Here is a 70,102-nt window from a genome sequence, read left to right as displayed (position 1 = left end):
CCACGGGCGGCTGGTTTTCTTTCCTCGAAAGCTTGCAGACGGAGGTCGCATTTCCTGTTGTCTGGTTTTGTCAGGTGACTGGCCTCGGCCATACCTTGTGGTTTCATGAGACTGGTTGCCCTCTGTCCAGGATGCGATGCCGATCGGTAACATCGCTGGTTCGACCCGGGGAAGCAGTCACCAGTATCCAGTTTCCTCACAGGTCATTTCACAAATTTCAGCCAATTGATTTGCCGACAAAGTGAAAGTGTTCCAGGGGAAGCCGAGGAGAGTGAGTAAAGAACTCATGGCAGTAGTGGCAGTCCTTGATTTGGAGAATGCCACCACCCATCAACATGAAGAGAGGAGAGTCCTTTGAACGTACTGGGAACCCAAAGGATTCGATATGTCTCAGCGAGGTCGCCCACCATCCAAGTGATCTTTGGAAAAGAATTGCGTGTGACGCAGAAGTATTTGGAGGCCTCTGAACCTCTCCTTAAAGTGACCCTCGGCTCGCTTCCGGTGAGCACGTCGGGGTTATGAATATTGAATGAGGGGCGGAGCTCTGAAAGTAGGTGTGGACTGGGCGGGCCCCCCGCTGGGCCCTGACCGGCCAGTCCCGCCGCCCTTCCGGGAGCTGCTCAGTTGGCCGGCTGACTCCGTGGAACCCAGGCGACTCTTCTCGCTATGGAGGGGACGAGCAGCCCGAGAGACTCTCTGCCAAGAGAAGCCCGACGCAGGAGGGTTGTTCTGAGCTCGAGTCAAAAGGGTGCTCTGCAAGCATCGTTTGAGCAGAACCCCTACCCTGGTATAGCGGCCAGAGAAGAACTGGCTGAAGCAATTGGCATTCCAGAATGTAGAATTCAGATTTGGTTTCAAAACCAGAGAACACGACAGCTGAGGCCGAGTCGACTCAAGTCCCGAGGCTCCTCAGCTGAACAGCAAGTGCAGACTGAGGAAGGGCCTCGTCCTCACGCTCAGGAACGCGTCCCCAAGGAAGGCCGACGAAAGCGCACGGCCATCACCGGCGCCCAAGCCAGGATCCTCATTGAAGCTTTTGAGAAGAATCGGTTTCCTGGAATTGCCACCAGGGAAGAGCTGGCTACACAAACAGGCCTCCCGGAGGCCAGAATTCAAATCTGGTTTCAGAACCGAAGATCTCGGCACCCAGGCCAGAAGAGCCCAGGCGGAGCCGTGAATTTCCTGGCAGAAGGCTCAAGTGGGACACCTGACGTGAGTGTTCAGCTGCAGCCGAGCCACCTGTGCACCGCGCCCAGCGTGTCTGCTCACGCTCCTCCCTGCCCTCGTTTCGGCGGCAACCCGCTGCCATCGGGAGAAGCGTTGGCCCCACTGCACCCGGCCTTTGGTCCTTGGGAAGCGCCCTCTGGGGGCCGCGTGAGCCGGGCGGCGGGGCTCACGATGGTCCAGCCCAGCCAGCCTGTGCCTGCTGGAGAGATGTCTCACGGTCCGGTCACTCTCGTGAGCCACGCGTCAACAGCACCCATACTAGGAGTGGGGCTCTCGCACACTCAGACCCCTGTGTGGCCCCAATACCACAGCGGACGCCAGGATGACCAAGGCACCGGAGACCCTGGCCTGGCCGTATTGCCCTTGAAGGCCTCTTGTCAGCCACAAGCTGGTCGCCCTCAGCAACTGTGGCAGGCCCTGGCTCAGCAAGACACCTCCCACCAGAGGCAATGCTCGAGGGCAGGGCACCAGGGTGTGATGCTCCAATGGACCGCCGGAGAAGCACCCCCTCAGCAGCCTGTACACGCCGAGGTGGCCGTGTGGCAGCAGCAGGCACTGCCGAAGCAGGAGCCAACTCAGCCGCCCCAGCAAGCTGACCAGCACTCCGCAGGAAGCCCCAGCCTCCTCGATCAGCTCCTCTGGAGCCCAGAGTTTCAGGAAAGTGCCGAAGCCTTTCTGAATCTGGAGACAGAGGGGAACGACCCTCCGTCATCACCTGAACCGCCCCTCAGCGAAGGAGAATTTCAGGCTCTGCTAGACGTGCTGCAAAGCTCACTGGAAAGTCCACTGTAGGGGCAACAAGGCTTTCTTCCCAACACCCCCACGCAGACCTCTTTGGTTTGGCTTGCCTTGGCTTGGCTTTTTCATGCAGAATCGGTTCGGTGCGAGGAAGGATGAACCAGGAGCACATCGTGTTTGGGAGCAGGACGGAGGCAGGAACCAGCAGCAAGCACTCGGCAGGCCCGAGAGAGTCTCTGTAGTCATTGCTGTGGGCAGGGCTCAACTCGTGTTCTCACTTCCTGGCCTCAACGATTGTTTCGGGGCACCGGAGCGGCGCCGGGGACACCGTGGGCAAAGGGCCACGGGCGCTTTCACTGAATTCTGAGGAGAACAAGCACTTGCATGGCAAACGGAACCTCCTCTGTGGAGTGCTTCCCTTCCTGGCTACTTGGGCCAGGTCCAAACAGGAAGCAATCCAAGTGGGGAAGAATAGGTCTCAAGGACAAACACTCACATTGTTTTTGTCGTTCTGGCCGCTTTGCAGGTTGTAGTGGGTGGAGTGGTGTCCCCCCAGAACTCATTGGAGCTTGAAAAGTTTTCCCCAAATGTTATGTATCAGAAAGAGCCTCCACTGTGAGCGTTAAGAGGGTGGGCTATCCCATTATGGTAGTTGGGAGGTGGGGCCGTGAAGAGGTGATCGGATTGTAGGACCAGGCAGTAGTGAGTGGATTCAAAACGGTGGTCAGGGGCGAGCTTCTGAGGGCTTTCCAAGAGGAGAGTCTGTCTTTCTCTCTCTCTGCCCTCTGCTCTGCTCTTCTCTCTCCGCTTCCACCGTCGTGCAGTGGGAGAGCCCTGGGTCACTGTCCACACCAGCAGAGGGGACTTTGGGCGTCCCAGCCTCCGCAAGAGGAAGCAGTCAATTTCTTCTTCTTTAAAACACACCGAGTTCAGCGGACTTGGTTTTAAGCACGAAAAACGCACTAATAGAGAATTCGAGCCTGAAAGCAGGGGGTGGGGGGTGGGGAGGCAACGGAGAAGACGGGGCGCGGATGGGGTCGGATGGACATGCCGTAGGTCCTTTCTGGTCTGTGCACGACCTGAAGGCGTCTTGTTGGTAGCTCCGAGAGTTGGAAACGAAACGTGGGAGTGTACTTGTAGAGCCATCTCGTAAGAATTGACTCCCCAGGCTAGGATCCGAAGAAAAGACTTGTCTCCCCGAGAGTGTGAGTGGGCATCTTCCGGGGTGTGTGTGCCTGGGGCGGAGCGGGCACGTAGGGTTAAAAGTTGAATCTGAACACGATAACGGAGAGAAAATGCCAGGGCAGTTCCATTAGCAGTCCTCGCAATCCTTGACGAGAGCATGCGAAAGGCAGTCTTCCCAAACCGGAGGCATTTTTCACGTATTGACGTGCCCGTTAACTCCCAGAGCTTTCCGTTCTCCTGCTGAATCAAGTATCGCTCTCCTCGAAACTTCCTGGATGTCCTGCTTTATCTGAGTCTTTCCCTTTCATTTCAAGTGGTACGTTCCAAAACGACATCACGGACCCTCCACCGTTAGGGGAGTTTGCACTTTTCCATTAAAAGTAGGCTTCAAAGCTCAATGTGACTTCGTTGGTTCACTTTACTGAGACCTCTCTCGACTTCCGTCCTTCCTACTGTCTTTATCCACCTGCATCGTCTTCTGTTCTCATGAACGAGCGAAAACCCCGTCAAAGTCCCAGCTCTAGTCCATGCCGTCTGAGGACTGACGTGCCATTTGGGGATTTCTAGCTACACACCGTCTTGCGGCCAAGATCGGCACAGGTGACTTCGGGTGCTTTAACGGAGGGATTTTCGCGTTCGTCAGTATACATCGCAAGTGCCGGGAAGACCCGTACTCACTCTTCACTGCTCCGTTTCTCTCACTCTTCAAAGATCCTTTTCTTCAGAATGGTGACTCGAGGAAGGAGCCAGTGAGAGTCTCTCTCTTCCTCTGTCTGTCGGCAGGTCTGTGTCACGCGTCGGGACACACACGTGCACACACACACGCACACCCTCTGAAGGTAGCGTCCCAGATCCTCCTTGAAGAAACGGGAAACGGTATTGCAGAGTCCTGGGAGCGTTCCGTTCGTTGTCTCGCCTTTCCTTCTTTCCTTCCCTCCTCCTTTCTTTCTTCTGTCTTCTTTCCTTCTGCCTTGTGTTTGCTTCTTCGATGTTGAGGCAAGAAACTTTGTTCATCAAGGGAAGGGACTTTGGATTTTACCTCCCTTGTTCCATCTCACTTGATCCCCACACCGCCGTGACCCCAAGCCCTCCGTGTCAAGAGGCCCAACTTGTCCGTGGGCGCACGCATCCATCACGCATGTCCTCACGTAGCAAGCAAAAGCAGGAGAGGATGCCCACGGGCGGCTGGTTTTCTTTCCTCGAAAGCTTGCAGACGGAGGTCGCATTTCCTGTTGTCTGGTTTTGTCAGGTGACTGGCCTCGGCCATACCTTGTGGTTTCATGAGACTGGTTGCCCTCTGTCCAGGATGCGATGCCGATCGGTAACATCGCTGGTTCGACCCGGGGAAGCAGTCACCAGTATCCAGTTTCCTCACAGGTCATTTCACAAATTTCAGCCAATTGATTTGCCGACAAAGTGAAAGTGTTCCAGGGGAAGCCGAGGAGAGTGAGTAAAGAACTCATGGCAGTAGTGGCAGTCCTTGATTTGGAGAATGCCACCACCCATCAACATGAAGAGAGGAGAGTCCTTTGAACGTACTGGGAACCCAAAGGATTCGATATGTCTCAGCGAGGTCGCCCACCATCCAAGTGATCTTTGGAAAAGAATTGCGTGTGACGCAGAAGTATTTGGAGGCCTCTGAACCTCTCCTTAAAGTGACCCTCGGCTTGCTTCCGGTGAGCACGTCGGGGTTATGAATATTGAATGAGGGGCGGAGCTCTGAAAGTAGGTGTGGACTGGGCGGGCCCCCCGCTGGGCCCTGACCGGCCAGTCCCGCCGCCCTTCCGGGAGCTGCTCAGTTGGCCGGCTGACTCCGTGGAACCCAGGCGACTCTTCTCGCTATGGAGGGGACGAGCAGCCCGAGAGACTCTCTGCCAAGAGAAGCCCGACGCAGGAGGGTTGTTCTGAGCTCGAGTCAAAAGGGTGCTCTGCAAGCATCGTTTGAGCAGAACCCCTACCCTGGTATAGCGGCCAGAGAAGAACTGGCTGAAGCAATTGGCATTCCAGAATGTAGAATTCAGATTTGGTTTCAAAACCAGAGAACACGACAGCTGAGGCCGAGTCGACTCAAGTCCCGAGGCTCCTCAGCTGAACAGCAAGTGCAGACTGAGGAAGGGCCTCGTCCTCACGCTCAGGAACGCGTCCCCAAGGAAGGCCGACGAAAGCGCACGGCCATCACCGGCGCCCAAGCCAGGATCCTCATTGAAGCTTTTGAGAAGAATCGGTTTCCTGGAATTGCCACCAGGGAAGAGCTGGCTACACAAACAGGCCTCCCGGAGGCCAGAATTCAAATCTGGTTTCAGAACCGAAGATCTCGGCACCCAGGCCAGAAGAGCCCAGGCGGAGCCGTGAATTTCCTGGCAGAAGGCTCAAGTGGGACACCTGACGTGAGTGTTCAGCTGCAGCCGAGCCACCTGTGCACCGCGCCCAGCGTGTCTGCTCACGCTCCTCCCTGCCCTCGTTTCGGCGGCAACCCGCTGCCATCGGGAGAAGCGTTGGCCCCACTGCACCCGGCCTTTGGTCCTTGGGAAGCGCCCTCTGGGGGCCGCGTGAGCCGGGCGGCGGGGCTCACGATGGTCCAGCCCAGCCAGCCTGTGCCTGCTGGAGAGATGTCTCACGGTCCGGTCACTCTCGTGAGCCACGCGTCAACAGCACCCATACTAGGAGTGGGGCTCTCGCACACTCAGACCCCTGTGTGGCCCCAATACCACAGCGGACGCCAGGATGACCAAGGCACCGGAGACCCTGGCCTGGCCGTATTGCCCTTGAAGGCCTCTTGTCAGCCACAAGCTGGTCGCCCTCAGCAACTGTGGCAGGCCCTGGCTCAGCAAGACACCTCCCACCAGAGGCAATGCTCGAGGGCAGGGCACCAGGGTGTGATGCTCCAATGGACCGCCAGAGAAGCACCCCCTCAGCAGCCTGTACACGCCGAGGTGGCCGTGTGGCAGCAGCAGGCACTGCCGAAGCAGGAGCCAACTCAGCCGCCCCAGCAAGCTGACCAGCACTCCGCAGGAAGCCCCAGCCTCCTCGATCAGCTCCTCTGGAGCCCAGAGTTTCAGGAAAGTGCCGAAGCCTTTCTGAATCTGGAGACAGAGGGGAACGACCCTCCGTCATCACCTGAACCGCCCCTCAGCGAAGGAGAATTTCAGGCTCTGCTAGACGTGCTGCAAAGCTCACTGGAAAGTCCACTGTAGGGGCAACAAGGCTTTCTTCCCAACACCCCCACGCAGACCTCTTTGGTTTGGCTTGCCTTGGCTTGGCTTTTTCATGCAGAATCGGTTCGGTGCGAGGAAGGATGAACCAGGAGCACATCGTGTTTGGGAGCAGGACGGAGGCAGGAACCAGCAGCAAGCACTCGGCAGGCCCGAGAGAGTCTCTGTAGTCATTGCTGTGGGCAGGGCTCAACTCGTGTTCTCACTTCCTGGCCTCAACGATTGTTTCGGGGCACCGGAGCGGCGCCGGGGACACCGTGGGCAAAGGGCCACGGGCGCTTTCACTGAATTCTGAGGAGAACAAGCACTTGCATGGCAAACGGAACCTCCTCTGTGGAGTGCTTCCCTTCCTGGCTACTTGGGCCAGGTCCAAACAGGAAGCAATCCAAGTGGGGAAGAATAGGTCTCAAGGACAAACACTCACATTGTTTTTGTCGTTCTGGCCGCTTTGCAGGTTGTAGTGGGTGGAGTGGTGTCCCCCCAGAACTCATTGGAGCTTGAAAAGTTTTCCCCAAATGTTATGTATCAGAAAGAGCCTCCACTGTGAGCGTTAAGAGGGTGGGCTATCCCATTATGGTAGTTGGGAGGTGGGGCCGTGAAGAGGTGATCGGATTGTAGGACCAGGCAGTAGTGAGTGGATTCAAAACGGTGGTCAGGGGCGAGCTTCTGAGGGCTTTCCAAGAGGAGAGTCTGTCTTTCTCTCTCTCTGCCCTCTGCTCTGCTCTTCTCTCTCCGCTTCCACCGTCGTGCAGTGGGAGAGCCCTGGGTCACTGTCCACACCAGCAGAGGGGACTTTGGGCGTCCCAGCCTCCGCAAGAGGAAGCAGTCAATTTCTTCTTCTTTAAAACACACCGAGTTCAGCGGACTTGGTTTTAAGCACGAAAAACGCACTAATAGAGAATTCGAGCCTGAAAGCAGGGGGTGGGGGGTGGGGAGGCAACGGAGAAGACGGGGCGCGGATGGGGTCGGATGGACATGCCGTAGGTCCTTTCTGGTCTGTGCACGACCTGAAGGCGTCTTGTTGGTAGCTCCGAGAGTTGGAAACGAAACGTGGGAGTGTACTTGTAGAGCCATCTCGTAAGAATTGACTCCCCAGGCTAGGATCCGAAGAAAAGACTTGTCTCCCCGAGAGTGTGAGTGGGCATCTTCCGGGGTGTGTGTGCCTGGGGCGGAGCGGGCACGTAGGGTTAAAAGTTGAATCTGAACACGATAACGGAGAGAAAATGCCAGGGCAGTTCCATTAGCAGTCCTCGCAATCCTTGACGAGAGCATGCGAAAGGCAGTCTTCCCAAACCGGAGGCATTTTTCACGTATTGACGTGCCCGTTAACTCCCAGAGCTTTCCGTTCTCCTGCTGAATCAAGTATCGCTCTCCTCGAAACTTCCTGGATGTCCTGCTTTATCTGAGTCTTTCCCTTTCATTTCAAGTGGTACGTTCCAAAACGACATCACGGACCCTCCACCGTTAGGGGAGTTTGCACTTTTCCATTAAAAGTAGGCTTCAAAGCTCAATGTGACTTCGTTGGTTCACTTTACTGAGACCTCTCTCGACTTCCGTCCTTCCTACTGTCTTTATCCACCTGCATCGTCTTCTGTTCTCATGAACGAGCGAAAACCCCGTCAAAGTCCCAGCTCTAGTCCATGCCGTCTGAGGACTGACGTGCCATTTGGGGATTTCTAGCTACACACCGTCTTGCGGCCAAGATCGGCACAGGTGACTTCGGGTGCTTTAGCGGAGGGATTTTCGCGTTCGTCAGTATACATCGCAAGTGCCGGGAAGACCCGTACTCACTCTTCACTGCTCCGTTTCTCTCACTCTTCAAAGATCCTTTTCTTCAGAATGGTGACTCGAGGAAGGAGCCAGTGAGAGTCTCTCTCTTCCTCTGTCTGTCGGCAGGTCTGTGTCACGCGTCGGGACACACACGTGCACACACACACGCACACCCTCTGAAGGTAGCGTCCCAGATCCTCCTTGAAGAAACGGGAAACGGTATTGCAGAGTCCTGGGAGCGTTCCGTTCGTTGTCTCGCCTTTCCTTCTTTCCTTCCCTCCTCCTTTCTTTCTTCTGTCTTCTTTCCTTCTGCCTTGTGTTTGCTTCTTCGATGTTGAGGCAAGAAACTTTGTTCATCAAGGGAAGGGACTTTGGATTTTACCTCCCTTGTTCCATCTCACTTGATCCCCACACCGCCGTGACCCCAAGCCCTCCGTGTCAAGAGGCCCAACTTGTCCGTGGGCGCACGCATCCATCACGCATGTCCTCACGTAGCAAGCAAAAGCAGGAGAGGATGCCCACGGGCGGCTGGTTTTCTTTCCTCGAAAGCTTGCAGACGGAGGTCGCATTTCCTGTTGTCTGGTTTTGTCAGGTGACTGGCCTCGGCCATACCTTGTGGTTTCATGAGACTGGTTGCCCTCTGTCCAGGATGCGATGCCGATCGGTAACATCGCTGGTTCGACCCGGGGAAGCAGTCACCAGTATCCAGTTTCCTCACAGGTCATTTCACAAATTTCAGCCAATTGATTTGCCGACAAAGTGAAAGTGTTCCAGGGGAAGCCGAGGAGAGTGAGTAAAGAACTCATGGCAGTAGTGGCAGTCCTTGATTTGGAGAATGCCACCACCCATCAACATGAAGAGAGGAGAGTCCTTTGAACGTACTGGGAACCCAAAGGATTCGATATGTCTCAGCGAGGTCGCCCACCATCCAAGTGATCTTTGGAAAAGAATTGCGTGTGACGCAGAAGTATTTGGAGGCCTCTGAACCTCTCCTTAAAGTGACCCTCGGCTCGCTTCCGGTGAGCACGTCGGGGTTATGAATATTGAATGAGGGGCGGAGCTCTGAAAGTAGGTGTGGACTGGGCGGGCCCCCCGCTGGGCCCTGACCGGCCAGTCCCGCCGCCCTTCCGGGAGCTGCTCAGTTGGCCGGCTGACTCCGTGGAACCCAGGCGACTCTTCTCGCTATGGAGGGGACGAGCAGCCCGAGAGACTCTCTGCCAAGAGAAGCCCGACGCAGGAGGGTTGTTCTGAGCTCGAGTCAAAAGGGTGCTCTGCAAGCATCGTTTGAGCAGAACCCCTACCCTGGTATAGCGGCCAGAGAAGAACTGGCTGAAGCAATTGGCATTCCAGAATGTAGAATTCAGATTTGGTTTCAAAACCAGAGAACACGACAGCTGAGGCCGAGTCGACTCAAGTCCCGAGGCTCCTCAGCTGAACAGCAAGTGCAGACTGAGGAAGGGCCTCGTCCTCACGCTCAGGAACGCGTCCCCAAGGAAGGCCGACGAAAGCGCACGGCCATCACCGGCGCCCAAGCCAGGATCCTCATTGAAGCTTTTGAGAAGAATCGGTTTCCTGGAATTGCCACCAGGGAAGAGCTGGCTACACAAACAGGCCTCCCGGAGGCCAGAATTCAAATCTGGTTTCAGAACCGAAGATCTCGGCACCCAGGCCAGAAGAGCCCAGGCGGAGCCGTGAATTTCCTGGCAGAAGGCTCAAGTGGGACACCTGACGTGAGTGTTCAGCTGCAGCCGAGCCACCTGTGCACCGCGCCCAGCGTGTCTGCTCACGCTCCTCCCTGCCCTCGTTTCGGCGGCAACCCGCTGCCATCGGGAGAAGCGTTGGCCCCACTGCACCCGGCCTTTGGTCCTTGGGAAGCGCCCTCTGGGGGCCGCGTGAGCCGGGCGGCGGGGCTCACGATGGTCCAGCCCAGCCAGCCTGTGCCTGCTGGAGAGATGTCTCACGGTCCGGTCACTCTCGTGAGCCACGCGTCAACAGCACCCATACTAGGAGTGGGGCTCTCGCACACTCAGACCCCTGTGTGGCCCCAATACCACAGCGGACGCCAGGATGACCAAGGCACCGGAGACCCTGGCCTGGCCGTATTGCCCTTGAAGGCCTCTTGTCAGCCACAAGCTGGTCGCCCTCAGCAACTGTGGCAGGCCCTGGCTCAGCAAGACACCTCCCACCAGAGGCAATGCTCGAGGGCAGGGCACCAGGGTGTGATGCTCCAATGGACCGCCGGAGAAGCACCCCCTCAGCAGCCTGTACACGCCGAGGTGGCCGTGTGGCAGCAGCAGGCACTGCCGAAGCAGGAGCCAACTCAGCCGCCCCAGCAAGCTGACCAGCACTCCGCAGGAAGCCCCAGCCTCCTCGATCAGCTCCTCTGGAGCCCAGAGTTTCAGGAAAGTGCCGAAGCCTTTCTGAATCTGGAGACAGAGGGGAACGACCCTCCGTCATCACCTGAACCGCCCCTCAGCGAAGGAGAATTTCAGGCTCTGCTAGACGTGCTGCAAAGCTCACTGGAAAGTCCACTGTAGGGGCAACAAGGCTTTCTTCCCAACACCCCCACGCAGACCTCTTTGGTTTGGCTTGCCTTGGCTTGGCTTTTTCATGCAGAATCGGTTCGGTGCGAGGAAGGATGAACCAGGAGCACATCGTGTTTGGGAGCAGGACGGAGGCAGGAACCAGCAGCAAGCACTCGGCAGGCCCGAGAGAGTCTCTGTAGTCATTGCTGTGGGCAGGGCTCAACTCGTGTTCTCACTTCCTGGCCTCAACGATTGTTTCGGGGCACCGGAGCGGCGCCGGGGACACCGTGGGCAAAGGGCCACGGGCGCTTTCACTGAATTCTGAGGAGAACAAGCACTTGCATGGCAAACGGAACCTCCTCTGTGGAGTGCTTCCCTTCCTGGCTACTTGGGCCAGGTCCAAACAGGAAGCAATCCAAGTGGGGAAGAATAGGCCTCAAGGACAAACACTCACATTGTTTTTGTCGTTCTGGCCGCTTTGCAGGTTGTAGTGGGTGGAGTGGTGTCCCCCCAGAACTCATTGGAGCTTGAAAAGTTTTCCCCAAATGTTATGTATCAGAAAGAGCCTCCACTGTGAGCGTTAAGAGGGTGGGCTATCCCATTATGGTAGTTGGGAGGTGGGGCCGTGAAGAGGTGATCGGATTGTAGGACCAGGCAGTAGTGAGTGGATTCAAAACGGTGGTCAGGGGCGAGCTTCTGAGGGCTTTCCAAGAGGAGAGTCTGTCTTTCTCTCTCTCTGCCCTCTGCTCTGCTCTTCTCTCTCCGCTTCCACCGTCGTGCAGTGGGAGAGCCCTGGGTCACTGTCCACACCAGCAGAGGGGACTTTGGGCGTCCCAGCCTCCGCAAGAGGAAGCAGTCAATTTCTTCTTCTTTAAAACACACCGAGTTCAGCGGACTTGGTTTTAAGCACGAAAAACGCACTAATAGAGAATTCGAGCCTGAAAGCAGGGGGTGGGGGGTGGGGAGGCAACGGAGAAGACGGGGCGCGGATGGGGTCGGATGGACATGCCGTAGGTCCTTTCTGGTCTGTGCACGACCTGAAGGCGTCTTGTTGGTAGCTCCGAGAGTTGGAAACGAAACGTGGGAGTGTACTTGTAGAGCCATCTCGTAAGAATTGACTCCCCAGGCTAGGATCCGAAGAAAAGACTTGTCTCCCCGAGAGTGTGAGTGGGCATCTTCCGGGGTGTGTGTGCCTGGGGCGGAGCGGGCACGTAGGGTTAAAAGTTGAATCTGAACACGATAACGGAGAGAAAATGCCAGGGCAGTTCCATTAGCAGTCCTCGCAATCCTTGACGAGAACATGCGAAAGGCAGTCTTCCCAAACCGGAGGCATTTTTCACGTATTGACGTGCCCGTTAACTCCCAGAGCTTTCCGTTCTCCTGCTGAATCAAGTATCGCTCTCCTCGAAACTTCCTGGATGTCCTGCTTTATCTGAGTCTTTCCCTTTCATTTCAAGTGGTACGTTCCAAAACGACATCACGGACCCTCCACCGTTAGGGGAGTTTGCACTTTTCCATTAAAAGTAGGCTTCAAAGCTCAATGTGACTTCGTTGGTTCACTTTACTGAGACCTCTCTCGACTTCCGTCCTTCCTACTGTCTTTATCCACCTGCATCGTCTTCTGTTCTCATGAACGAGCGAAAACCCCGTCAAAGTCCCAGCTCTAGTCCATGCCGTCTGAGGACTGACGTGCCATTTGGGGATTTCTAGCTACACACCGTCTTGCGGCCAAGATCGGCACAGGTGACTTCGGGTGCTTTAGCGGAGGGATTTTCGCGTTCGTCAGTATACATCGCAAGTGCCGGGAAGACCCGTACTCACTCTTCACTGCTCCGTTTCTCTCACTCTTCAAAGATCCTTTTCTTCAGAATGGTGACTCGAGGAAGGAGCCAGTGAGAGTCTCTCTCTTCCTCTGTCTGTCGGCAGGTCTGTGTCACGCGTCGGGACACACACGTGCACACACACACGCACACCCTCTGAAGGTAGCGTCCCAGATCCTCCTTGAAGAAACGGGAAACGGTATTGCAGAGTCCTGGGAGCGTTCCGTTCGTTGTCTCGCCTTTCCTTCTTTCCTTCCCTCCTCCTTTCTTTCTTCTGTCTTCTTTCCTTCTGCCTTGTGTTTGCTTCTTCGATGTTGAGGCAAGAAACTTTGTTCATCAAGGGAAGGGACTTTGGATTTTACCTCCCTTGTTCCATCTCACTTGATCCCCACACCGCCGTGACCCCAAGCCCTCCGTGTCAAGAGGCCCAACTTGTCCGTGGGCGCACGCATCCATCACGCATGTCCTCACGTAGCAAGCAAAAGCAGGAGAGGATGCCCACGGGCGGCTGGTTTTCTTTCCTCGAAAGCTTGCAGACGGAGGTCGCATTTCCTGTTGTCTGGTTTTGTCAGGTGACTGGCCTCGGCCATACCTTGTGGTTTCATGAGACTGGTTGCCCTCTGTCCAGGATGCGATGCCGATCGGTAACATCGCTGGTTCGACCCGGGGAAGCAGTCACCAGTATCCAGTTTCCTCACAGGTCATTTCACAAATTTCAGCCAATTGATTTGCCGACAAAGTGAAAGTGTTCCAGGGGAAGCCGAGGAGAGTGAGTAAAGAACTCATGGCAGTAGTGGCAGTCCTTGATTTGGAGAATGCCACCACCCATCAACATGAAGAGAGGAGAGTCCTTTGAACGTACTGGGAACCCAAAGGATTCGATATGTCTCAGCGAGGTCGCCCACCATCCAAGTGATCTTTGGAAAAGAATTGCGTGTGACGCAGAAGTATTTGGAGGCCTCTGAACCTCTCCTTAAAGTGACCCTCGGCTCGCTTCCGGTGAGCACGTCGGGGTTATGAATATTGAATGAGGGGCGGAGCTCTGAAAGTAGGTGTGGACTGGGCGGGCCCCCCGCTGGGCCCTGACCGGCCAGTCCCGCCGCCCTTCCGGGAGCTGCTCAGTTGGCCGGCTGACTCCGTGGAACCCAGGCGACTCTTCTCGCTATGGAGGGGACGAGCAGCCCGAGAGACTCTCTGCCAAGAGAAGCCCGACGCAGGAGGGTTGTTCTGAGCTCGAGTCAAAAGGGTGCTCTGCAAGCATCGTTTGAGCAGAACCCCTACCCTGGTATAGCGGCCAGAGAAGAACTGGCTGAAGCAATTGGCATTCCAGAATGTAGAATTCAGATTTGGTTTCAAAACCAGAGAACACGACAGCTGAGGCCGAGTCGACTCAAGTCCCGAGGCTCCTCAGCTGAACAGCAAGTGCAGACTGAGGAAGGGCCTCGTCCTCACGCTCAGGAACGCGTCCCCAAGGAAGGCCGACGAAAGCGCACGGCCATCACCGGCGCCCAAGCCAGGATCCTCATTGAAGCTTTTGAGAAGAATCGGTTTCCTGGAATTGCCACCAGGGAAGAGCTGGCTACACAAACAGGCCTCCCGGAGGCCAGAATTCAAATCTGGTTTCAGAACCGAAGATCTCGGCACCCAGGCCAGAAGAGCCCAGGCGGAGCCGTGAATTTCCTGGCAGAAGGCTCAAGTGGGACACCTGACGTGAGTGTTCAGCTGCAGCCGAGCCACCTGTGCACCGCGCCCAGCGTGTCTGCTCACGCTCCTCCCTGCCCTCGTTTCGGCGGCAACCCGCTGCCATCGGGAGAAGCGTTGGCCCCACTGCACCCGGCCTTTGGTCCTTGGGAAGCGCCCTCTGGGGGCCGCGTGAGCCGGGCGGCGGGGCTCACGATGGTCCAGCCCAGCCAGCCTGTGCCTGCTGGAGAGATGTCTCACGGTCCGGTCACTCTCGTGAGCCACGCGTCAACAGCACCCATACTAGGAGTGGGGCTCTCGCACACTCAGACCCCTGTGTGGCCCCAATACCACAGCGGACGCCAGGATGACCAAGGCACCGGAGACCCTGGCCTGGCCGTATTGCCCTTGAAGGCCTCTTGTCAGCCACAAGCTGGTCGCCCTCAGCAACTGTGGCAGGCCCTGGCTCAGCAAGACACCTCCCACCAGAGGCAATGCTCGAGGGCAGGGCACCAGGGTGTGATGCTCCAATGGACCGCCGGAGAAGCACCCCCTCAGCAGCCTGTACACGCCGAGGTGGCCGTGTGGCAGCAGCAGGCACTGCCGAAGCAGGAGCCAACTCAGCCGCCCCAGCAAGCTGACCAGCACTCCGCAGGAAGCCCCAGCCTCCTCGATCAGCTCCTCTGGAGCCCAGAGTTTCAGGAAAGTGCCGAAGCCTTTCTGAATCTGGAGACAGAGGGGAACGACCCTCCGTCATCACCTGAACCGCCCCTCAGCGAAGGAGAATTTCAGGCTCTGCTAGACGTGCTGCAAAGCTCACTGGAAAGTCCACTGTAGGGGCAACAAGGCTTTCTTCCCAACACCCCCACGCAGACCTCTTTGGTTTGGCTTGCCTTGGCTTGGCTTTTTCATGCAGAATCGGTTCGGTGCGAGGAAGGATGAACCAGGAGCACATCGTGTTTGGGAGCAGGACGGAGGCAGGAACCAGCAGCAAGCACTCGGCAGGCCCGAGAGAGTCTCTGTAGTCATTGCTGTGGGCAGGGCTCAACTCGTGTTCTCACTTCCTGGCCTCAACGATTGTTTCGGGGCACCGGAGCGGCGCCGGGGACACCGTGGGCAAAGGGCCACGGGCGCTTTCACTGAATTCTGAGGAGAACAAGCACTTGCATGGCAAACGGAACCTCCTCTGTGGAGTGCTTCCCTTCCTGGCTACTTGGGCCAGGTCCAAACAGGAAGCAATCCAAGTGGGGAAGAATAGGCCTCAAGGACAAACACTCACATTGTTTTTGTCGTTCTGGCCGCTTTGCAGGTTGTAGTGGGTGGAGTGGTGTCCCCCCAGAACTCATTGGAGCTTGAAAAGTTTTCCCCAAATGTTATGTATCAGAAAGAGCCTCCACTGTGAGCGTTAAGAGGGTGGGCTATCCCATTATGGTAGTTGGGAGGTGGGGCCGTGAAGAGGTGATCGGATTGTAGGACCAGGCAGTAGTGAGTGGATTCAAAACGGTGGTCAGGGGCGAGCTTCTGAGGGCTTTCCAAGAGGAGAGTCTGTCTTTCTCTCTCTCTGCCCTCTGCTCTGCTCTTCTCTCTCCGCTTCCACCGTCGTGCAGTGGGAGAGCCCTGGGTCACTGTCCACACCAGCAGAGGGGACTTTGGGCGTCCCAGCCTCCGCAAGAGGAAGCAGTCAATTTCTTCTTCTTTAAAACACACCGAGTTCAGCGGACTTGGTTTTAAGCACGAAAAACGCACTAATAGAGAATTCGAGCCTGAAAGCAGGGGGTGGGGGGTGGGGAGGCAACGGAGAAGACGGGGCGCGGATGGGGTCGGATGGACATGCCGTAGGTCCTTTCTGGTCTGTGCACGACCTGAAGGCGTCTTGTTGGTAGCTCCGAGAGTTGGAAACGAAACGTGGGAGTGTACTTGTAGAGCCATCTCGTAAGAATTGACTCCCCAGGCTAGGATCCGAAGAAAAGACTTGTCTCCCCGAGAGTGTGAGTGGGCATCTTCCGGGGTGTGTGTGCCTGGGGCGGAGCGGGCACGTAGGGTTAAAAGTTGAATCTGAACACGATAACGGAGAGAAAATGCCAGGGCAGTTCCATTAGCAGTCCTCGCAATCCTTGACGAGAGCATGCGAAAGGCAGTCTTCCCAAACCGGAGGCATTTTTCACGTATTGACGTGCCCGTTAACTCCCAGAGCTTTCCGTTCTCCTGCTGAATCAAGTATCGCTCTCCTCGAAACTTCCTGGATGTCCTGCTTTATCTGAGTCTTTCCCTTTCATTTCAAGTGGTACGTTCCAAAACGACATCACGGACCCTCCACCGTTAGGGGAGTTTGCACTTTTCCATTAAAAGTAGGCTTCAAAGCTCAATGTGACTTCGTTGGTTCACTTTACTGAGACCTCTCTCGACTTCCGTCCTTCCTACTGTCTTTATCCACCTGCATCGTCTTCTGTTCTCATGAACGAGCGAAAACCCCGTCAAAGTCCCAGCTCTAGTCCATGCCGTCTGAGGACTGACGTGCCATTTGGGGATTTCTAGCTACACACCGTCTTGCGGCCAAGATCGGCACAGGTGACTTCGGGTGCTTTAGCGGAGGGATTTTCGCGTTCGTCAGTATACATCGCAAGTGCCGGGAAGACCCGTACTCACTCTTCACTGCTCCGTTTCTCTCACTCTTCAAAGATCCTTTTCTTCAGAATGGTGACTCGAGGAAGGAGCCAGTGAGAGTCTCTCTCTTCCTCTGTCTGTCGGCAGGTCTGTGTCACGCGTCGGGACACACACGTGCACACACACACGCACACCCTCTGAAGGTAGCGTCCCAGATCCTCCTTGAAGAAACGGGAAACGGTATTGCAGAGTCCTGGGAGCGTTCCGTTCGTTGTCTCGCCTTTCCTTCTTTCCTTCCCTCCTCCTTTCTTTCTTCTGTCTTCTTTCCTTCTGCCTTGTGTTTGCTTCTTCGATGTTGAGGCAAGAAACTTTGTTCATCAAGGGAAGGGACTTTGGATTTTACCTCCCTTGTTCCATCTCACTTGATCCCCACACCGCCGTGACCCCAAGCCCTCCGTGTCAAGAGGCCCAACTTGTCCGTGGGCGCACGCATCCATCACGCATGTCCTCACGTAGCAAGCAAAAGCAGGAGAGGATGCCCACGGGCGGCTGGTTTTCTTTCCTCGAAAGCTTGCAGACGGAGGTCGCATTTCCTGTTGTCTGGTTTTGTCAGGTGACTGGCCTCGGCCATACCTTGTGGTTTCATGAGACTGGTTGCCCTCTGTCCAGGATGCGATGCCGATCGGTAACATCGCTGGTTCGACCCGGGGAAGCAGTCACCAGTATCCAGTTTCCTCACAGGTCATTTCACAAATTTCAGCCAATTGATTTGCCGACAAAGTGAAAGTGTTCCAGGGGAAGCCGAGGAGAGTGAGTAAAGAACTCATGGCAGTAGTGGCAGTCCTTGATTTGGAGAATGCCACCACCCATCAACATGAAGAGAGGAGAGTCCTTTGAACGTACTGGGAACCCAAAGGATTCGATATGTCTCAGCGAGGTCGCCCACCATCCAAGTGATCTTTGGAAAAGAATTGCGTGTGACGCAGAAGTATTTGGAGGCCTCTGAACCTCTCCTTAAAGTGACCCTCGGCTTGCTTCCGGTGAGCACGTCGGGGTTATGAATATTGAATGAGGGGCGGAGCTCTGAAAGTAGGTGTGGACTGGGCGGGCCCCCCGCTGGGCCCTGACCGGCCAGTCCCGCCGCCCTTCCGGGAGCTGCTCAGTTGGCCGGCTGACTCCGTGGAACCCAGGCGACTCTTCTCGCTATGGAGGGGACGAGCAGCCCGAGAGACTCTCTGCCAAGAGAAGCCCGACGCAGGAGGGTTGTTCTGAGCTCGAGTCAAAAGGGTGCTCTGCAAGCATCGTTTGAGCAGAACCCCTACCCTGGTATAGCGGCCAGAGAAGAACTGGCTGAAGCAATTGGCATTCCAGAATGTAGAATTCAGATTTGGTTTCAAAACCAGAGAACACGACAGCTGAGGCCGAGTCGACTCAAGTCCCGAGGCTCCTCAGCTGAACAGCAAGTGCAGACTGAGGAAGGGCCTCGTCCTCACGCTCAGGAACGCGTCCCCAAGGAAGGCCGACGAAAGCGCACGGCCATCACCGGCGCCCAAGCCAGGATCCTCATTGAAGCTTTTGAGAAGAATCGGTTTCCTGGAATTGCCACCAGGGAAGAGCTGGCTACACAAACAGGCCTCCCGGAGGCCAGAATTCAAATCTGGTTTCAGAACCGAAGATCTCGGCACCCAGGCCAGAAGAGCCCAGGCGGAGCCGTGAATTTCCTGGCAGAAGGCTCAAGTGGGACACCTGACGTGAGTGTTCAGCTGCAGCCGAGCCACCTGTGCACCGCGCCCAGCGTGTCTGCTCACGCTCCTCCCTGCCCTCGTTTCGGCGGCAACCCGCTGCCATCGGGAGAAGCGTTGGCCCCACTGCACCCGGCCTTTGGTCCTTGGGAAGCGCCCTCTGGGGGCCGCGTGAGCCGGGCGGCGGGGCTCACGATGGTCCAGCCCAGCCAGCCTGTGCCTGCTGGAGAGATGTCTCACGGTCCGGTCACTCTCGTGAGCCACGCGTCAACAGCACCCATACTAGGAGTGGGGCTCTCGCACACTCAGACCCCTGTGTGGCCCCAATACCACAGCGGACGCCAGGATGACCAAGGCACCGGAGACCCTGGCCTGGCCGTATTGCCCTTGAAGGCCTCTTGTCAGCCACAAGCTGGTCGCCCTCAGCAACTGTGGCAGGCCCTGGCTCAGCAAGACACCTCCCACCAGAGGCAATGCTCGAGGGCAGGGCACCAGGGTGTGATGCTCCAATGGACCGCCGGAGAAGCACCCCCTCAGCAGCCTGTACACGCCGAGGTGGCCGTGTGGCAGCAGCAGGCACTGCCGAAGCAGGAGCCAACTCAGCCGCCCCAGCAAGCTGACCAGCACTCCGCAGGAAGCCCCAGCCTCCTCGATCAGCTCCTCTGGAGCCCAGAGTTTCAGGAAAGTGCCGAAGCCTTTCTGAATCTGGAGACAGAGGGGAACGACCCTCCGTCATCACCTGAACCGCCCCTCAGCGAAGGAGAATTTCAGGCTCTGCTAGACGTGCTGCAAAGCTCACTGGAAAGTCCACTGTAGGGGCAACAAGGCTTTCTTCCCAACACCCCCACGCAGACCTCTTTGGTTTGGCTTGCCTTGGCTTGGCTTTTTCATGCAGAATCGGTTCGGTGCGAGGAAGGATGAACCAGGAGCACATCGTGTTTGGGAGCAGGACGGAGGCAGGAACCAGCAGCAAGCACTCGGCAGGCCCGAGAGAGTCTCTGTAGTCATTGCTGTGGGCAGGGCTCAACTCGTGTTCTCACTTCCTGGCCTCAACGATTGTTTCGGGGCACCGGAGCGGCGCCGGGGACACCGTGGGCAAAGGGCCACGGGCGCTTTCACTGAATTCTGAGGAGAACAAGCACTTGCATGGCAAACGGAACCTCCTCTGTGGAGTGCTTCCCTTCCTGGCTACTTGGGCCAGGTCCAAACAGGAAGCAATCCAAGTGGGGAAGAATAGGTCTCAAGGACAAACACTCACATTGTTTTTGTCGTTCTGGCCGCTTTGCAGGTTGTAGTGGGTGGAGTGGTGTCCCCCCAGAACTCATTGGAGCTTGAAAAGTTTTCCCCAAATGTTATGTATCAGAAAGAGCCTCCACTGTGAGCGTTAAGAGGGTGGGCTATCCCATTATGGTAGTTGGGAGGTGGGGCCGTGAAGAGGTGATCGGATTGTAGGACCAGGCAGTAGTGAGTGGATTCAAAACGGTGGTCAGGGGCGAGCTTCTGAGGGCTTTCCAAGAGGAGAGTCTGTCTTTCTCTCTCTCTGCCCTCTGCTCTGCTCTTCTCTCTCCGCTTCCACCGTCGTGCAGTGGGAGAGCCCTGGGTCACTGTCCACACCAGCAGAGGGGACTTTGGGCGTCCCAGCCTCCGCAAGAGGAAGCAGTCAATTTCTTCTTCTTTAAAACACACCGAGTTCAGCGGACTTGGTTTTAAGCACGAAAAACGCACTAATAGAGAATTCGAGCCTGAAAGCAGGGGGTGGGGGGTGGGGAGGCAACGGAGAAGACGGGGCGCGGATGGGGTCGGATGGACATGCCGTAGGTCCTTTCTGGTCTGTGCACGACCTGAAGGCGTCTTGTTGGTAGCTCTGAGAGTTGGAAACGAAACGTGGGAGTGTACTTGTAGAGCCATCTCGTAAGAATTGACTCCCCAGGCTAGGATCCGAAGAAAAGACTTGTCTCCCCGAGAGTGTGAGTGGGCATCTTCCGGGGTGTGTGTGCCTGGGGCGGAGCGGGCACGTAGGGTTAAAAGTTGAATCTGAACACGATAACGGAGAGAAAATGCCAGGGCAGTTCCATTAGCAGTCCTCGCAATCCTTGACGAGAGCATGCGAAAGGCAGTCTTCCCAAACCGGAGGCATTTTTCACGTATTGACGTGCCCGTTAACTCCCAGAGCTTTCCGTTCTCCTGCTGAATCAAGTATCGCTCTCCTCGAAACTTCCTGGATGTCCTGCTTTATCTGAGTCTTTCCCTTTCATTTCAAGTGGTACGTTCCAAAACGACATCACGGACCCTCCACCGTTAGGGGAGTTTGCACTTTTCCATTAAAAGTAGGCTTCAAAGCTCAATGTGACTTCGTTGGTTCACTTTACTGAGACCTCTCTCGACTTCCGTCCTTCCTACTGTCTTTATCCACCTGCATCGTCTTCTGTTCTCATGAACGAGCGAAAACCCCGTCAAAGTCCCAGCTCTAGTCCATGCCGTCTGAGGACTGACGTGCCATTTGGGGATTTCTAGCTACACACCGTCTTGCGGCCAAGATCGGCACAGGTGACTTCGGGTGCTTTAGCGGAGGGATTTTCGCGTTCGTCAGTATACATCGCAAGTGCCGGGAAGACCCGTACTCACTCTTCACTGCTCCGTTTCTCTCACTCTTCAAAGATCCTTTTCTTCAGAATGGTGACTCGAGGAAGGAGCCGGTGAGAGTCTCTCTCTTCCTCTGTCTGTCGGCAGGTCTGTGTCACGCGTCGGGACACACACGTGCACACACACACGCACACCCTCTGAAGGTAGCGTCCCAGATCCTCCTTGAAGAAACGGGAAACGGTATTGCAGAGTCCTGGGAGCGTTCCGTTCGTTGTCTCGCCTTTCCTTCTTTCCTTCCCTCCTCCTTTCTTTCTTCTGTCTTCTTTCCTTCTGCCTTGTGTTTGCTTCTTCGATGTTGAGGCAAGAAACTTTGTTCATCAAGGGAAGGGACTTTGGATTTTACCTCCCTTGTTCCATCTCACTTGATCCCCACACCGCCGTGACCCCAAGCCCTCCGTGTCAAGAGGCCCAACTTGTCCGTGGGCGCACGCATCCATCACGCATGTCCTCACGTAGCAAGCAAAAGCAGGAGAGGATGCCCACGGGCGGCTGGTTTTCTTTCCTCGAAAGCTTGCAGACGGAGGTCGCATTTCCTGTTGTCTGGTTTTGTCAGGTGACTGGCCTCGGCCATACCTTGTGGTTTCATGAGACTGGTTGCCCTCTGTCCAGGATGCGATGCCGATCGGTAACATCGCTGGTTCGACCCGGGGAAGCAGTCACCAGTATCCAGTTTCCTCACAGGTCATTTCACAAATTTCAGCCAATTGATTTGCCGACAAAGTGAAAGTGTTCCAGGGGAAGCCGAGGAGAGTGAGTAAAGAACTCATGGCAGTAGTGGCAGTCCTTGATTTGGAGAATGCCACCACCCATCAACATGAAGAGAGGAGAGTCCTTTGAACGTACTGGGAACCCAAAGGATTCGATATGTCTCAGTGAGGTCGCCCACCATCCAAGTGATCTTTGGAAAAGAATTGCGTGTGACGCAGAAGTATTTGGAGGCCTCTGAACCTCTCCTTAAAGTGACCCTCGGCTCGCTTCCGGTGAGCACGTCGGGGTTATGAATATTGAATGAGGGGCGGAGCTCTGAAAGTAGGTGTGGACTGGGCGGGCCCCCCGCTGGGCCCTGACCGGCCAGTCCCGCCGCCCTTCCGGGAGCTGCTCAGTTGGCCGGCTGACTCCGTGGAACCCAGGCGACTCTTCTCGCTATGGAGGGGACGAGCAGCCCGAGAGACTCTCTGCCAAGAGAAGCCCGACGCAGGAGGGTTGTTCTGAGCTCGAGTCAAAAGGGTGCTCTGCAAGCATCGTTTGAGCAGAACCCCTACCCTGGTATAGCGGCCAGAGAAGAACTGGCTGAAGCAATTGGCATTCCAGAATGTAGAATTCAGATTTGGTTTCAAAACCAGAGAACACGACAGCTGAGGCCGAGTCGACTCAAGTCCCGAGGCTCCTCAGCTGAACAGCAAGTGCAGACTGAGGAAGGGCCTCGTCCTCACGCTCAGGAACGCGTCCCCAAGGAAGGCCGACGAAAGCGCACGGCCATCACCGGCGCCCAAGCCAGGATCCTCATTGAAGCTTTTGAGAAGAATCGGTTTCCTGGAATTGCCACCAGGGAAGAGCTGGCTACACAAACAGGCCTCCCGGAGGCCAGAATTCAAATCTGGTTTCAGAACCGAAGATCTCGGCACCCAGGCCAGAAGAGCCCAGGCGGAGCCGTGAATTTCCTGGCAGAAGGCTCAAGTGGGACACCTGACGTGAGTGTTCAGCTGCAGCCGAGCCACCTGTGCACCGCGCCCAGCGTGTCTGCTCACGCTCCTCCCTGCCCTCGTTTCGGCGGCAACCCGCTGCCATCGGGAGAAGCGTTGGCCCCACTGCACCCGGCCTTTGGTCCTTGGGAAGCGCCCTCTGGGGGCCGCGTGAGCCGGGCGGCGGGGCTCACGATGGTCCAGCCCAGCCAGCCTGTGCCTGCTGGAGAGATGTCTCACGGTCCGGTCACTCTCGTGAGCCACGCGTCAACAGCACCCATACTAGGAGTGGGGCTCTCGCACACTCAGACCCCTGTGTGGCCCCAATACCACAGCGGACGCCAGGATGACCAAGGCACCGGAGACCCTGGCCTGGCCGTATTGCCCTTGAAGGCCTCTTGTCAGCCACAAGCTGGTCGCCCTCAGCAACTGTGGCAGGCCCTGGCTCAGCAAGACACCTCCCACCAGAGGCAATGCTCGAGGGCAGGGCACCAGGGTGTGATGCTCCAATGGACCGCCGGAGAAGCACCCCCTCAGCAGCCTGTACACGCCGAGGTGGCCGTGTGGCAGCAGCAGGCACTGCCGAAGCAGGAGCCAACTCAGCCGCCCCAGCAAGCTGACCAGCACTCCGCAGGAAGCCCCAGCCTCCTCGATCAGCTCCTCTGGAGCCCAGAGTTTCAGGAAAGTGCCGAAGCCTTTCTGAATCTGGAGACAGAGGGGAACGACCCTCCGTCATCACCTGAACCGCCCCTCAGCGAAGGAGAATTTCAGGCTCTGCTAGACGTGCTGCAAAGCTCACTGGAAAGTCCACTGTAGGGGCAACAAGGCTTTCTTCCCAACACCCCCACGCAGACCTCTTTGGTTTGGCTTGCCTTGGCTTGGCTTTTTCATGCAGAATCGGTTCGGTGCGAGGAAGGATGAACCAGGAGCACATCGTGTTTGGGAGCAGGACGGAGGCAGGAACCAGCAGCAAGCACTCGGCAGGCCCGAGAGAGTCTCTGTAGTCATTGCTGTGGGCAGGGCTCAACTCGTGTTCTCACTTCCTGGCCTCAACGATTGTTTCGGGGCACCGGAGCGGCGCCGGGGACACCGTGGGCAAAGGGCCACGGGCGCTTTCACTGAATTCTGAGGAGAACAAGCACTTGCATGGCAAACGGAACCTCCTCTGTGGAGTGCTTCCCTTCCTGGCTACTTGGGCCAGGTCCAAACAGGAAGCAATCCAAGTGGGGAAGAATAGGTCTCAAGGACAAACACTCACATTGTTTTTGTCGTTCTGGCCGCTTTGCAGGTTGTAGTGGGTGGAGTGGTGTCCCCCCAGAACTCATTGGAGCTTGAAAAGTTTTCCCCAAATGTTATGTATCAGAAAGAGCCTCCACTGTGAGCGTTAAGAGGGTGGGCTATCCCATTATGGTAGTTGGGAGGTGGGGCCGTGAAGAGGTGATCGGATTGTAGGACCAGGCAGTAGTGAGTGGATTCAAAACGGTGGTCAGGGGCGAGCTTCTGAGGGCTTTCCAAGAGGAGAGTCTGTCTTTCTCTCTCTCTGCCCTCTGCTCTGCTCTTCTCTCTCCGCTTCCACCGTCGTGCAGTGGGAGAGCCCTGGGTCACTGTCCACACCAGCAGAGGGGACTTTGGGCGTCCCAGCCTCCGCAAGAGGAAGCAGTCAATTTCTTCTTCTTTAAAACACACCGAGTTCAGCGGACTTGGTTTTAAGCACGAAAAACGCACTAATAGAGAATTCGAGCCTGAAAGCAGGGGGTGGGGGGTGGGGAGGCAACGGAGAAGACGGGGCGCGGATGGGGTCGGATGGACATGCCGTAGGTCCTTTCTGGTCTGTGCACGACCTGAAGGCGTCTTGTTGGTAGCTCTGAGAGTTGGAAACGAAACGTGGGAGTGTACTTGTAGAGCCATCTCGTAAGAATTGACTCCCCAGGCTAGGATCCGAAGAAAAGACTTGTCTCCCCGAGAGTGTGAGTGGGCATCTTCCGGGGTGTGTGTGCCTGGGGCGGAGCGGGCACGTAGGGTTAAAAGTTGAATCTGAACACGATAACGGAGAGAAAATGCCAGGGCAGTTCCATTAGCAGTCCTCGCAATCCTTGACGAGAGCATGCGAAAGGCAGTCTTCCCAAACCGGAGGCATTTTTCACGTATTGACGTGCCCGTTAACTCCCAGAGCTTTCCGTTCTCCTGCTGAATCAAGTATCGCTCTCCTCGAAACTTCCTGGATGTCCTGCTTTATCTGAGTCTTTCCCTTTCATTTCAAGTGGTACGTTCCAAAACGACATCACGGACCCTCCACCGTTAGGGGAGTTTGCACTTTTCCATTAAAAGTAGGCTTCAAAGCTCAATGTGACTTCGTTGGTTCACTTTACTGAGACCTCTCTCGACTTCCGTCCTTCCTACTGTCTTTATCCACCTGCATCGTCTTCTGTTCTCATGAACGAGCGAAAACCCCGTCAAAGTCCCAGCTCTAGTCCATGCCGTCTGAGGACTGACGTGCCATTTGGGGATTTCTAGCTACACACCGTCTTGCGGCCAAGATCGGCACAGGTGACTTCGGGTGCTTTAGCGGAGGGATTTTCGCGTTCGTCAGTATACATCGCAAGTGCCGGGAAGACCCGTACTCACTCTTCACTGCTCCGTTTCTCTCACTCTTCAAAGATCCTTTTCTTCAGAATGGTGACTCGAGGAAGGAGCCGGTGAGAGTCTCTCTCTTCCTCTGTCTGTCGGCAGGTCTGTGTCACGCGTCGGGACACACACGTGCACACACACACGCACACCCTCTGAAGGTAGCGTCCCAGATCCTCCTTGAAGAAACGGGAAACGGTATTGCAGAGTCCTGGGAGCGTTCCGTTCGTTGTCTCGCCTTTCCTTCTTTCCTTCCCTCCTCCTTTCTTTCTTCTGTCTTCTTTCCTTCTGCCTTGTGTTTGCTTCTTCGATGTTGAGGCAAGAAACTTTGTTCATCAAGGGAAGGGACTTTGGATTTTACCTCCCTTGTTCCATCTCACTTGATCCCCACACCGCCGTGACCCCAAGCCCTCCGTGTCAAGAGGCCCAACTTGTCCGTGGGCGCACGCATCCATCACGCATGTCCTCACGTAGCAAGCAAAAGCAGGAGAGGATGCCCACGGGCGGCTGGTTTTCTTTCCTCGAAAGCTTGCAGACGGAGGTCGCATTTCCTGTTGTCTGGTTTTGTCAGGTGACTGGCCTCGGCCATACCTTGTGGTTTCATGAGACTGGTTGCCCTCTGTCCAGGATGCGATGCCGATCGGTAACATCGCTGGTTCGACCCGGGGAAGCAGTCACCAGTATCCAGTTTCCTCACAGGTCATTTCACAAATTTCAGCCAATTGATTTGCCGACAAAGTGAAAGTGTTCCAGGGGAAGCCGAGGAGAGTGAGTAAAGAACTCATGGCAGTAGTGGCAGTCCTTGATTTGGAGAATGCCACCACCCATCAACATGAAGAGAGGAGAGTCCTTTGAACGTACTGGGAACCCAAAGGATTCGATATGTCTCAGCGAGGTCGCCCACCATCCAAGTGATCTTTGGAAAAGAATTGCGTGTGACGCAGAAGTATTTGGAGGCCTCTGAACCTCTCCTTAAAGTGACCCTCGGCTCGCTTCCGGTGAGCACGTCGGGGTTATGAATATTGAATGAGGGGCGGAGCTCTGAAAGTAGGTGTGGACTGGGCGGGCCCCCCGCTGGGCCCTGACCGGCCAGTCCCGCCGCCCTTCCGGGAGCTGCTCAGTTGGCCGGCTGACTCCGTGGAACCCAGGCGACTCTTCTCGCTATGGAGGGGACGAGCAGCCCGAGAGACTCTCTGCCAAGAGAAGCCCGACGCAGGAGGGTTGTTCTGAGCTCGAGTCAAAAGGGTGCTCTGCAAGCATCGTTTGAGCAGAACCCCTACCCTGGTATAGCGGCCAGAGAAGAACTGGCTGAAGCAATTGGCATTCCAGAATGTAGAATTCAGATTTGGTTTCAAAACCAGAGAACACGACAGCTGAGGCCGAGTCGACTCAAGTCCCGAGGCTCCTCAGCTGAACAGCAAGTGCAGACTGAGGAAGGGCCTCGTCCTCACGCTCAGGAACGCGTCCCCAAGGAAGGCCGACGAAAGCGCACGGCCATCACCGGCGCCCAAGCCAGGATCCTCATTGAAGCTTTTGAGAAGAATCGGTTTCCTGGAATTGCCACCAGGGAAGAGCTGGCTACACAAACAGGCCTCCCGGAGGCCAGAATTCAAATCTGGTTTCAGAACCGAAGATCTCGGCACCCAGGCCAGAAGAGCCCAGGCGGAGCCGTGAATTTCCTGGCAGAAGGCTCAAGTGGGACACCTGACGTGAGTGTTCAGCTGCAGCCGAGCCACCTGTGCACCGCGCCCAGCGTGTCTGCTCACGCTCCTCCCTGCCCTCGTTTCGGCGGCAACCCGCTGCCATCGGGAGAAGCGTTGGCCCCACTGCACCCGGCCTTTGGTCCTTGGGAAGCGCCCTCTGGGGGCCGCGTGAGCTGGGCGGCGGGGCTCACGATGGTCCAGCCCAGCCAGCCTGTGCCTGCTGGAGAGATGTCTCACGGTCCGGTCACTCTCGTGAGCCACGCGTCAACAGCACCCATACTAGGAGTGGGGCTCTCGCACACTCAGACCCCTGTGTGGCCCCAATACCACAGCGGACGCCAGGATGACCAAGGCACCGGAGACCCTGGCCTGGCCGTATTGCCCTTGAAGGCCTCTTGTCAGCCACAAGCTGGTCGCCCTCAGCAACTGTGGCAGGCCCTGGCTCAGCAAGACACCTCCCACCAGAGGCAATGCTCGAGGGCAGGGCACCAGGGTGTGATGCTCCAATGGACCGCCGGAGAAGCACCCCCTCAGCAGCCTGTACACGCCGAGGTGGCCGTGTGGCAGCAGCAGGCACTGCCGAAGCAGGAGCCAACTCAGCCGCCCCAGCAAGCTGACCAGCACTCCGCAGGAAGCCCCAGCCTCCTCGATCAGCTCCTCTGGAGCCCAGAGTTTCAGGAAAGTGCCGAAGCCTTTCTGAATCTGGAGACAGAGGGGAACGACCCTCCGTCATCACCTGAACCGCCCCTCAGCGAAGGAGAATTTCAGGCTCTGCTAGACGTGCTGCAAAGCTCACTGGAAAGTCCACTGTAGGGGCAACAAGGCTTTCTTCCCAACACCCCCACGCAGACCTCTTTGGTTTGGCTTGCCTTGGCTTGGCTTTTTCATGCAGAATCGGTTCGGTGCGAGGAAGGATGAACCAGGAGCACATCGTGTTTGGGAGCAGGACGGAGGCAGGAACCAGCAGCAAGCACTCGGCAGGCCCGAGAGAGTCTCTGTAGTCATTGCTGTGGGCAGGGCTCAACTCGTGTTCTCACTTCCTGGCCTCAACGATTGTTTCGGGGCACCGGAGCGGCGCCGGGGACACCGTGGGCAAAGGGCCACGGGCGCTTTCACTGAATTCTGAGGAGAACAAGCACTTGCATGGCAAACGGAACCTCCTCTGTGGAGTGCTTCCCTTCCTGGCTACTTGGGCCAGGTCCAAACAGGAAGCAATCCAAGTGGGGAAGAATAGGTCTCAAGGACAAACACTCACATTGTTTTTGTCGTTCTGGCCGCTTTGCAGGTTGTAGTGGGTGGAGTGGTGTCCCCCCAGAACTCATTGGAGCTTGAAAAGTTTTCCCCAAATGTTATGTATCAGAAAGAGCCTCCACTGTGAGCGTTAAGAGGGTGGGCTATCCCATTATGGTAGTTGGGAGGTGGGGCCGTGAAGAGGTGATCGGATTGTAGGACCAGGCAGTAGTGAGTGGATTCAAAACGGTGGTCAGGGGCGAGCTTCTGAGGGCTTTCCAAGAGGAGAGTCTGTCTTTCTCTCTCTCTGCCCTCTGCTCTGCTCTTCTCTCTCCGCTTCCACCGTCGTGCAGTGGGAGAGCCCTGGGTCACTGTCCACACCAGCAGAGGGGACTTTGGGCGTCCCAGCCTCCGCAAGAGGAAGCAGTCAATTTCTTCTTCTTTAAAACACACCGAGTTCAGCGGACTTGGTTTTAAGCACGAAAAACGCACTAATAGAGAATTCGAGCCTGAAAGCAGGGGGTGGGGGGTGGGGAGGCAACGGAGAAGACGGGGCGCGGATGGGGTCGGATGGACATGCCGTAGGTCCTTTCTGGTCTGTGCACGACCTGAAGGCGTCTTGTTGGTAGCTCTGAGAGTTGGAAACGAAACGTGGGAGTGTACTTGTAGAGCCATCTCGTAAGAATTGACTCCCCAGGCTAGGATCCGAAGAAAAGACTTGTCTCCCCGAGAGTGTGAGTGGGCATCTTCCGGGGTGTGTGTGCCTGGGGCGGAGCGGGCACGTAGGGTTAAAAGTTGAATCTGAACACGATAACGGAGAGAAAATGCCAGGGCAGTTCCATTAGCAGTCCTCGCAATCCTTGACGAGAGCATGCGAAAGGCAGTCTTCCCAAACCGGAGGCATTTTTCACGTATTGACGTGCCCGTTAACTCCCAGAGCTTTCCGTTCTCCTGCTGAATCAAGTATCGCTCTCCTCGAAACTTCCTGGATGTCCTGCTTTATCTGAGTCTTTCCCTTTCATTTCAAGTGGTACGTTCCAAAACGACATCACGGACCCTCCACCGTTAGGGGAGTTTGCACTTTTCCATTAAAAGTAGGCTTCAAAGCTCAATGTGACTTCGTTGGTTCACTTTACTGAGACCTCTCTCGACTTCCGTCCTTCCTACTGTCTTTATCCACCTGCATCGTCTTCTGTTCTCATGAACGAGCGAAAACCCCGTCAAAGTCCCAGCTCTAGTCCATGCCGTCTGAGGACTGACGTGCCATTTGGGGATTTCTAGCTACACACCGTCTTGCGGCCAAGATCGGCACAGGTGACTTCGGGTGCTTTAGCGGAGGGATTTTCGCGTTCGTCAGTATACATCGCAAGTGCCGGGAAGACCCGTACTCACTCTTCACTGCTCCGTTTCTCTCACTCTTCAAAGATCCTTTTCTTCAGAATGGTGACTCGAGGAAGGAGCCGGTGAGAGTCTCTCTCTTCCTCTGTCTGTCGGCAGGTCTGTGTCACGCGTCGGGACACACACGTGCACACACACACGCACACCCTCTGAAGGTAGCGTCCCAGATCCTCCTTGAAGAAACGGGAAACGGTATTGCAGAGTCCTGGGAGCGTTCCGTTCGTTGTCTCGCCTTTCCTTCTTTCCTTCCCTCCTCCTTTCTTTCTTCTGTCTTCTTTCCTTCTGCCTTGTGTTTGCTTCTTCGATGTTGAGGCAAGAAACTTTGTTCATCAAGGGAAGGGACTTTGGATTTTACCTCCCTTGTTCCATCTCACTTGATCCCCACACCGCCGTGACCCCAAGCCCTCCGTGTCAAGAGGCCCAACTTGTCCGTGGGCGCACGCATCCATCACGCATGTCCTCACGTAGCAAGCAAAAGCAGGAGAGGATGCCCACGGGCGGCTGGTTTTCTTTCCTCGAAAGCTTGCAGACGGAGGTCGCATTTCCTGTTGTCTGGTTTTGTCAGGTGACTGGCCTCGGCCATACCTTGTGGTTTCATGAGACTGGTTGCCCTCTGTCCAGGATGCGATGCCGATCGGTAACATCGCTGGTTCGACCCGGGGAAGCAGTCACCAGTATCCAGTTTCCTCACAGGTCATTTCACAAATTTCAGCCAATTGATTTGCCGACAAAGTGAAAGTGTTCCAGGGGAAGCCGAGGAGAGTGAGTAAAGAACTCATGGCAGTAGTGGCAGTCCTTGATTTGGAGAATGCCACCACCCATCAACATGAAGAGAGGAGAGTCCTTTGAACGTACTGGGAACCCAAAGGATTCGATATGTCTCAGCGAGGTCGCCCACCATCCAAGTGATCTTTGGAAAAGAATTGCGTGTGACGCAGAAGTATTTGGAGGCCTCTGAACCTCTCCTTAAAGTGACCCTCGGCTCGCTTCCGGTGAGCACGTCGGGGTTATGAATATTGAATGAGGGGCGGAGCTCTGAAAGTAGGTGTGGACTGGGCGGGCCCCCCGCTGGGCCCTGACCGGCCAGTCCCGCCGCCCTTCCGGGAGCTGCTCAGTTGGCCGGCTGACTCCGTGGAACCCAGGCGACTCTTCTCGCTATGGAGGGGACGAGCAGCCCGAGAGACTCTCTGCCAAGAGAAGCCCGACGCAGGAGGGTTGTTCTGAGCTCGAGTCAAAAGGGTGCTCTGCAAGCATCGTTTGAGCAGAACCCCTACCCTGGTATAGCGGCCAGAGAAGAACTGGCTGAAGCAATTGGCATTCCAGAATGTAGAATTCAGATTTGGTTTCAAAACCAGAGAACACGACAGCTGAGGCCGAGTCGACTCAAGTCCCGAGGCTCCTCAGCTGAACAGCAAGTGCAGACTGAGGAAGGGCCTCGTCCTCACGCTCAGGAACGCGTCCCCAAGGAAGGCCGACGAAAGCGCACGGCCATCACCGGCGCCCAAGCCAGGATCCTCATTGAAGCTTTTGAGAAGAATCGGTTTCCTGGAATTGCCACCAGGGAAGAGCTGGCTACACAAACAGGCCTCCCGGAGGCCAGAATTCAAATCTGGTTTCAGAACCGAAGATCTCGGCACCCAGGCCAGAAGAGCCCAGGCGGAGCCGTGAATTTCCTGGCAGAAGGCTCAAGTGGGACACCTGACGTGAGTGTTCAGCTGCAGCCGAGCCACCTGTGCACCGCGCCCAGCGTGTCTGCTCACGCTCCTCCCTGCCCTCGTTTCGGCGGCAACCCGCTGCCATCGGGAGAAGCGTTGGCCCCACTGCACCCGGCCTTTGGTCCTTGGGAAGCGCCCTCTGGGGGCCGCGTGAGCCGGGCGGCGGGGCTCACGATGGTCCAGCCCAGCCAGCCTGTGCCTGCTGGAGAGATGTCTCACGGTCCGGTCACTCTCGTGAGCCACGCGTCAACAGCACCCATACTAGGAGTGGGGCTCTCGCACACTCAGACCCCTGTGTGGCCCCAATACCACAGCGGACGCCAGGATGACCAAGGCACCGGAGACCCTGGCCTGGCCGTATTGCCCTTGAAGGCCTCTTGTCAGCCACAAGCTGGTCGCCCTCAGCAACTGTGGCAGGCCCTGGCTCAGCAAGACACCTCCCACCAGAGGCAATGCTCGAGGGCAGGGCACCAGGGTGTGATGCTCCAATGGACCGCCGGAGAAGCACCCCCTCAGCAGCCTGTACACGCCGAGGTGGCCGTGTGGCAGCAGCAGGCACTGCCGAAGCAGGAGCCAACTCAGCCGCCCCAGCAAGCTGACCAGCACTCCGCAGGAAGCCCCAGCCTCCTCGATCAGCTCCTCTGGAGCCCAGAGTTTCAGGAAAGTGCCGAAGCCTTTCTGAATCTGGAGACAGAGGGGAACGACCCTCCGTCATCACCTGAACCGCCCCTCAGCGAAGGAGAATTTCAGGCTCTGCTAGACGTGCTGCAAAGCTCACTGGAAAGTCCACTGTAGGGGCAACAAGGCTTTCTTCCCAACACCCCCACGCAGACCTCTTTGGTTTGGCTTGCCTTGGCTTGGCTTTTTCATGCAGAATCGGTTCGGTGCGAGGAAGGATGAACCAGGAGCACATCGTGTTTGGGAGCAGGACGGAGGCAGGAACCAGCAGCAAGCACTCGGCAGGCCCGAGAGAGTCTCTGTAGTCATTGCTGTGGGCAGGGCTCAACTCGTGTTCTCACTTCCTGGCCTCAACGATTGTTTCGGGGCACCGGAGCGGCGCCGGGGACACCGTGGGCAAAGGGCCACGGGCGCTTTCACTGAATTCTGAGGAGAACAAGCACTTGCATGGCAAACGGAACCTCCTCTGTGGAGTGCTTCCCTTCCTGGCTACTTGGGCCAGGTCCAAACAGGAAGCAATCCAAGTGGGGAAGAATAGGTCTCAAGGACAAACACTCACATTGTTTTTGTCGTTCTGGCCGCTTTGCAGGTTGTAGTGGGTGGAGTGGTGTCCCCCCAGAACTCATTGGAGCTTGAAAAGTTTTCCCCAAATGTTATGTATCAGAAAGAGCCTCCACTGTGAGCGTTAAGAGGGTGGGCTATCCCATTATGGTAGTTGGGAGGTGGGGCCGTGAAGAGGTGATCGGATTGTAGGACCAGGCAGTAGTGAGTGGAATCAAAACGGTGGTCAGGGGCGAGCTTCTGAGGGCTTTCCAAGAGGAGAGTCTGTCTTTCTCTCTCTCTGCCCTCTGCTCTGCTCTTCTCTCTCCGCTTCCACCGTCGTGCAGTGGGAGAGCCCTGGGTCACTGTCCACACCAGCAGAGGGGACTTTGGGCGTCCCAGCCTCCGCAAGAGGAAGCAGTCAATTTCTTCTTCTTTAAAACACACCGAGTTCAGCGGACTTGGTTTTAAGCACGAAAAACGCACTAATAGAGAATTCGAGCCTGAAAGCAGGGGGTGGGGGGTGGGGAGGCAACGGAGAAGACGGGGCGCGGATGGGGTCGGATGGACATGCCGTAGGTCCTTTCTGGTCTGTGCACGACCTGAAGGCGTCTTGTTGGTAGCTCTGAGAGTTGGAAACGAAACGTGGGAGTGTACTTGTAGAGCCATCTCGTAAGAATTGACTCCCCAGGCTAGGATCCGAAGAAAAGACTTGTCTCCCCGAGAGTGTGAGTGGGCATCTTCCGGGGTGTGTGTGCCTGGGGCGGAGCGGGCACGTAGGGTTAAAAGTTGAATCTGAACACGATAACGGAGAGAAAATGCCAGGGCAGTTCCATTAGCAGTCCTCGCAATCCTTGACGAGAGCATGCGAAAGGCAGTCTTCCCAAACCGGAGGCATTTTTCACGTATTGACGTGCCCGTTAACTCCCAGAGCTTTCCGTTCTCCTGCTGAATCAAGTATCGCTCTCCTCGAAACTTCCTGGATGTCCTGCTTTATCTGAGTCTTTCCCTTTCATTTCAAGTGGTACGTTCCAAAACGACATCACGGACCCTCCACCGTTAGGGGAGTTTGCACTTTTCCATTAAAAGTAGGCTTCAAAGCTCAATGTGACTTCGTTGGTTCACTTTACTGAGACCTCTCTCGACTTCCGTCCTTCCTACTGTCTTTATCCACCTGCATCGTCTTCTGTTCTCATGAACGAGCGAAAACCCCGTCAAAGTCCCAGCTCTAGTCCATGCCGTCTGAGGACTGACGTGCCATTTGGGGATTTCTAGCTACACACCGTCTTGCGGCCAAGATCGGCACAGGTGACTTCGGGTGCTTTAGCGGAGGGATTTTCGCGTTCGTCAGTATACATCGCAAGTGCCGGGAAGACCCGTACTCACTCTTCACTGCTCCGTTTCTCTCACTCTTCAAAGATCCTTTTCTTCAGAATGGTGACTCGAGGAAGGAGCCGGTGAGAGTCTCTCTCTTCCTCTGTCTGTCGGCAGGTCTGTGTCACGCGTCGGGACACACACGTGCACACACACACGCACACCCTCTGAAGGTAGCGTCCCAGATCCTCCTTGAAGAAACGGGAAACGGTATTGCAGAGTCCTGGGAGCGTTCCGTTCGTTGTCTCGCCTTTCCTTCTTTCCTTCCCTCCTCCTTTCTTTCTTCTGTCTTCTTTCCTTCTGCCTTGTGTTTGCTTCTTCGATGTTGAGGCAAGAAACTTTGTTCATCAAGGGAAGGGACTTTGGATTTTACCTCCCTTGTTCCATCTCACTTGATCCCCACACCGCCGTGACCCCAAGCCCTCCGTGTCAAGAGGCCCAACTTGTCCGTGGGCGCACGCATCCATCACGCATGTCCTCACGTAGCAAGCAAAAGCAGGAGAGGATGCCCACGGGCGGCTGGTTTTCTTTCCTCGAAAGCTTGCAGACGGAGGTCGCATTTCCTGTTGTCTGGTTTTGTCAGGTGACTGGCCTCGGCCATACCTTGTGGTTTCATGAGACTGGTTGCCCTCTGTCCAGGATGCGATGCCGATCGGTAACATCGCTGGTTCGACCCGGGGAAGCAGTCACCAGTATCCAGTTTCCTCACAGGTCATTTCACAAATTTCAGCCAATTGATTTGCCGACAAAGTGAAAGTGTTCCAGGGGAAGCCGAGGAGAGTGAGTAAAGAACTCATGGCAGTAGTGGCAGTCCTTGATTTGGAGAATGCCACCACCCATCAACATGAAGAGAGGAGAGTCCTTTGAACGTACTGGGAACCCAAAGGATTCGATATGTCTCAGCGAGGTCGCCCACCATCCAAGTGATCTTTGGAAAAGAATTGCGTGTGACGCAGAAGTATTTGGAGGCCTCTGAACCTCTCCTTAAAGTGACCCTCGGCTCGCTTCCGGTGAGCACGTCGGGGTTATGAATATTGAATGAGGGGCGGAGCTCTGAAAGTAGGTGTGGACTGGGCGGGCCCCCCGCTGGGCCCTGACCGGCCAGTCCCGCCGCCCTTCCGGGAGCTGCTCAGTTGGCCGGCTGACTCCGTGGAACCCAGGCGACTCTTCTCGCTATGGAGGGGACGAGCAGCCCGAGAGACTCTCTGCCAAGAGAAGCCCGACGCAGGAGGGTTGTTCTGAGCTCGAGTCAAAAGGGTGCTCTGCAAGCATCGTTTGAGCAGAACCCCTACCCTGGTATAGCGGCCAGAGAAGAACTGGCTGAAGCAATTGGCATTCCAGAATGTAGAATTCAGATTTGGTTTCAAAACCAGAGAACACGACAGCTGAGGCCGAGTCGACTCAAGTCCCGAGGCTCCTCAGCTGAACAGCAAGTGCAGACTGAGGAAGGGCCTCGTCCTCACGCTCAGGAACGCGTCCCCAAGGAAGGCCGACGAAAGCGCACGGCCATCACCGGCGCCCAAGCCAGGATCCTCATTGAAGCTTTTGAGAAGAATCGGTTTCCTGGAATTGCCACCAGGGAAGAGCTGGCTACACAAACAGGCCTCCCGGAGGCCAGAATTCAAATCTGGTTTCAGAACCGAAGATCTCGGCACCCAGGCCAGAAGAGCCCAGGCGGAGCCGTGAATTTCCTGGCAGAAGGCTCAAGTGGGACACCTGACGTGAGTGTTCAGCTGCAGCCGAGCCACCTGTGCACCGCGCCCAGCGTGTCTGCTCACGCTCCTCCCTGCCCTCGTTTCGGCGGCAACCCGCTGCCATCGGGAGAAGCGTTGGCCCCACTGCACCCGGCCTTTGGTCCTTGGGAAGCGCCCTCTGGGGGCCGCGTGAGCCGGGCGGCGGGGCTCACGATGGTCCAGCCCAGCCAGCCTGTGCCTGCTGGAGAGATGTCTCACGGTCCGGTCACTCTCGTGAGCCACGCGTCAACAGCACCCATACTAGGAGTGGGGCTCTCGCACACTCAGACCCCTGTGTGGCCCCAATACCACAGCGGACGCCAGGATGACCAAGGCACCGGAGACCCTGGCCTGGCCGTATTGCCCTTGAAGGCCTCTTGTCAGCCACAAGCTGGTCGCCCTCAGCAACTGTGGCAGGCCCTGGCTCAGCAAGACACCTCCCACCAGAGGCAATGCTCGAGGGCAGGGCACCAGGGTGTGATGCTCCAATGGACCGCCGGAGAAGCACCCCCTCAGCAGCCTGTACACGCCGAGGTGGCCGTGTGGCAGCAGCAGGCACTGCCGAAGCAGGAGCCAACTCAGCCGCCCCAGCAAGCTGACCAGCACTCCGCAGGAAGCCCCAGCCTCCTCGATCAGCTCCTCTGGAGCCCAGAGTTTCAGGAAAGTGCCGAAGCCTTTCTGAATCTGGAGACAGAGGGGAACGACCCTCCGTCATCACCTGAACCGCCCCTCAGCGAAGGAGAATTTCAGGCTCTGCTAGACGTGCTGCAAAGCTCACTGGAAAGTCCACTGTAGGGGGAACAAGGCTTTCTTCCCAACACCCCCACGCAGACCTCTTTGGTTTGGCTTGCCTTGGCTTGGCTTTTTCATGCAGAATCGGTTCGGTGCGAGGAAGGATGAACCAGGAGCACATCGTGTTTGGGAGCAGGACGGAGGCAGGAACCAGCAGCAAGCACTCGGCAGGCCCGAGAGAGTCTCTGTAGTCATTGCTGTGGGCAGGGCTCAACTCGTGTTCTCACTTCCTGGCCTCAACGATTGTTTCGGGGCACCGGAGCGGCGCCGGGGACACCGTGGGCAAAGGGCCACGGGCGCTTTCACTGAATTCTGAGGAGAACAAGCACTTGCATGGCAAACGGAACCTCCTCTGTGGAGTGCTTCCCTTCCTGGCTACTTGGGCCAGGTCCAAACAGGAAGCAATCCAAGTGGGGAAGAATAGGTCTCAAGGACAAACACTCACATTGTTTTTGTCGTTCTGGCCGCTTTGCAGGTTGTAGTGGGTGGAGTGGTGTCCCCCCAGAACTCATTGGAGCTTGAAAAGTTTTCCCCAAATGTTATGTATCAGAAAGAGCCTCCACTGTGAGCGTTAAGAGGGTGGGCTATCCCATTATGGTAGTTGGGAGGTGGGGCCGTGAAGAGGTGATCGGATTGTAGGACCAGGCAGTAGTGAGTGGAATCAAAACGGTGGTCAGGGGCGAGCTTCTGAGGGCTTTCCAAGAGGAGAGTCTGTCTTTCTCTCTCTCTGCCCTCTGCTCTGCTCTTCTCTCTCCGCTTCCACCGTCGTGCAGTGGGAGAGCCCTGGGTCACTGTCCACACCAGCAGAGGGGACTTTGGGCGTCCCAGCCTCCGCAAGAGGAAGCAGTCAATTTCTTCTTCTTTAAAACACACCGAGTTCAGCGGACTTGGTTTTAAGCACGAAAAACGCACTAATAGAGAATTCGAGCCTGAAAGCAGGGGGTGGGGGGTGGGGAGGCAACGGAGAAGACGGGGCGCGGATGGGGTCGGATGGACATGCCGTAGGTCCTTTCTGGTCTGTGCACGACCTGAAGGCGTCTTGTTGGTAGCTCTGAGAGTTGGAAACGAAACGTGGGAGTGTACTTGTAGAGCCATCTCGTAAGAATTGACTCCCCAGGCTAGGATCCGAAGAAAAGACTTGTCTCCCCGAGAGTGTGAGTGGGCATCTTCCGGGGTGTGTGTGCCTGGGGCGGAGCGGGCACGTAGGGTTAAAAGTTGAATCTGAACACGATAACGGAGAGAAAATGCCAGGGCAGTTCCATTAGCAGTCCTCGCAATCCTTGACGAGAGCATGCGAAAGGCAGTCTTCCCAAACCGGAGGCATTTTTCACGTATTGACGTGCCCGTTAACTCCCAGAGCTTTCCGTTCTCCTGCTGAATCAAGTATCGCTCTCCTCGAAACTTCCTGGATGTCCTGCTTTATCTGAGTCTTTCCCTTTCATTTCAAGTGGTACGTTCCAAAACGACATCACGGACCCTCCACCGTTAGGGGAGTTTGCACTTTTCCATTAAAAGTAGGCTTCAAAGCTCAATGTGACTTCGTTGGTTCACTTTACTGAGACCTCTCTCGACTTCCGTCCTTCCTACTGTCTTTATCCACCTGCATCGTCTTCTGTTCTCATGAACGAGCGAAAACCCCGTCAAAGTCCCAGCTCTAGTCCATGCCGTCTGAGGACTGACGTGCCATTTGGGGATTTCTAGCTACACACCGTCTTGCGGCCAAGATCGGCACAGGTGACTTCGGGTGCTTTAGCGGAGGGATTTTCGCGTTCGTCAGTATACATCGCAAGTGCCGGGAAGACCCGTACTCACTCTTCACTGCTCCGTTTCTCTCACTCTTCAAAGATCCTTTTCTTCAGAATGGTGACTCGAGGAAGGAGCCGGTGAGAGTCTCTCTCTTCCTCTGTCTGTCGGCAGGTCTGTGTCACGCGTCGGGACACACACGTGCACACACACACGCACACCCTCTGAAGGTAGCGTCCCAGATCCTCCTTGAAGAAACGGGAAACGGTATTGCAGAGTCCTGGGAGCGTTCCGTTCGTTGTCTCGCCTTTCCTTCTTTCCTTCCCTCCTCCTTTCTTTCTTCTGTCTTCTTTCCTTCTGCCTTGTGTTTGCTTCTTCGATGTTGAGGCAAGAAACTTTGTTCATCAAGGGAAGGGACTTTGGATTTTACCTCCCTTGTTCCATCTCACTTGATCCCCACACCGCCGTGACCCCAAGCCCTCCGTGTCAAGAGGCCCAACTTGTCCGTGGGCGCACGCATCCATCACGCATGTCCTCACGTAGCAAGCAAAAGCAGGAGAGGATGCCCACGGGCGGCTGGTTTTCTTTCCTCGAAAGCTTGCAGACGGAGGTCGCATTTCCTGTTGTCTGGTTTTGTCAGGTGACTGGCCTCGGCCATACCTTGTGGTTTCATGAGACTGGTTGCCCTCTGTCCAGGATGCGATGCCGATCGGTAACATCGCTGGTTCGACCCGGGGAAGCAGTCACCAGTATCCAGTTTCCTCACAGGTCATTTCACAAATTTCAGCCAATTGATTTGCCGACAAAGTGAAAGTGTTCCAGGGGAAGCCGAGGAGAGTGAGTAAAGAACTCATGGCAGTAGTGGCAGTCCTTGATTTGGAGAATGCCACCACCCATCAACATGAAGAGAGGAGAGTCCTTTGAACGTACTGGGAACCCAAAGGATTCGATATGTCTCAGCGAGGTCGCCCACCATCCAAGTGATCTTTGGAAAAGAATTGCGTGTGACGCAGAAGTATTTGGAGGCCTCTGAACCTCTCCTTAAAGTGACCCTCGGCTCGCTTCCGGTGAGCACGTCGGGGTTATGAATATTGAATGAGGGGCGGAGCTCTGAAAGTAGGTGTGGACTGGGCGGGCCCCCCGCTGGGCCCTGACCGGCCAGTCCCGCCGCCCTTCCGGGAGCTGCTCAGTTGGCCGGCTGACTCCGTGGAACCCAGGCGACTCTTCTCGCTATGGAGGGGACGAGCAGCCCGAGAGACTCTCTGCCAAGAGAAGCCCGACGCAGGAGGGTTGTTCTGAGCTCGAGTCAAAAGGGTGCTCTGCAAGCATCGTTTGAGCAGAACCCCTACCCTGGTATAGCGGCCAGAGAAGAACTGGCTGAAGCAATTGGCATTCCAGAATGTAGAATTCAGATTTGGTTTCAAAACCAGAGAACACGACAGCTGAGGCCGAGTCGACTCAAGTCCCGAGGCTCCTCAGCTGAACAGCAAGTGCAGACTGAGGAAGGGCCTCGTCCTCACGCTCAGGAACGCGTCCCCAAGGAAGGCCGACGAAAGCGCACGGCCATCACCGGCGCCCAAGCCAGGATCCTCATTGAAGCTTTTGAGAAGAATCGGTTTCCTGGAATTGCCACCAGGGAAGAGCTGGCTACACAAACAGGCCTCCCGGAGGCCAGAATTCAAATCTGGTTTCAGAACCGAAGATCTCGGCACCCAGGCCAGAAGAGCCCAGGCGGAGCCGTGAATTTCCTGGCAGAAGGCTCAAGTGGGACACCTGACGTGAGTGTTCAGCTGCAGCCGAGCCACCTGTGCACCGCGCCCAGCGTGTCTGCTCACGCTCCTCCCTGCCCTCGTTTCGGCGGCAACCCGCTGCCATCGGGAGAAGCGTTGGCCCCACTGCACCCGGCCTTTGGTCCTTGGGAAGCGCCCTCTGGGGGCCGCGTGAGCCGGGCGGCGGGGCTCACGATGGTCCAGCCCAGCCAGCCTGTGCCTGCTGGAGAGATGTCTCACGGTCCGGTCACTCTCGTGAGCCACGCGTCAACAGCACCCATACTAGGAGTGGGGCTCTCGCACACTCAGACCCCTGTGTGGCCCCAATACCACAGCGGACGCCAGGATGACCAAGGCACCGGAGACCCTGGCCTGGCCGTATTGCCCTTGAAGGCCTCTTGTCAGCCACAAGCTGGTCGCCCTCAGCAACTGTGGCAGGCCCTGGCTCAGCAAGACACCTCCCACCAGAGGCAATGCTCGAGGGCAGGGCACCAGGGTGTGATGCTCCAATGGACCGCCAGAGAAGCACCCCCTCAGCAGCCTGTACACGCCGAGGTGGCCGTGTGGCAGCAGCAGGCACTGCCGAAGCAGGAGCCAACTCAGCCGCCCCAGCAAGCTGACCAGCACTCCGCAGGAAGCCCCAGCCTCCTCGATCAGCTCCTCTGGAGCCCAGAGTTTCAGGAAAGTGCCGAAGCCTTTCTGAATCTGGAGACAGAGGGGAACGACCCTCCGTCATCACCTGAACCGCCCCTCAGCGAAGGAGAATTTCAGGCTCTGCTAGACGTGCTGCAAAGCTCACTGGAAAGTCCACTGTAGGGGGAACAAGGCTTTCTTCCCAACACCCCCACGCAGACCTCTTTGGTTTGGCTTGCCTTGGCTTGGCTTTTTCATGCAGAATCGGTTCGGTGCGAGGAAGGATGAACCAGGAGCACATCGTGTTTGGGAGCAGGACGGAGGCAGGAACCAGCAGCAAGCACTCGGCAGGCCCGAGAGAGTCTCTGTAGTCATTGCTGTGGGCAGGGCTCAACTCGTGTTCTCACTTCCTGGCCTCAACGATTGTTTCGGGGCACCGGAGCGGCGCCGGGGACACCGTGGGCAAAGGGCCACGGGCGCTTTCACTGAATTCTGAGGAGAACAAGCACTTGCATGGCAAACGGAACCTCCTCTGTGGAGTGCTTCCCTTCCTGGCTACTTGGGCCAGGTCCAAACAGGAAGCAATCCAAGTGGGGAAGAATAGGTCTCAAGGACAAACACTCACATTGTTTTTGTCGTTCTGGCCGCTTTGCAGGTTGTAGTGGGTGGAGTGGTGTCCCCCCAGAACTCATTGGAGCTTGAAAAGTTTTCCCCAAATGTTATGTATCAGAAAGAGCCTCCACTGTGAGCGTTAAGAGGGTGGGCTATCCCATTATGGTAGTTGGGAGGTGGGGCCGTGAAGAGGTGATCGGATTGTAGGACCAGGCAGTAGTGAGTGGAATCAAAACGGTGGTCAGGGGCGAGCTTCTGAGGGCTTTCCAAGAGGAGAGTCTGTCTTTCTCTCTCTCTGCCCTCTGCTCTGCTCTTCTCTCTCCGCTTCCACCGTCGTGCAGTGGGAGAGCCCTGGGTCACTGTCCACACCAGCAGAGGGGACTTTGGGCGTCCCAGCCTCCGCAAGAGGAAGCAGTCAATTTCTTCTTCTTTAAAACACACCGAGTTCAGCGGACTTGGTTTAAGCACGAAAAACGCACTAATAGAGAATTCGAGCCTGAAAGCAGGGGTGGGGGGTGGGGAGGCAACGGAGAAGACGGGGCGCGGATGGGGTCGGATGGACATGCCGTAGGTCCTTTCTGGTCTGTGCACGACCTGAAGGCGTCTTGTTGGTAGCTCTGAGAGTTGGAAACGAAACGTGGGAGTGTACTTGTAGAGCCATCTCGTAAGAATTGACTCCCCAGGCTAGGATCCGAAGAAAAGACTTGTCTCCCCGAGAGTGTGAGTGGGCATCTTCCGGGTGTGTGTGCCTGGGGCGGAGCGGGCACGTAGGGTTAAAAGTTGAATCTGAACACGATAACGGAGAGAAAATGCCAGGGCAGTTCCATTAGCAGTCCTCGCAATCCTTGACGAGAGCATGCGAAAGGCAGTCTTCCCAAACCGGAGGCATTTTTCACGTATTGACGTGCCCGTTAACTCCCAGAGCTTTCCGTTCTCCTGCTGAATCAAGTATCGCTCTCCTCGAAACTTCCTGGATGTCCTGCTTTATCTGAGTCTTTCCCTTTCATTTCAAGTGGTACGTTCCAAAACGACATCACGGACCCTCCACCGTTAGGGGAGTTTGCACTTTTCCATTAAAAGTAGGCTTCAAAGCTCAATGTGACTTCGTTGGTTCACTTTACTGAGACCTCTCTCGACTTCCGTCCTTCCTACTGTCTTTATCCACCTGCATCGTCTTCTGTTCTCATGAACGAGCGAAAACCCCGTCAAAGTCCCAGCTCTAGTCCATGCCGTCTGAGGACTGACGTGCCATTTGGGGATTTCTAGCTACACACCGTCTTGCGGCCAAGATCGGCACAGGTGACTTCGGTGCTTTAGCGGAGGGATTTTCGCGTTCGTCAGTATACATCGCAAGTGCCGGGAAGGACCCGTACTCACTCTTCACTGCTCCGTTTCTCTCACTCTTCAAAGATCCTTTTCTTCAGAATGGTGACTCGAGGAAGGAGCCGGTGAGAGTCTCTCTCTTCCTCTGTCTGTCGGCAGGTCTGTGTCACGCGTCGGGACACACACGTGCACACACACACGCACACCCTCTGAAGGTAGCGTCCCAGATCCTCCTTGAAGAAACGGGAAACGGTATTGCAGAGTCCTGGGAGCGTTCCGTTCGTTGTCTCGCCTTTCCTTCTTTCCTTCCCTCCTCCTTTCTTTCTTCTGTCTTCTTTCCTTCTGCCTTGTGTTTGCTTCTTCGATGTTGAGGCAAGAAACTTTGTTCATCAAGGGAAGGGACTTTGGATTTTACCTCCCTTGTTCCATCTCACTTGATCCCCACACCGCCGTGACCCCAAGCCTCCGTGTCAAGAGGCCCAACTTGTCCGTGGGCGCACGCATCCATCACGCATGTCCTCACGTAGCAAGCAAAAGCAGGAGAGGATGCCCACGGGCGGCTGGTTTTCTTTCCTCGAAAGCTTGCAGACGGAGGTCGCATTTCCTGTTGTCTGGTTTTGTCAGGTGACTGGCCTCGGCCATACCTTGTGGTTTCATGAGACTGGTTGCCCTCTGTCCAGGATGCGATGCCGATCGGTAACATCGCTGGTTCGACCCGGGGAAGCAGTCACCAGTATCCAGTTTCCTCACAGGTCATTTCACAAATTTCAGCCAATTGATTTGCCGACAAAGTGAAAGTGTTCCAGGGGAAGCCGAGGAGAGTGAGTAAAGAACTCATGGCAGTAGTGGCAGTCCTTGATTTGGAGAATGCCACCACCCATCAACATGAAGAGAGGAGAGTCCTTTGAACGTACTGGAACCCAAAGGATTCGATATGTCTCAGCGAGGTCGCCCACCATCCAAGTGATCTTTGGAAAAGAATTGCGTGTGACGCAGAAGTATTTGGAGGCCTCTGAACCTCTCCTTAAAGTGACCCTCGGCTCGCTTCCGGTGAGCACGTCGGGGTTATGAATATTGAATGAGGGGCGGAGCTCTGAAAGTAGGTGTGGACTGGGCGGGCCCCCCGCTGGGCCCTGACCGGCCAGTCCCGCCGCCCTTCCGGGAGCTGCTCAGTTGGCCGGCTGACTCCGTGGAACCCAGGCGACTCTTCTCGCTATGGAGGGGACGAGCAGCCCGAGAGACTCTCTGCCAAGAGAAGCCCGACGCAGGAGGGTTGTTCTGAGCTCGAGTCAAAAGGGTGCTCTGCAAGCATCGTTTGAGCAGAACCCCTACCCTGGTATAGCGGCCAGAGAAGAACTGGCTGAAGCAATTGGCATTCCAGAATGTAGAATTCAGATTTGGTTTCAAAACCAGAGAACACGACAGCTGAGGCCGAGTCGACTCAAGTCCCGAGGCTCCTCAGCTGAACAGCAAGTGCAGACTGAGGAAGGGCCTCGTCCTCACGCTCAGGAACGCGTCCCCAAGGAAGGCCGACGAAAGCGCACGGCCATCACCGGCGCCCAAGCCAGGATCCTCATTGAAGCTTTTGAGAAGAATCGGTTTCCTGGAATTGCCACCAGGGAAGAGCTGGCTACACAAACAGGCCTCCCGGAGGCCAGAATTCAAATCTGGTTTCAGAACCGAAGATCTCGGCACCCAGGCCAGAAGAGCCCAGGCGGAGCCGTGAATTTCCTGGCAGAAGGCTCAAGTGGGACACCTGACGTGAGTGTTCAGCTGCAGCCGAGCCACCTGTGCACCGCGCCCAGCGTGTCTGCTCACGCTCCTCCCTGCCCTCGTTTCGGCGGCAACCCGCTGCCATCGGGAGAAGCGTTGGCCCCACTGCACCCGGCCTTTGGTCCTTGGGAAGCGCCCTCTGGGGGCCGCGTGAGCCGGGCGGCGGGGCTCACGATGGTCCAGCCCAGCCAGCCTGTGCCTGCTGGAGAGATGTCTCACGGTCCGGTCACTCTCGTGAGCCACGCGTCAACAGCACCCATACTAGGAGTGGGGCTCTCGCACACTCAGACCCCTGTGTGGCCCCAATACCACAGCGGACGCCAGGATGACCAAGGCACCGGAGACCCTGGCCTGGCCGTATTGCCCTTGAAGGCCTCTTGTCAGCCACAAGCTGGTCGCCCTCAGCAACTGTGGCAGGCCCTGGCTCAGCAAGACACCTCCCACCAGAGGCAATGCTCGAGGGCAGGGCACCAGGGTGTGATGCTCCAATGGACCGCCGGAGAAGCACCCCCTCAGCAGCCTGTACACGCCGAGGTGGCCGTGTGGCAGCAGCAGGCACTGCCGAAGCAGGAGCCAACTCAGCCGCCCCAGCAAGCTGACCAGCACTCCGCAGGAAGCCCCAGCCTCCTCGATCAGCTCCTCTGGAGCCCAGAGTTTCAGGAAAGTGCCGAAGCCTTTCTGAATCTGGAGACAGAGGGGAACGACCCTCCGTCATCACCTGAACCGCCCCTCAGCGAAGGAGAATTTCAGGCTCTGCTAGACGTGCTGCAAAGCTCACTGGAAAGTCCACTGTAGGGGGAACAAGGCTTTCTTCCCAACACCCCCACGCAGACCTCTTTGGTTTGGCTTGCCTTGGCTTGGCTTTTTCATGCAGAATCGGTTCGGTGCGAAGAAGGATGAACCAGGAGCACATCGTGTTTGGGAGCAGGACGGAGGCAGGAACCAGCAGCAAGCACTCGGCAGGCCCGAGAGAGTCTCTGTAGTCATTGCTGTGGGCAGGGCTCAACTCGTGTTCTCACTTCCTGGCCTCAACGATTGTTTCGGGGCACCGGAGCGGCGCCGGGGACACCGTGGGCAAAGGGCCACGGGCGCTTTCACTGAATTCTGAGGAGAACAAGCACTTGCATGGCAAACGGAACCTCCTCTGTGGAGTGCTTCCCTTCCTGGCTACTTGGGCCAGGTCCAAACAGGAAGCAATCCAAGTGGGGAAGAATAGGTCTCAAGGACAAACACTCACATTGTTTTTGTCGTTCTGGCCGCTTTGCAGGTTGTAGTGGGTGGAGTGGTGTCCCCCCAGAACTCATTGGAGCTTGAAAAGTTTTCCCCAAATGTTATGTATCAGAAAGAGCCTCCACTGTGAGCGTTAAGAGGGTGGGCTATCCCATTATGGTAGTTGGGAGGTGGGGCCGTGAAGAGGTGATCGGATTGTAGGACCAGGCAGTAGTGAGTGGAATCAAAACGGTGGTCAGGGGCGAGCTTCTGAGGGCTTTCCAAGAGGAGAGTCTGTCTTTCTCTCTCTCTGCCCTCTGCTCTGCTCTTCTCTCTCCGCTTCCACCGTCGTGCAGTGGGAGAGCCCTGGGTCACTGTCCACACCAGCAGAGGGGACTTTGGGCGTCCCAGCCTCCGCAAGAGGAAGCAGTCAATTTCTTCTTCTTTAAAACACACCGAGTTCAGCGGACTTGGTTTTAAGCACGAAAAACGCACTAATAGAGAATTCGAGCCTGAAAGCAGGGGGTGGGGGGTGGGGAGGCAACGGAGAAGACGGGGCGCGGATGGGGTCGGATGGACATGCCGTAGGTCCTTTCTGGTCTGTGCACGACCTGAAGGCGTCTTGTTGGTAGCTCTGAGAGTTGGAAACGAAACGTGGGAGTGTACTTGTAGAGCCATCTCGTAAGAATTGACTCCCCAGGCTAGGATCCGAAGAAAAGACTTGTCTCCCCGAGAGTGTGAGTGGGCATCTTCCGGGGTGTGTGTGCCTGGGGCGGAGCGGGCACGTAGGGTTAAAAGTTGAATCTGAACACGATAACGGAGAGAAAATGCCAGGGCAGTTCCATTAGCAGTCCTCGCAATCCTTGACGAGAGCATGCGAAAGGCAGTCTTCCCAAACCGGAGGCATTTTTCACGTATTGACGTGCCCGTTAACTCCCAGAGCTTTCCGTTCTCCTGCTGAATCAAGTATCGCTCTCCTCGAAACTTCCTGGATGTCCTGCTTTATCTGAGTCTTTCCCTTTCATTTCAAGTGGTACGTTCCAAAACGACATCACGGACCCTCCACCGTTAGGGGAGTTTGCACTTTTCCATTAAAAGTAGGCTTCAAAGCTCAATGTGACTTCGTTGGTTCACTTTACTGAGACCTCTCTCGACTTCCGTCCTTCCTACTGTCTTTATCCACCTGCATCGTCTTCTGTTCTCATGAACGAGCGAAAACCCCGTCAAAGTCCCAGCTCTAGTCCATGCCGTCTGAGGACTGACGTGCCATTTGGGGATTTCTAGCTACACACCGTCTTGCGGCCAAGATCGGCACAGGTGACTTCGGGTGCTTTAGCGGAGGGATTTTCGCGTTCGTCAGTATACATCGCAAGTGCCGGGAAGACCCGTACTCACTCTTCACTGCTCCGTTTCTCTCACTCTTCAAAGATCCTTTTCTTCAGAATGGTGACTCGAGGAAGGAGCCGGTGAGAGTCTCTCTCTTCCTCTGTCTGTCGGCAGGTCTGTGTCACGCGTCGGGACACACACGTGCACACACACACGCACACCCTCTGAAGGTAGCGTCCCAGATCCTCCTTGAAGAAACGGGAAACGGTATTGCAGAGTCCTGGGAGCGTTCCGTTCGTTGTCTCGCCTTTCCTTCTTTCCTTCCCTCCTCCTTTCTTTCTTCTGTCTTCTTTCCTTCTGCCTTGTGTTTGCTTCTTCGATGTTGAGGCAAGAAACTTTGTTCATCAAGGGAAGGGACTTTGGATTTTACCTCCCTTGTTCCATCTCACTTGATCCCCACACCGCCGTGACCCCAAGCCCTCCGTGTCAAGAGGCCCAACTTGTCCGTGGGCGCACGCATCCATCACGCATGTCCTCACGTAGCAAGCAAAAGCAGGAGAGGATGCCCACGGGCGGCTGGTTTTCTTTCCTCGAAAGCTTGCAGACGGAGGTCGCATTTCCTGTTGTCTGGTTTTGTCAGGTGACTGGCCTCGGCCATACCTTGTGGTTTCATGAGACTGGTTGCCCTCTGTCCAGGATGCGATGCCGATCGGTAACATCGCTGGTTCGACCCGGGGAAGCAGTCACCAGTATCCAGTTTCCTCACAGGTCATTTCACAAATTTCAGCCAATTGATTTGCCGACAAAGTGAAAGTGTTCCAGGGGAAGCCGAGGAGAGTGAGTAAAGAACTCATGGCAGTAGTGGCAGTCCTTGATTTGGAGAATGCCACCACCCATCAACATGAAGAGAGGAGAGTCCTTTGAACGTACTGGGAACCCAAAGGATTCGATATGTCTCAGCGAGGTCGCCCACCATCCAAGTGATCTTTGGAAAAGAATTGCGTGTGACGCAGAAGTATTTGGAGGCCTCTGAACCTCTCCTTAAAGTGACCCTCGGCTCGCTTCCGGTGAGCACGTCGGGGTTATGAATATTGAATGAGGGGCGGAGCTCTGAAAGTAGGTGTGGACTGGGCGGGCCCCCCGCTGGGCCCTGACCGGCCAGTCCCGCCGCCCTTCCGGGAGCTGCTCAGTTGGCCGGCTGACTCCGTGGAACCCAGGCGACTCTTCTCGCTATGGAGGGGACGAGCAGCCCGAGAGACTCTCTGCCAAGAGAAGCCCGACGCAGGAGGGTTGTTCTGAGCTCGAGTCAAAAGGGTGCTCTGCAAGCATCGTTTGAGCAGAACCCCTACCCTGGTATAGCGGCCAGAGAAGAACTGGCTGAAGCAATTGGCATTCCAGAATGTAGAATTCAGATTTGGTTTCAAAACCAGAGAACACGACAGCTGAGGCCGAGTCGACTCAAGTCCCGAGGCTCCTCAGCTGAACAGCAAGTGCAGACTGAGGAAGGGCCTCGTCCTCACGCTCAGGAACGCGTCCCCAAGGAAGGCCGACGAAAGCGCACGGCCATCACCGGCGCCCAAGCCAGGATCCTCATTGAAGCTTTTGAGAAGAATCGGTTTCCTGGAATTGCCACCAGGGAAGAGCTGGCTACACAAACAGGCCTCCCGGAGGCCAGAATTCAAATCTGGTTTCAGAACCGAAGATCTCGGCACCCAGGCCAGAAGAGCCCAGGCGGAGCCGTGAATTTCCTGGCAGAAGGCTCAAGTGGGACACCTGACGTGAGTGTTCAGCTGCAGCCGAGCCACCTGTGCACCGCGCCCAGCGTGTCTGCTCACGCTCCTCCCTGCCCTCGTTTCGGCGGCAACCCGCTGCCATCGGGAGAAGCGTTGGCCCCACTGCACCCGGCCTTTGGTCCTTGGGAAGCGCCCTCTGGGGGCCGCGTGAGCCGGGCGGCGGGGCTCACGATGGTCCAGCCCAGCCAGCCTGTGCCTGCTGGAGAGATGTCTCACGGTCCGGTCACTCTCGTGAGCCACGCGTCAACAGCACCCATACTAGGAGTGGGGCTCTCGCACACTCAGACCCCTGTGTGGCCCCAATACCACAGCGGACGCCAGGATGACCAAGGCACCGGAGACCCTGGCCTGGCCGTATTGCCCTTGAAGGCCTCTTGTCAGCCACAAGCTGGTCGCCCTCAGCAACTGTGGCAGGCCCTGGCTCAGCAAGACACCTCCCACCAGAGGCAATGCTCGAGGGCAGGGCACCAGGGTGTGATGCTCCAATGGACCGCCGGAGAAGCACCCCCTCAGCAGCCTGTACACGCCGAGGTGGCCGTGTGGCAGCAGCAGGCACTGCCGAAGCAGGAGCCAACTCAGCCGCCCCAGCAAGCTGACCAGCACTCCGCAGGAAGCCCCAGCCTCCTCGATCAGCTCCTCTGGAGCCCAGAGTTTCAGGAAAGTGCCGAAGCCTTTCTGAATCTGGAGACAGAGGGGAACGACCCTCCGTCATCACCTGAACCGCCCCTCAGCGAAGGAGAATTTCAGGCTCTGCTAGACGTGCTGCAAAGCTCACTGGAAAGTCCACTGTAGGGGGAACAAGGCTTTCTTCCCAACACCCCCACGCAGACCTCTTTGGTTTGGCTTGCCTTGGCTTGGCTTTTTCATGCAGAATCGGTTCGGTGCGAGGAAGGATGAACCAGGAGCACATCGTGTTTGGGAGCAGGACGGAGGCAGGAACCAGCAGCAAGCACTCGGCAGGCCCGAGAGAGTCTCTGTAGTCATTGCTGTGGGCAGGGCTCAACTCGTGTTCTCACTTCCTGGCCTCAACGATTGTTTCGGGGCACCGGAGCGGCGCCGGGGACACCGTGGGCAAAGGGCCACGGGCGCTTTCACTGAATTCTGAGGAGAACAAGCACTTGCATGGCAAACGGAACCTCCTCTGTGGAGTGCTTCCCTTCCTGGCTACTTGGGCCAGGTCCAAACAGGAAGCAATCCAAGTGGGGAAGAATAGGTCTCAAGGACAAACACTCACATTGTTTTTGTCGTTCTGGCCGCTTTGCAGGTTGTAGTGGGTGGAGTGGTGTCCCCCCAGAACTCATTGGAGCTTGAAAAGTTTTCCCCAAATGTTATGTATCAGAAAGAGCCTCCACTGTGAGCGTTAAGAGGGTGGGCTATCCCATTATGGTAGTTGGGAGGTGGGGCCGTGAAGAGGTGATCGGATTGTAGGACCAGGCAGTAGTGAGTGGAATCAAAACGGTGGTCAGGGGCGAGCTTCTGAGGGCTTTCCAAGAGGAGAGTCTGTCTTTCTCTCTCTCTGCCCTCTGCTCTGCTCTTCTCTCTCCGCTTCCACCGTCGTGCAGTGGGAGAGCCCTGGGTCACTGTCCACACCAGCAGAGGGGACTTTGGGCGTCCCAGCCTCCGCAAGAGGAAGCAGTCAATTTCTTCTTCTTTAAAACACACCGAGTTCAGCGGACTTGGTTTTAAGCACGAAAAACGCACTAATAGAGAATTCGAGCCTGAAAGCAGGGGGTGGGGGGTGGGGAGGCAACGGAGAAGACGGGGCGCGGATGGGGTCGGATGGACATGCCGTAGGTCCTTTCTGGTCTGTGCACGACCTGAAGGCGTCTTGTTGGTAGCTCTGAGAGTTGGAAACGAAACGTGGGAGTGTACTTGTAGAGCCATCTCGTAAGAATTGACTCCCCAGGCTAGGATCCGAAGAAAAGACTTGTCTCCCCGAGAGTGTGAGTGGGCATCTTCCGGAGTGTGTGTGCCTGGGGCGGAGCGGGCACGTAGGGTTAAAAGTTGAATCTGAACACGATAACGGAGAGAAAATGCCAGGGCAGTTCCATTAGCAGTCCTCGCAATCCTTGACGAGAGCATGCGAAAGGCAGTCTTCCCAAACCGGAGGCATTTTTCACGTATTGACGTGCCCATTAACTCCCAGAGCTTTCCGTTCTCCTGCTGAATCAAGTATCGCTCTCCTCGAAACTTCCTGGATGTCCTGCTTTATCTGAGTCTTTCCCTTTCATTTCAAGTGGTACGTTCCAAAACGACATCACGGACCCTCCACCGTTAGGGGAGTTTGCACTTTTCCATTAAAAGTAGGCTTCAAAGCTCAATGTGACTTCGTTGGTTCACTTTACTGAGACCTCTCTCGACTTCCGTCCTTCCTACTGTCTTTATCCACCTGCATCGTCTTCTGTTCTCATGAACGAGCGAAAACCCCGTCAAAGTCCCAGCTCTAGTCCATGCCGTCTGAGGACTGACGTGCCATTTGGGGATTTCTAGCTACACACCGTCTTGCGGCCAAGATCGGCACAGGTGACTTCGGGTGCTTTAGCGGAGGGATTTTCGCGTTCGTCAGTATACATCGCAAGTGCCGGGAAGACCCGTACTCACTCTTCACTGCTCCGTTTCTCTCACTCTTCAAAGATCCTTTTCTTCAGAATGGTGACTCGAGGAAGGAGCCGGTGAGAGTCTCTCTCTTCCTCTGTCTGTCGGCAGGTCTGTGTCACGCGTCGGGACACACACGTGCACACACACACGCACACCCTCTGAAGGTAGCGTCCCAGATCCTCCTTGAAGAAACGGGAAACGGTATTGCAGAGTCCTGGGAGCGTTCCGTTCGTTGTCTCGCCTTTCCTTCTTTCCTTCCCTCCTCCTTTCTTTCTTCTGTCTTCTTTCCTTCTGCCTTGTGTTTGCTTCTTCGATGTTGAGGCAAGAAACTTTGTTCATCAAGGGAAGGGACTTTGGATTTTACCTCCCTTGTTCCATCTCACTTGATCCCCACACCGCCGTGACCCCAAGCCCTCCGTGTCAAGAGGCCCAACTTGTCCGTGGGCGCACGCATCCATCACGCATGTCCTCACGTAGCAAGCAAAAGCAGGAGAGGATGCCCACGGGCGGCTGGTTTTCTTTCCTCGAAAGCTTGCAGACGGAGGTCGCATTTCCTGTTGTCTGGTTTTGTCAGGTGACTGGCCTCGGCCATACCTTGTGGTTTCATGAGACTGGTTGCCCTCTGTCCAGGATGCGATGCCGATCGGTAACATCGCTGGTTCGACCCGGGGAAGCAGTCACCAGTATCCAGTTTCCTCACAGGTCATTTCACAAATTTCAGCCAATTGATTTGCCGACAAAGTGAAAGTGTTCCAGGGGAAGCCGAGGAGAGTGAGTAAAGAACTCATGGCAGTAGTGGCAGTCCTTGATTTGGAGAATGCCACCACCCATCAACATGAAGAGAGGAGAGTCCTTTGAACGTACTGGGAACCCAAAGGATTCGATATGTCTCAGCGAGGTCGCCCACCATCCAAGTGATCTTTGGAAAAGAATTGCGTGTGACGCAGAAGTATTTGGAGGCCTCTGAACCTCTCCTTAAAGTGACCCTCGGCTCGCTTCCGGTGAGCACGTCGGGGTTATGAATATTGAATGAGGGGCGGAGCTCTGAAAGTAGGTGTGGACTGGGCGGGCCCCCCGCTGGGCCCTGACCGGCCAGTCCCGCCGCCCTTCCGGGAGCTGCTCAGTTGGCCGGCTGACTCCGTGGAACCCAGGCGACTCTTCTCGCTATGGAGGGGACGAGCAGCCCGAGAGACTCTCTGCCAAGAGAAGCCCGACGCAGGAGGGTTGTTCTGAGCTCGAGTCAAAAGGGTGCTCTGCAAGCATCGTTTGAGCAGAACCCCTACCCTGGTATAGCGGCCAGAGAAGAACTGGCTGAAGCAATTGGCATTCCAGAATGTAGAATTCAGATTTGGTTTCAAAACCAGAGAACACGACAGCTGAGGCCGAGTCGACTCAAGTCCCGAGGCTCCTCAGCTGAACAGCAAGTGCAGACTGAGGAAGGGCCTCGTCCTCACGCTCAGGAACGCGTCCCCAAGGAAGGCCGACGAAAGCGCACGGCCATCACCGGCGCCCAAGCCAGGATCCTCATTGAAGCTTTTGAGAAGAATCGGTTTCCTGGAATTGCCACCAGGGAAGAGCTGGCTACACAAACAGGCCTCCCGGAGGCCAGAATTCAAATCTGGTTTCAGAACCGAAGATCTCGGCACCCAGGCCAGAAGAGCCCAGGCGGAGCCGTGAATTTCCTGGCAGAAGGCTCAAGTGGGACACCTGACGTGAGTGTTCAGCTGCAGCCGAGCCACCTGTGCACCGCGCCCAGCGTGTCTGCTCACGCTCCTCCCTGCCCTCGTTTCGGCGGCAACCCGCTGCCATCGGGAGAAGCGTTGGCCCCACTGCACCCGGCCTTTGGTCCTTGGGAAGCGCCCTCTGGGGGCCGCGTGAGCCGGGCGGCGGGGCTCACGATGGTCCAGCCCAGCCAGCCTGTGCCTGCTGGAGAGATGTCTCACGGTCCGGTCACTCTCGTGAGCCACGCGTCAACAGCACCCATACTAGGAGTGGGGCTCTCGCACACTCAGACCCCTGTGTGGCCCCAATACCACAGCGGACGCCAGGATGACCAAGGCACCGGAGACCCTGGCCTGGCCGTATTGCCCTTGAAGGCCTCTTGTCAGCCACAAGCTGGTCGCCCTCAGCAACTGTGGCAGGCCCTGGCTCAGCAAGACACCTCCCACCAGAGGCAATGCTCGAGGGCAGGGCACCAGGGTGTGATGCTCCAATGGACCGCCGGAGAAGCACCCCCTCAGCAGCCTGTACACGCCGAGGTGGCCGTGTGGCAGCAGCAGGCACTGCCGAAGCAGGAGCCAACTCAGCCGCCCCAGCAAGCTGACCAGCACTCCGCAGGAAGCCCCAGCCTCCTCGATCAGCTCCTCTGGAGCCCAGAGTTTCAGGAAAGTGCCGAAGCCTTTCTGAATCTGGAGACAGAGGGGAACGACCCTCCGTCATCACCTGAACCGCCCCTCAGCGAAGGAGAATTTCAGGCTCTGCTAGACGTGCTGCAAAGCTCACTGGAAAGTCCACTGTAGGGGGAACAAGGCTTTCTTCCCAACACCCCCACGCAGACCTCTTTGGTTTGGCTTGCCTTGGCTTGGCTTTTTCATGCAGAATCGGTTCGGTGCGAGGAAGGATGAACCAGGAGCACATCGTGTTTGGGAGCAGGACGGAGGCAGGAACCAGCAGCAAGCACTCGGCAGGCCCGAGAGAGTCTCTGTAGTCATTGCTGTGGGCAGGGCTCAACTCGTGTTCTCACTTCCTGGCCTCAACGATTGTTTCGGGGCACCGGAGCGGCGCCGGGGACACCGTGGGCAAAGGGCCACGGGCGCTTTCACTGAATTCTGAGGAGAACAAGCACTTGCATGGCAAACGGAACCTCCTCTGTGGAGTGCTTCCCTTCCTGGCTACTTGGGCCAGGTCCAAACAGGAAGCAATCCAAGTGGGGAAGAATAGGTCTCAAGGACAAACACTCACATTGTTTTTGTCGTTCTGGCCGCTTTGCAGGTTGTAGTGGGTGGAGTGGTGTCCCCCCAGAACTCATTGGAGCTTGAAAAGTTTTCCCCAAATGTTATGTATCAGAAAGAGCCTCCACTGTGAGCGTTAAGAGGGTGGGCTATCCCATTATGGTAGTTGGGAGGTGGGGCCGTGAAGAGGTGATCGGATTGTAGGACCAGGCAGTAGTGAGTGGATTCAAAACGGTGGTCAGGGGCGAGCTTCTGAGGGCTTTCCAAGAGGAGAGTCTGTCTTTCTCTCTCTCTGCCCTCTGCTCTGCTCTTCTCTCTCCGCTTCCACCGTCGTGCAGTGGGAGAGCCCTGGGTCACTGTCCACACCAGCAGAGGGGACTTTGGGCGTCCCAGCCTCCGCAAGAGGAAGCAGTCAATTTCTTCTTCTTTAAAACACACCGAGTTCAGCGGACTTGGTTTTAAGCACGAAAAACGCACTAATAGAGAATTCGAGCCTGAAAGCAGGGGGTGGGGGGTGGGGAGGCAACGGAGAAGACGGGGCGCGGATGGGGTCGGATGGACATGCCGTAGGTCCTTTGTGGTCTGTGCACGACCTGAAGGCGTCTTGTTGGTAGCTCTGAGAGTTGGAAACGAAACGTGGGAGTGTACTTGTAGAGCCATCTCGTAAGAATTGACTCCCCAGGCTAGGATCCGAAGAAAAGACTTGTCTCCCCGAGAGTGTGAGTGGGCATCTTCCGGGGTGTGTGTGCCTGGGGCGGAGCGGGCACGTAGGGTTAAAAGTTGAATCTGAACACGATAACGGAGAGAAAATGCCAGGGCAGTTCCATTAGCAGTCCTCGCAATCCTTGACGAGAGCATGCGAAAGGCAGTCTTCCCAAACCGGAGGCATTTTTCACGTATTGACGTGCCCGTTAACTCCCAGAGCTTTCCGTTCTCCTGCTGAATCAAGTATCGCTCTCCTCGAAACTTCCTGGATGTCCTGCTTTATCTGAGTCTTTCCCTTTCATTTCAAGTGGTACGTTCCAAAACGACATCACGGACCCGCCACCGTTAGGGGAGTTTGCACTTTTCCATTAAAAGTAGGCTTCAAAGCTCAATGTGACTTCGTTGGTTCACTTTACTGAGACCTCTCTCGACTTCCGTCCTTCCTACTGTCTTTATCCACCTGCATCGTCTTCTGTTCTCATGAACGAGCGAAAACCCCGTCAAAGTCCCAGCTCTAGTCCATGCCGTCTGAGGACTGACGTGCCATTTGGGGATTTCTAGCTACACACCGTCTTGCGGCCAAGATCGGCACAGGTGACTTCGGGTGCTTTAGCGGAGGGATTTTCGCGTTCGTCAGTATACATCGCAAGTGCCGGGAAGACCCGTACTCACTCTTCACTGCTCCGTTTCTCTCACTCTTCAAAGATCCTTTTCTTCAGAATGGTGACTCGAGGAAGGAGCCGGTGAGAGTCTCTCTCTTCCTCTGTCTGTCGGCAGGTCTGTGTCACGCGTCGGGACACACACGTGCACACACACACGCACACCCTCTGAAGGTAGCGTCCCAGATCCTCCTTGAAGAAACGGGAAACGGTATTGCAGAGTCCTGGGAGCGTTCCGTTCGTTGTCTCGCCTTTCCTTCTTTCCTTCCCTCCTCCTTTCTTTCTTCTGTCTTCTTTCCTTCTGCCTTGTGTTTGCTTCTTCGATGTTGAGGCAAGAAACTTTGTTCATCAAGGGAAGGGACTTTGGATTTTACCTCCCTTGTTCCATCTCACTTGATCCCCACACCGCCGTGACCCCAAGCCCTCCGTGTCAAGAGGCCCAACTTGTCCGTGGGCGCACGCATCCATCACGCATGTCCTCACGTAGCAAGCAAAAGCAGGAGAGGATGCCCACGGGCGGCTGGTTTTCTTTCCTCGAAAGCTTGCAGACGGAGGTCGCATTTCCTGTTGTCTGGTTTTGTCAGGTGACTGGCCTCGGCCATACCTTGTGGTTTCATGAGACTGGTTGCCCTCTGTCCAGGATGCGATGCCGATCGGTAACATCGCTGGTTCGACCCGGGGAAGCAGTCACCAGTATCCAGTTTCCTCACAGGTCATTTCACAAATTTCAGCCAATTGATTTGCCGACAAAGTGAAAGTGTTCCAGGGGAAGCCGAGGAGAGTGAGTAAAGAACTCATGGCAGTAGTGGCAGTCCTTGATTTGGAGAATGCCACCACCCATCAACATGAAGAGAGGAGAGTCCTTTGAACGTACTGGGAACCCAAAGGATTCGATATGTCTCAGCGAGGTCGCCCACCATCCAAGTGATCTTTGGAAAAGAATTGCGTGTGACGCAGAAGTATTTGGAGGCCTCTGAACCTCTCCTTAAAGTGACCCTCGGCTCGCTTCCGGTGAGCACGTCGGGGTTATGAATATTGAATGAGGGGCGGAGCTCTGAAAGTAGGTGTGGACTGGGCGGGCCCCCCGCTGGGCCCTGACCGGCCAGTCCCGCCGCCCTTCCGGGAGCTGCTCAGTTGGCCGGCTGACTCCGTGGAACCCAGGCGACTCTTCTCGCTATGGAGGGGACGAGCAGCCCGAGAGACTCTCTGCCAAGAGAAGCCCGACGCAGGAGGGTTGTTCTGAGCTCGAGTCAAAAGGGTGCTCTGCAAGCATCGTTTGAGCAGAACCCCTACCCTGGTATAGCGGCCAGAGAAGAACTGGCTGAAGCAATTGGCATTCCAGAATGTAGAATTCAGATTTGGTTTCAAAACCAGAGAACACGACAGCTGAGGCCGAGTCGACTCAAGTCCCGAGGCTCCTCAGCTGAACAGCAAGTGCAGACTGAGGAAGGGCCTCGTCCTCACGCTCAGGAACGCGTCCCCAAGGAAGGCCGACGAAAGCGCACGGCCATCACCGGCGCCCAAGCCAGGATCCTCATTGAAGCTTTTGAGAAGAATCGGTTTCCTGGAATTGCCACCAGGGAAGAGCTGGCTACACAAACAGGCCTCCCGGAGGCCAGAATTCAAATCTGGTTTCAGAACCGAAGATCTCGGCACCCAGGCCAGAAGAGCCCAGGCGGAGCCGTGAATTTCCTGGCAGAAGGCTCAAGTGGGACACCTGACGTGAGTGTTCAGCTGCAGCCGAGCCACCTGTGCACCGCGCCCAGCGTGTCTGCTCACGCTCCTCCCTGCCCTCGTTTCGGCGGCAACCCGCTGCCATCGGGAGAAGCGTTGGCCCCACTGCACCCGGCCTTTGGTCCTTGGGAAGCGCCCTCTGGGGGCCGCGTGAGCCGGGCGGCGGGGCTCACGATGGTCCAGCCCAGCCAGCCTGTGCCTGCTGGAGAGATGTCTCACGGTCCGGTCACTCTCGTGAGCCACGCGTCAACAGCACCCATACTAGGAGTGGGGCTCTCGCACACTCAGACCCCTGTGTGGCCCCAATACCACAGCGGACGCCAGGATGACCAAGGCACCGGAGACCCTGGCCTGGCCGTATTGCCCTTGAAGGCCTCTTGTCAGCCACAAGCTGGTCGCCCTCAGCAACTGTGGCAGGCCCTGGCTCAGCAAGACACCTCCCACCAGAGGCAATGCTCGAGGGCAGGGCACCAGGGTGTGATGCTCCAATGGACCGCCGGAGAAGCACCCCCTCAGCAGCCTGTACACGCCGAGGTGGCCGTGTGGCAGCAGCAGGCACTGCCGAAGCAGGAGCCAACTCAGCCGCCCCAGCAAGCTGACCAGCACTCCGCAGGAAGCCCCAGCCTCCTCGATCAGCTCCTCTGGAGCCCAGAGTTTCAGGAAAGTGCCGAAGCCTTTCTGAATCTGGAGACAGAGGGGAACGACCCTCCGTCATCACCTGAACCGCCCCTCAGTGAAGGAGAATTTCAGGCTCTGCTAGACGTGCTGCAAAGCTCACTGGAAAGTCCACTGTAGGGGGAACAAGGCTTTCTTCCCAACACCCCCACGCAGACCTCTTTGGTTTGGCTTGCCTTGGCTTGGCTTTTTCATGCAGAATCGGTTCGGTGCGAGGAAGGATGAACCAGGAGCACATCGTGTTTGGGAGCAGGACGGAGGCAGGAACCAGCAGCAAGCACTCGGCAGGCCCGAGAGAGTCTCTGTAGTCATTGCTGTGGGCAGGGCTCAACTCGTGTTCTCACTTCCTGGCCTCAACGATTGTTTCGGGGCACCGGAGCGGCGCCGGGGACACCGTGGGCAAAGGGCCACGGGCGCTTTCACTGAATTCTGAGGAGAACAAGCACTTGCATGGCAAACGGAACCTCCTCTGTGGAGTGCTTCCCTTCCTGGCTACTTGGGCCAGGTCCAAACAGGAAGCAATCCAAGTGGGGAAGAATAGGTCTCAAGGACAAACACTCACATTGTTTTTGTCGTTCTGGCCGCTTTGCAGGTTGTAGTGGGTGGAGTGGTGTCCCCCCAGAACTCATTGGAGCTTGAAAAGTTTTCCCCAAATGTTATGTATCAGAAAGAGCCTCCACTGTGAGCGTTAAGAGGGTGGGCTATCCCATTATGGTAGTTGGGAGGTGGGGCCGTGAAGAGGTGATCGGATTGTAGGACCAGGCAGTAGTGAGTGGATTCAAAACGGTGGTCAGGGGCGAGCTTCTGAGGGCTTTCCAAGAGGAGAGTCTGTCTTTCTCTCTCTCTGCCCTCTGCTCTGCTCTTCTCTCTCCGCTTCCACCGTCGTGCAGTGGGAGAGCCCTGGGTCACTGTCCACACCAGCAGAGGGGACTTTGGGCGTCCCAGCCTCCGCAAGAGGAAGCAGTCAATTTCTTCTTCTTTAAAACACACCGAGTTCAGCGGACTTGGTTTTAAGCACGAAAAACGCACTAATAGAGAATTCGAGCCTGAAAGCAGGGGGTGGGGGGTGGGGAGGCAACGGAGAAGACGGGGCGCGGATGGGGTCGGATGGACATGCCGTAGGTCCTTTGTGGTCTGTGCACGACCTGAAGGCGTCTTGTTGGTAGCTCTGAGAGTTGGAAACGAAACGTGGGAGTGTACTTGTAGAGCCATCTCGTAAGAATTGACTCCCCAGGCTAGGATCCGAAGAAAAGACTTGTCTCCCCGAGAGTGTGAGTGGGCATCTTCCGGGGTGTGTGTGCCTGGGGCGGAGCGGGCACGTAGGGTTAAAAGTTGAATCTGAACACGATAACGGAGAGAAAATGCCAGGGCAGTTCCATTAGCAGTCCTCGCAATCCTTGACGAGAGCATGCGAAAGGCAGTCTTCCCAAACCGGAGGCATTTTTCACGTATTGACGTGCCCGTTAACTCCCAGAGCTTTCCGTTCTCCTGCTGAATCAAGTATCGCTCTCCTCGAAACTTCCTGGATGTCCTGCTTTATCTGAGTCTTTCCCTTTCATTTCAAGTGGTACGTTCCAAAACGACATCACGGACCCTCCACCGTTAGGGGAGTTTGCACTTTTCCATTAAAAGTAGGCTTCAAAGCTCAATGTGACTTCGTTGGTTCACTTTACTGAGACCTCTCTCGACTTCCGTCCTTCCTACTGTCTTTATCCACCTGCATCGTCTTCTGTTCTCATGAACGAGCGAAAACCCCGTCAAAGTCCCAGCTCTAGTCCATGCCGTCTGAGGACTGACGTGCCATTTGGGGATTTCTAGCTACACACCGTCTTGCGGCCAAGATCGGCACAGGTGACTTCGGGTGCTTTAGCGGAGGGATTTTCGCGTTCGTCAGTATACATCGCAAGTGCCGGGAAGACCCGTACTCACTCTTCACTGCTCCGTTTCTCTCACTCTTCAAAGATCCTTTTCTTCAGAATGGTGACTCGAGGAAGGAGCCGGTGAGAGTCTCTCTCTTCCTCTGTCTGTCGGCAGGTCTGTGTCACGCGTCGGGACACACACGTGCACACACACACGCACACCCTCTGAAGGTAGCGTCCCAGATCCTCCTTGAAGAAACGGGAAACGGTATTGCAGAGTCCTGGGAGCGTTCCGTTCGTTGTCTCGCCTTTCCTTCTTTCCTTCCCTCCTCCTTTCTTTCTTCTGTCTTCTTTCCTTCTGCCTTGTGTTTGCTTCTTCGATGTTGAGGCAAGAAACTTTGTTCATCAAGGGAAGGGACTTTGGATTTTACCTCCCTTGTTCCATCTCACTTGATCCCCACACCGCCGTGACCCCAAGCCCTCCGTGTCAAGAGGCCCAACTTGTCCGTGGGCGCACGCATCCATCACGCATGTCCTCACGTAGCAAGCAAAAGCAGGAGAGGATGCCCACGGGCGGCTGGTTTTCTTTCCTCGAAAGCTTGCAGACGGAGGTCGCATTTCCTGTTGTCTGGTTTTGTCAGGTGACTGGCCTCGGCCATACCTTGTGGTTTCATGAGACTGGTTGCCCTCTGTCCAGGATGCGATGCCGATCGGTAACATCGCTGGTTCGACCCGGGGAAGCAGTCACCAGTATCCAGTTTCCTCACAGGTCATTTCACAAATTTCAGCCAATTGATTTGCCGACAAAGTGAAAGTGTTCCAGGGGAAGCCGAGGAGAGTGAGTAAAGAACTCATGGCAGTAGTGGCAGTCCTTGATTTGGAGAATGCCACCACCCATCAACATGAAGAGAGGAGAGTCCTTTGAACGTACTGGGAACCCAAAGGATTCGATATGTCTCAGCGAGGTCGCCCACCATCCAAGTGATCTTTGGAAAAGAATTGCGTGTGACGCAGAAGTATTTGGAGGCCTCTGAACCTCTCCTTAAAGTGACCCTCGGCTCGCTTCCGGTGAGCACGTCGGGGTTATGAATATTGAATGAGGGGCGGAGCTCTGAAAGTAGGTGTGGGCTGGGCGGGCCCCCCGCTGGGCCCTGACCGGCCAGTCCCGCCGCCCTTCCGGGAGCTGCTCAGTTGGCCGGCTGACTCCGTGGAACCCAGGCGACTCTTCTCGCTATGGAGGGGACGAGCAGCCCGAGAGACTCTCTGCCAAGAGAAGCCCGACGCAGGAGGGTTGTTCTGAGCTCGAGTCAAAAGGGTGCTCTGCAAGCATCGTTTGAGCAGAACCCCTACCCTGGTATAGCGGCCAGAGAAGAACTGGCTGAAGCAATTGGCATTCCAGAATGTAGAATTCAGATTTGGTTTCAAAACCAGAGAACACGACAGCTGAGGCCGAGTCGACTCAAGTCCCGAGGCTCCTCAGCTGAACAGCAAGTGCAGACTGAGGAAGGGCCTCGTCCTCACGCTCAGGAACGCGTCCCCAAGGAAGGCCGACGAAAGCGCACGGCCATCACCGGCGCCCAAGCCAGGATCCTCATTGAAGCTTTTGAGAAGAATCGGTTTCCTGGAATTGCCACCAGGGAAGAGCTGGCTACACAAACAGGCCTCCCGGAGGCCAGAATTCAAATCTGGTTTCAGAACCGAAGATCTCGGCACCCAGGCCAGAAGAGCCCAGGCGGAGCCGTGAATTTCCTGGCAGAAGGCTCAAGTGGGACACCTGACGTGAGTGTTCAGCTGCAGCCGAGCCACCTGTGCACCGCGCCCAGCGTGTCTGCTCACGCTCCTCCCTGCCCTCGTTTCGGCGGCAACCCGCTGCCATCGGGAGAAGCGTTGGCCCCACTGCACCCGGCCTTTGGTCCTTGGGAAGCGCCCTCTGGGGGCCGCGTGAGCCGGGCGGCGGGGCTCACGATGGTCCAGCCCAGCCAGCCTGTGCCTGCTGGAGAGATGTCTCACGGTCCGGTCACTCTCGTGAGCCACGCGTCAACAGCACCCATACTAGGAGTGGGGCTCTCGCACACTCAGACCCCTGTGTGGCCCCAATACCACAGCGGACGCCAGGATGACCAAGGCACCGGAGACCCTGGCCTGGCCGTATTGCCCTTGAAGGCCTCTTGTCAGCCACAAGCTGGTCGCCCTCAGCAACTGTGGCAGGCCCTGGCTCAGCAAGACACCTCCCACCAGAGGCAATGCTCGAGGGCAGGGCACCAGGGTGTGATGCTCCAATGGACCGCCGGAGAAGCACCCCCTCAGCAGCCTGTACACGCCGAGGTGGCCGTGTGGCAGCAGCAGGCACTGCCGAAGCAGGAGCCAACTCAGCCGCCCCAGCAAGCTGACCAGCACTCCGCAGGAAGCCCCAGCCTCCTCGATCAGCTCCTCTGGAGCCCAGAGTTTCAGGAAAGTGCCGAAGCCTTTCTGAATCTGGAGACAGAGGGGAACGACCCTCCGTCATCACCTGAACCGCCCCTCAGCGAAGGAGAATTTCAGGCTCTGCTAGACGTGCTGCAAAGCTCACTGGAAAGTCCACTGTAGGGGGAACAAGGCTTTCTTCCCAACACCCCCACGCAGACCTCTTTGGTTTGGCTTGCCTTGGCTTGGCTTTTTCATGCAGAATCGGTTCGGTGCGAGGAAGGATGAACCAGGAGCACATCGTGTTTGGGAGCAGGACGGAGGCAGGAACCAGCAGCAAGCACTCGGCAGGCCCGAGAGAGTCTCTGTAGTCATTGCTGTGGGCAGGGCTCAACTCGTGTTCTCACTTCCTGGCCTCAACGATTGTTTCGGGGCACCGGAGCGGCGCCGGGGACACCGTGGGCAAAGGGCCACGGGCGCTTTCACTGAATTCTGAGGAGAACAAGCACTTGCATGGCAAACGGAACCTCCTCTGTGGAGTGCTTCCCTTCCTGGCTACTTGGGCCAGGTCCAAACAGGAAGCAATCCAAGTGGGGAAGAATAGGTCTCAAGGACAAACACTCACATTGTTTTTGTCGTTCTGGCCGCTTTGCAGGTTGTAGTGGGTGGAGTGGTGTCCCCCCAGAACTCATTGGAGCTTGAAAAGTTTTCCCCAAATGTTATGTATCAGAAAGAGCCTCCACTGTGAGCGTTAAGAGGGTGGGCTATCCCATTATGGTAGTTGGGAGGTGGGGCCGTGAAGAGGTGATCGGATTGTAGGACCAGGCAGTAGTGAGTGGATTCAAAACGGTGGTCAGGGGCGAGCTTCTGAGGGCTTTCCAAGAGGAGAGTCTGTCTTTCTCTCTCTCTGCCCTCTGCTCTGCTCTTCTCTCTCCGCTTCCACCGTCGTGCAGTGGGAGAGCCCTGGGTCACTGTCCACACCAGCAGAGGGGACTTTGGGCGTCCCAGCCTCCGCAAGAGGAAGCAGTCAATTTCTTCTTCTTTAAAACACACCGAGTTCAGCGGACTTGGTTTTAAGCACGAAAAACGCACTAATAGAGAATTCGAGCCTGAAAGCAGGGGGTGGGGGGTGGGGAGGCAACGGAGAAGACGGGGCGCGGATGGGGTCGGATGGACATGCCGTAGGTCCTTTCTGGTCTGTGCACGACCTGAAGGCGTCTTGTTGGTAGCTCTGAGAGTTGGAAACGAAACGTGGGAGTGTACTTGTAGAGCCATCTCGTAAGAATTGACTCCCCAGGCTAGGATCCGAAGAAAAGACTTGTCTCCCCGAGAGTGTGAGTGGGCATCTTCCGGGGTGTGTGTGCCTGGGGCGGAGCGGGCACGTAGGGTTAAAAGTTGAATCTGAACACGATAACGGAGAGAAAATGCCAGGGCAGTTCCATTAGCAGTCCTCGCAATCCTTGACGAGAGCATGCGAAAGGCAGTCTTCCCAAACCGGAGGCATTTTTCACGTATTGACGTGCCCGTTAACTCCCAGAGCTTTCCGTTCTCCTGCTGAATCAAGTATCGCTCTCCTCGAAACTTCCTGGATGTCCTGCTTTATCTGAGTCTTTCCCTTTCATTTCAAGTGGTACGTTCCAAAACGACATCACGGACCCGCCACCGTTAGGGGAGTTTGCACTTTTCCATTAAAAGTAGGCTTCAAAGCTCAATGTGACTTCGTTGGTTCACTTTACTGAGACCTCTCTCGACTTCCGTCCTTCCTACTGTCTTTATCCACCTGCATCGTCTTCTGTTCTCATGAACGAGCGAAAACCCCGTCAAAGTCCCAGCTCTAGTCCATGCCGTCTGAGGACTGACGTGCCATTTGGGGATTTCTAGCTACACACCGTCTTGCGGCCAAGATCGGCACAGGTGACTTCGGGTGCTTTAGCGGAGGGATTTTCGCGTTCGTCAGTATACATCGCAAGTGCCGGGAAGACCCGTACTCACTCTTCACTGCTCCGTTTCTCTCACTCTTCAAAGATCCTTTTCTTCAGAATGGTGACTCGAGGAAGGAGCCGGTGAGAGTCTCTCTCTTCCTCTGTCTGTCGGCAGGTCTGTGTCACGCGTCGGGACACACACGTGCACACACACACGCACACCCTCTGAAGGTAGCGTCCCAGATCCTCCTTGAAGAAACGGGAAACGGTATTGCAGAGTCCTGGGAGCGTTCCGTTCGTTGTCTCGCCTTTCCTTCTTTCCTTCCCTCCTCCTTTCTTTCTTCTGTCTTCTTTCCTTCTGCCTTGTGTTTGCTTCTTCGATGTTGAGGCAAGAAACTTTGTTCATCAAGGGAAGGGACTTTGGATTTTACCTCCCTTGTTCCATCTCACTTGATCCCCACACCGCCGTGACCCCAAGCCCTCCGTGTCAAGAGGCCCAACTTGTCCGTGGGCGCACGCATCCATCACGCATGTCCTCACGTAGCAAGCAAAAGCAGGAGAGGATGCCCACGGGCGGCTGGTTTTCTTTCCTCGAAAGCTTGCAGACGGAGGTCGCATTTCCTGTTGTCTGGTTTTGTCAGGTGACTGGCCTCGGCCATACCTTGTGGTTTCATGAGACTGGTTGCCCTCTGTCCAGGATGCGATGCCGATCGGTAACATCGCTGGTTCGACCCGGGGAAGCAGTCACCAGTATCCAGTTTCCTCACAGGTCATTTCACAAATTTCAGCCAATTGATTTGCCGACAAAGTGAAAGTGTTCCAGGGGAAGCCGAGGAGAGTGAGTAAAGAACTCATGGCAGTAGTGGCAGTCCTTGATTTGGAGAATGCCACCACCCATCAACATGAAGAGAGGAGAGTCCTTTGAACGTACTGGGAACCCAAAGGATTCGATATGTCTCAGCGAGGTCGCCCACCATCCAAGTGATCTTTGGAAAAGAATTGCGTGTGACGCAGAAGTATTTGGAGGCCTCTGAACCTCTCCTTAAAGTGACCCTCGGCTTGCTTCCGGTGAGCACGTCGGGGTTATGAATATTGAATGAGGGGCGGAGCTCTGAAAGTAGGTGTGGACTGGGCGGGCCCCCCGCTGGGCCCTGACCGGCCAGTCCCGCCGCCCTTCCGGGAGCTGCTCAGTTGGCCGGCTGACTCCGTGGAACCCAGGCGACTCTTCTCGCTATGGAGGGGACGAGCAGCCCGAGAGACTCTCTGCCAAGAGAAGCCCGACGCAGGAGGGTTGTTCTGAGCTCGAGTCAAAAGGGTGCTCTGCAAGCATCGTTTGAGCAGAACCCCTACCCTGGTATAGCGGCCAGAGAAGAACTGGCTGAAGCAATTGGCATTCCAGAATGTAGAATTCAGATTTGGTTTCAAAACCAGAGAACACGACAGCTGAGGCCGAGTCGACTCAAGTCCCGAGGCTCCTCAGCTGAACAGCAAGTGCAGACTGAGGAAGGGCCTCGTCCTCACGCTCAGGAACGCGTCCCCAAGGAAGGCCGACGAAAGCGCACGGCCATCACCGGCGCCCAAGCCAGGATCCTCATTGAAGCTTTTGAGAAGAATCGGTTTCCTGGAATTGCCACCAGGGAAGAGCTGGCTACACAAACAGGCCTCCCGGAGGCCAGAATTCAAATCTGGTTTCAGAACCGAAGATCTCGGCACCCAGGCCAGAAGAGCCCAGGCGGAGCCGTGAATTTCCTGGCAGAAGGCTCAAGTGGGACACCTGACGTGAGTGTTCAGCTGCAGCCGAGCCACCTGTGCACCGCGCCCAGCGTGTCTGCTCACGCTCCTCCCTGCCCTCGTTTCGGCGGCAACCCGCTGCCATCGGGAGAAGCGTTGGCCCCACTGCACCCGGCCTTTGGTCCTTGGGAAGCGCCCTCTGGGGGCCGCGTGAGCCGGGCGGCGGGGCTCACGATGGTCCAGCCCAGCCAGCCTGTGCCTGCTGGAGAGATGTCTCACGGTCCGGTCACTCTCGTGAGCCACGCGTCAACAGCACCCATACTAGGAGTGGGGCTCTCGCACACTCAGACCCCTGTGTGGCCCCAATACCACAGCGGACGCCAGGATGACCAAGGCACCGGAGACCCTGGCCTGGCCGTATTGCCCTTGAAGGCCTCTTGTCAGCCACAAGCTGGTCGCCCTCAGCAACTGTGGCAGGCCCTGGCTCAGCAAGACACCTCCCACCAGAGGCAATGCTCGAGGGCAGGGCACCAGGGTGTGATGCTCCAATGGACCGCCGGAGAAGCACCCCCTCAGCAGCCTGTACACGCCGAGGTGGCCGTGTGGCAGCAGCAGGCACTGCCGAAGCAGGAGCCAACTCAGCCGCCCCAGCAAGCTGACCAGCACTCCGCAGGAAGCCCCAGCCTCCTCGATCAGCTCCTCTGGAGCCCAGAGTTTCAGGAAAGTGCCGAAGCCTTTCTGAATCTGGAGACAGAGGGGAACGACCCTCCGTCATCACCTGAACCGCCCCTCAGCGAAGGAGAATTTCAGGCTCTGCTAGACGTGCTGCAAAGCTCACTGGAAAGTCCACTGTAGGGGCAACAAGGCTTTCTTCCCAACACCCCCACGCAGACCTCTTTGGTTTGGCTTGCCTTGGCTTGGCTTTTTCATGCAGAATCGGTTCGGTGCGAGGAAGGATGAACCAGGAGCACATCGTGTTTGGGAGCAGGACGGAGGCAGGAACCAGCAGCAAGCACTCGGCAGGCCCGAGAGAGTCCCTGTAGTCATTGCTGTGGGCAGGGCTCAACTCGTGTTCTCACTTCCTGGCCTCAACGATTGTTTCGGGGCACCGGAGCGGCGCCGGGGACACCGTGGGCAAAGGGCCACGGGCGCTTTCACTGAATTCTGAGGAGAACAAGCACTTGCATGGCAAACGGAACCTCCTCTGTGGAGTGCTTCCCTTCCTGGCTACTTGGGCCAGGTCCAAACAGGAAGCAATCCAAGTGGGGAAGAATAGGTCTCAAGGACAAACACTCACATTGTTTTTGTCGTTCTGGCCGCTTTGCAGGTTGTAGTGGGTGGAGTGGTGTCCCCCCAGAACTCATTGGAGCTTGAAAAGTTTTCCCCAAATGTTATGTATCAGAAAGAGCCTCCACTGTGAGCGTTAAGAGGGTGGGCTATCCCATTATGGTAGTTGGGAGGTGGGGCCGTGAAGAGGTGATCGGATTGTAGGACCAGGCAGTAGTGAGTGGATTCAAAACGGTGGTCAGGGGCGAGCTTCTGAGGGCTTTCCAAGAGGAGAGTCTGTCTTTCTCTCTCTCTGCCCTCTGCTCTGCTCTGCTCTCTCCGCTTCCACCGTCGTGCAGTGGGAGAGCCCTGGGTCACTGTCCACACCAGCAGAGGGGACTTTGGGCGTCCCAGCCTCCGCAAGAGGAAGCAGTCAATTTCTTCTTCTTTAAAACACACCGAGTTCAGCGGACTTGGTTTTAAGCACGAAAAACGCACTAATAGAGAATTCGAGCCTGAAAGCAGGGGGTGGGGGGTGGGGAGGCAACGGAGAAGACGGGGCGCGGATGGGGTCGGATGGACATGCCGTAGGTCCTTTCTGGTCTGTGCACGACCTGAAGGCGTCTTGTTGGTAGCTCTGAGAGTTGGAAACGAAACGTGGGAGTGTACTTGTAGAGCCATCTCGTAAGAATTGACTCCCCAGGCTAGGATCCGAAGAAAAGACTTGTCTCCCCGAGAGTGTGAGTGGGCATCTTCCGGGGTGTGTGTGCCTGGGGCGGAGCGGGCACGTAGGGTTAAAAGTTGAATCTGAACACGATAACGGAGAGAAAATGCCAGGGCAGTTCCATTAGCAGTCCTCGCAATCCTTGACGAGAGCATGCGAAAGGCAGTCTTCCCAAACCGGAGGCATTTTTCACGTATTGACGTGCCCGTTAACTCCCAGAGCTTTCCGTTCTCCTGCTGAATCAAGTATCGCTCTCCTCGAAACTTCCTGGATGTCCTGCTTTATCTGAGTCTTTCCCTTTCATTTCAAGTGGTACGTTCCAAAACGACATCACGGACCCTCCACCGTTAGGGGAGTTTGCACTTTTCCATTAAAAGTAGGCTTCAAAGCTCAATGTGACTTCGTTGGTTCACTTTACTGAGACCTCTCTCGACTTCCGTCCTTCCTACTGTCTTTATCCACCTGCATCGTCTTCTGTTCTCATGAACGAGCGAAAACCCCGTCAAAGTCCCAGCTCTAGTCCATGCCGTCTGAGGACTGACGTGCCATTTGGGGATTTCTAGCTACACACCGTCTTGCGGCCAAGATCGGCACAGGTGACTTCGGGTGCTTTAGCGGAGGGATTTTCGCGTTCGTCAGTATACATCGCAAGTGCCGGGAAGACCCGTACTCACTCTTCACTGCTCCGTTTCTCTCACTCTTCAAAGATCCTTTTCTTCAGAATGGTGACTCGAGGAAGGAGCCGGTGAGAGTCTCTCTCTTCCTCTGTCTGTCGGCAGGTCTGTGTCACGCGTCGGGACACACACGTGCACACACACACGCACACCCTCTGAAGGTAGCGTCCCAGATCCTCCTTGAAGAAACGGGAAACGGTATTGCAGAGTCCTGGGAGCGTTCCGTTCGTTGTCTCGCCTTTCCTTCTTTCCTTCCCTCCTCCTTTCTTTCTTCTGTCTTCTTTCCTTCTGCCTTGTGTTTGCTTCTTCGATGTTGAGGCAAGAAACTTTGTTCATCAAGGGAAGGGACTTTGGATTTTACCTCCCTTGTTCCATCTCACTTGATCCCCACACCGCCGTGACCCCAAGCCCTCCGTGTCAAGAGGCCCAACTTGTCCGTGGGCGCACGCATCCATCACGCATGTCCTCACGTAGCAAGCAAAAGCAGGAGAGGATGCCCACGGGCGGCTGGTTTTCTTTCCTCGAAAGCTTGCAGACGGAGGTCGCATTTCCTGTTGTCTGGTTTTGTCAGGTGACTGGCCTCGGCCATACCTTGTGGTTTCATGAGACTGGTTGCCCTCTGTCCAGGATGCGATGCCGATCGGTAACATCGCTGGTTCGACCCGGGGAAGCAGTCACCAGTATCCAGTTTCCTCACAGGTCATTTCACAAATTTCAGCCAATTGATTTGCCGACAAAGTGAAAGTGTTCCAGGGGAAGCCGAGGAGAGTGAGTAAAGAACTCATGGCAGTAGTGGCAGTCCTTGATTTGGAGAATGCCACCACCCATCAACATGAAGAGAGGAGAGTCCTTTGAACGTACTGGGAACCCAAAGGATTCGATATGTCTCAGCGAGGTCGCCCACCATCCAAGTGATCTTTGGAAAAGAATTGCGTGTGACGCAGAAGTATTTGGAGGCCTCTGAACCTCTCCTTAAAGTGACCCTCGGCTCGCTTCCGGTGAGCACGTCGGGGTTATGAATATTGAATGAGGGGCGGAGCTCTGAAAGTAGGTGTGGGCTGGGCGGGCCCCCCGCTGGGCCCTGACCGGCCAGTCCCGCCGCCCTTCCGGGAGCTGCTCAGTTGGCCGGCTGACTCCGTGGAACCCAGGCGACTCTTCTCGCTATGGAGGGGACGAGCAGCCCGAGAGACTCTCTGCCAAGAGAAGCCCGACGCAGGAGGGTTGTTCTGAGCTCGAGTCAAAAGGGTGCTCTGCAAGCATCGTTTGAGCAGAACCCCTACCCTGGTATAGCGGCCAGAGAAGAACTGGCTGAAGCAATTGGCATTCCAGAATGTAGAATTCAGATTTGGTTTCAAAACCAGAGAACACGACAGCTGAGGCCGAGTCGACTCAAGTCCCGAGGCT

Source organism: Cynocephalus volans, chromosome 7 (assembly GCF_027409185.1).
Source record: "Cynocephalus volans isolate mCynVol1 chromosome 7, mCynVol1.pri, whole genome shotgun sequence".
Classification (NCBI taxonomy): Eukaryota; Metazoa; Chordata; class Mammalia; order Dermoptera; family Cynocephalidae; genus Cynocephalus; species Cynocephalus volans.
This window is presented reverse-complemented; position numbering follows the sequence as displayed.